The 72,089-nt window shown below is 45.0% G+C and overlaps 1 protein-coding gene and 1 pseudogene across 1 annotated transcript; both read right to left on the bottom strand.

Moving 5' to 3' along the window:
* Positions 1-5,729: 5,729 nt before the first annotated feature.
* Positions 5,730-34,899, bottom strand: NALF2 (NALCN channel auxiliary factor 2). The gene is made up of 3 exons (XM_081567066.1): positions 33,159-34,899; positions 8,969-9,140; positions 5,730-8,607 (listed from the first exon to the last, which is right to left on the bottom strand). The coding sequence occupies exons 1-3, from the start codon at positions 34,020-34,022 to the stop codon at positions 8,222-8,224; spliced, it is 1,422 nt and encodes a 473-aa protein (XP_081423192.1). The 5' UTR covers positions 34,023-34,899; the 3' UTR covers positions 5,730-8,221.
* LOC145535448 (coenzyme Q-binding protein COQ10 homolog B, mitochondrial pseudogene) lies at positions 19,056-19,778 on the bottom strand (annotated as a pseudogene).
* Positions 34,900-72,089: the final 37,190 nt, after the last annotated feature.

The raw sequence follows: 72,089 nt of genomic DNA on the forward strand, positions 1-72,089 counted from the left end.
ACGGTGTGATCATGAGTTAAAGCTGTTCAAACAGATGCCTATGGAACCCTGTACAGAGCCCCACAGAGCCTCCCACTGTGTTCACTTCCCCTTCTAGCTCCTCTTCTCCTCAGGGCAGCACACCAGGGGTAGGCTTTTACTCTAGATGTAAGTTGAGGAGAGGCCAAAATAGTGAGGTCAGTGGAGGGTCTTGAACGCCAGCTTTCCATTTTTCCAAGCAATGGGAGCCATTACATGGGCAGGATGCCAGACTGGTGCTCCAGGAGGCTCCTAGTCCTGTGCAAGAAGTCTGGGCTGCAGGGGCAGGAGGCTGGAGGCAGGGAGGCCTGTTGGGAGGTAATGAGGCACTGGGCAGACAAGGATGGCAGGATCAGTTTAGGATATATAGTATACATCGAGTTACCAGATATCTGGGCCAATAGTAGGGGAGTGGAAGCGGCCAAAGGAGGAGTCCCAGATGAATGACTTCTAGTTTCAGGGGGCCGAGAGGTAAAGCAGGGCTGTTAACACAAACGAGGAATTGGCCCTTTCATGGCTGGGTCCTCTTTTCATCAAAAGGCTACCCCTGCATCCCTAATACTGCTTTAATTCGGGTCTGGCTGGACTGGGTGGCGGGGCAGCTCAGGGCGGTGGCCGTGGGAGGTCTACCTCGTCCCTGGGGTCCAGGGATACTTGAAGACCGAATGGGCTGAAAAGGGAGGGCGCCCCCGGGACCCCACGAGCCCCTGCATTCCGCCCGGCCCCCCGCCTCTGGCCCGCCCGCCTCTGGCCCTACTTGGGCCTGGCGGGTCGGAAAGCCGAGGAGCGCCAGAGGCCGAGGGGGCCCCTGGGGCTGGGGTGGGGGTGGAGTGGGGGTGAGGATGGGGGCTGGGGCGGGACGGGCCTGGACGTGGAGCAGCGCGGAGGAGGGAGAACTAGACGGACTAGGAAGAGCCCGCTGGGCAGGCGCCGACGGACCCCCCGCGCCAAGGCCCGGTTCGGCGGTTGCGCCTCCGCCTCCCTGGCGCCTCCTGCCCGGGTAGGAGGAGCCACAGCACCACCCAGCGGCCAGGATCGGGGAACGGCAGTTAGGGCTCTTGCGTGGCCCCAGAAGAGTGGGGGGAGCTGAGTGGACCAGGGCCCCCATTCGCTTCGCTCACCAATCCACCCGGCAGGTGTCACTAAATGAATCTTTCTTCAGGTCAGCTGATAATAATACTCCTCGTAATCTCAACCATCTTCCATGGTCCTTGTGGGCCTCCGTATAAAGTTCAAATTTCCTAGCGTGACCTTCAAGACATTCTATATTTTGACCTCGGGCTGTGTTTCACTCTTCATCTCTTGCCATCCACTCCACACATCCAAGCACCACTCAGTCTTACCCAGATGAACCACTCACCTGCATCAACATCCATTCAGGTAGTGAAGCTTTTCTAAGGCACTGGGGGGAGGCAGGGAGCAGACAGAAAACTCTTGTTTACTCAGAGCTTACATTCAAATGAAAGAGAGGCGATGAACAAGAAAGATGATGTATAAACAAGATCATTTCAAATAGTTACCAGCACTTGATAATGGAGAAACAATGATGCAGTGTCTGGGGGCAAGAAGGGCAGTACCATACCTAGAAGAGTCAGGAAAGACCTTTCTGAGAAAGTGACATGTGAGCTTGGATCTGATAACAAGAAAGAGTCAGTAATGCAAAAATCTAAGGGAAGAACATTTCAGGCTGAGGAAGGACAGGTAGAAAGGTCTTGAGACAGAAACAGGCTTAGTGTATCAGAGGAAGAGAAATGAGGCAGAGTGACTGAAGGATACTAAAGGGAGTATACTGGTGATTGGAGGTAGGCAAGTGACAGGGTATGTAGGGCTCTGTGGGCCATGGTAAGGGGTTTCCCATCGATTAAGTCGGGAAACTATTGGAATGTTTTAGCAGGGGAAAGACACGATCTGATTTGCATTTTTGGAAGATCACTATGGGTGGACTATGTGTATATGCGGGGGGCTGGGATGCAAAGTTGGAAGCAGGGAGACCAGTTAGGAAGTCATTGCAGTGGTCCAGAAGAGAGTTGATAGTGGCCTGGTCTAAGTGGTGGCAATGGAGGTGGGATAAACTGTCAGATTCTGGAGGTATTTCTTTTTTCTTTTTTTTTGTCTTTGTTTTTTTCTAGAAGTATTTTTGAGTGATTTCTGTTCATGTGTTTTCTTTCTGACCAACCCAGAAGTTTACTGAGGGCACATTCCCTATCTGAGTGATCTTTGGACTCCCACTCTACACCCCTAAACAGTCTAATCAGCGCTCGGTGTTTAGTGACTAGATCTCTGTGACCCTCCACAGATAATGTGACAGGAGGGAATCATAATAAGATAGAAACTTTGGCCTAGGGCAGATCTGGGTCTCCTTTCTAGTTACTCTGATGCATATCTCCCTTTTTCCTTCTTTGTCCCTCAGTGTCTTCTAAAAGAATCTAAGAATGTTTTTGGAGGGAAGGAAAAGCAGGGATTATGAGTTCTTCCTCTGTGCCAGACACTGCACTTAACACTATCACATATACTACTTCACATGTTAATTTATTTAATTAAAAAAAAATATTTAGTTTTTATAAAAACATCTAACCCTATCCCTTCATGTTAGAGATAAGTAGATTAAAAGTCCAAAAAGGAAAAGTGACGTTATGAAAGGCAAAGTCATTATTAGCACTAAATATTCACTAATTGAGTCCTACATGTAAGTCCCTTTGCCCCCATTTCGTAGCCTAATACTGTTTATCCAAACCCATTATGCTAAGATCTTTTTCAGCCTCTTGTTAATTGCTAGTATTATGCAATGCTAATAAATTTCAGAGTGAAACTGCATGTCTTGAAAAAGATTCAGGGTTTCATGAAGACTATGAGAGTGACATAGAAGACAATCTCTAATGTCATGTAAAGTCCTTGAAAATGGGATTTGGCAGAGATAGACCAGTCACTACCACTGTCAGAAAAGAAAATTGACCTGGGTAATGACAGGATCAAGGCTTCAAAGAGAATGATTTAACTCTTAAAGGATTATAGGAAGTCCTAGGGATAACTGAAGAAGCTCTCTAATTTTGGAAAAACAAAACAAAACTTTATGATTATGTGGCAAAAGTCAATATTGTGTTGTCATGCACTTTGGTAAGGAAGACTATCATCCTCCAATGATTGAATCATTCTTTGTTCAAAGAATTAGTGCATATTTGCAATTATTTACACTTTTTAAATTTAAATAAAAATGTTTCTCACCTTTTCATTTTATTTTCCAAGATAAAGTCACAGTCAAACCCTTTCCTCCTTTTCCCCCTCTCTGTTGTGAAATATTGGTCCCCACTTCAAATGGACTCATTGTAAGAGGTCTTTTTCTAGCACCACTTATCTGAGAATAACAAGGACTTCATGTAGCCCCAATCATCTCTTCATCCTGTGATTGGCATGCCTGGCTGCACATTAGAACCTCCTGTAGAGTTTGTTAAACAATACTGAAGCTGGGACCCCAACCTGGACTAATTCAATCCGAGTCTCTGCTGGTGAGACCAGAGTGGAAACTCTCCAGGTGATTCTGTAGCATGGCTGGGGTGTGACTGCCGTCACCTCTCCTGCACATGCTGAGACTGTAAGAGACTGAGGCTGCCTGCAGTTGGACTGCTCTGAAGGGAATGCACCAGGGCCCAGACCCAGGATGAAGGAGCAGCTGCAGGGCAAAATCCAGGAGTCAAAGGGCTGGTAGGTCTGGTAGGGTCACTTCTCTGGCAAAGCCGTTGTGCCCTTTACTCTCTTGGCACTGTGGGTATATAGCCTCCCCCAGTCCCTTGCTTTTCTTTCCTGTGCTTTGGTCAAGAGAGCCTGTCTCCCTCATGGACATGTGGTGAGACAAAAACTTGAATGTTATAGTAAGTATATTATGGTTGCTGAGCACATGACATCATGTTATCTTGTGGATCGATAACACGTCTATGTCTTGTTACTGCTGTATTCCCAGCACATAGTACTTGACTTATAGTAATTCCTTGATAGGTATGTTTTGAATGAAAGAATGACTAAGTCAAATACAGGCAGGATGTGTTAAGTACCATGATTCAGGTACAAAGTGGCGTAGAAGTACAGAAGAGGAGAAGAGAGTGTTTAGCCTGGGAGAAGGGGAATAAGGAAATCTTTGTAGCAGAGGTGGCATTTGAGCTGGACTTTGAAAACTAGCTAAGGCAGTGATGGGTAGAGATGGAGAGAGGACATCCTGGTCAGAAGAAACCATGTGAGCCAAGGACAAGAGGTGAGATGGTGCAGAGCTCATTCAGTGAAAGGTGTATGGGATGGGAGTGCTTGACAGTCTCAGACTGGGTGGATGGGAATCAGAATCCAAAGAGCCTTGAAAGTCTTGCTAGGAAGTTTAAACTTGATTCTACAGGCAATGTGGAGCCATCTGATGTTTTTGATCATAGGTGTAATATGTTCTCTTTGGGAAGATTAGATGTGTACTTTACCACAGCAGTTCTTTCACAAAATATTTATAGTGTGCCTCCTAAATGCCAAAGCATGTAGTGCTGGGGAAGATGGATCAGAATCGGAGTAATTGAACAAGAGATTAGTTGGGAGGTATTGTAGTAGACCAGGCAAAAGTTGCAGAGGGCCTGAAGTGGCTAAGTGGGGAGGCAGGGGTGGGAAAGAGGGGAAGGATTTGACACATTACACGGGAAGAAGTGACAGAACTTGGTGACTGTTTCAGGTGGAGGTCAAGGAAAGAGTTGAAAGACTAAGAGACTGATGACAATGATAATGACCCATAGTTCAGCAGCTCCTTCATGCCAGCTGTTGTGCAGAGCCCTTGATGTCTATCATCTAACTCTCACAATAACCCGGCTAGATAAGGACACTAAGGCTCAAGGAAGTCAAGGAATTCATGCCAAGTTGTGAACTCATACACTCAGGGTCCAGAGACTGCGCCCTAAACTCCGTGCTCTGCTGCTTTCTGGGGGAGTTGAGGGACTTGGGTTTTCTCAGTGAAGGAATTCAGCAGCTCAGTGAGGACACCAAGATTCCCTCCCAGGTCACACTCTCCCCTATCTTGGGTGTGTGAGAATGTGGCTGTGGTGGAGGGCTCTATCTGCCGCCTCTCCTCTGCTACCTGAGCGCTTTCCCACCTGGGATGGGAAGATGGGCCTGGTGAGGTAGTGTGGGAGAGATGAGGCTGGGAGACTAGAAACAAAGGCTGCCATGAAGGTGAAAAACGGCTAATCCCTAAGCCATGTGGGGCCTGCATATTTAGCCCACAGAGAGGTATGTGGGTTTTTTTGTTTGTTTGTTTTAGACTTGAGCCAACATTTCAACATTCAAGGCTTCACTTAAAAATCTCAAGTCTTGATGTCCCTTGAAGAATGAGATGACCTGTCAACATTGGGCCCATATTCCCACAAGTCAATCCTTGACTTGAGCTGTCCATGTAGATGCCTGCACCCTGCACTTGTCACCACTTCCAGCCTTGGTGTCTGTACTTTAGCCCAGCCTGGCCCACTTCCTTCGCTCACACTTATCTGCCTGATCCCTGATGGAGGTTGAATTTGGACTTCCTTCTCTAGGATGGCCTGCGACAAAGGTTACTCTTTTTTTCTGAGACTTGAGCCAACAAGCAGCGGGGCAGAGGGGTCAGCATCTCCTGGTCCCACCTCCTCTCCAAGCCATAGACTTTCTCCTTGGGCAATTTTGACGCCACGGAACAAAACCATGAAGGGAGGGTTATCATCAACTCTTTACCATTTATTTCTTTATGGGGTTAAACAAGAGCAGAGAGGCCTCTGCCCCACAATATGCAACAAAACAGAAAGCGGCACACATACAGACTCTCACCGAAACACAGAGGCAGGGGTAGGGCAACAAGTGAATCATAGCCAGGTGAGGGAGGAAGGGACAGGGACTACTAGGAATCCGACTTGGAGACTCAGTCATAGGAACTAGTGCAAGAAAGTCCTACTCATGAAGCACAGTGTAGAAAATGGCATAAGAAAGCTGCCCAGCTCCGCTGCCTGTGACGAAGGGCAGAGGCAGCTGGAGGGATGGTGAAAGATCTGGGCAGTGGGGTGGAGAGAGACAGTCAAATGACTTTGAAGTGGAGTGAGGTGCCCCTTTCCCCTGCCACTGGGCAAGGCCCTGGGCTGGTCTGAGCCAGGGGTCTCCTGGGCACTTGGTGAGGGGGAAGAGGGGATGGGAGTCTCCAATGGTCCATTTCCTGGGGCCCTAAGGCCCCCTCTTTACTTCCCAGTCCCTTTTCCCCTCTTGAGGATGCAGGAATTAGAAGGCAGTACCTAGGGTCTCTCACGTCTACAGAAGCATCTCTGGAAAGGAGCCAGCACCTCTTACCCTCCCCAGCTGAAAAGAGCACTCTAGGGACGGGGTATGTGGCTAGGCCTGAAATGCTGAAGGCTGAACAGGGAGTGTGTGGGCAGGGCACAGGGCTGGGGGTGGGTGGGTGGACACGCTGTGAGAAATGAGAAACCTGGCATGGAAGGACTCCGCAGTCTCACAAAGCCTATTTGGGGACCCTGCTAAGGCCCCTGAATGATTCCCTCTCTACTACTGAGGTCTCGTATTTATCCCTCAGCCAACCAATTCCAGCTGTCCCTCTCTTGGTTTTGCCTAATGCAGCTCCAGGCCCACCCCCACCCACCCCCCACCTTAACTCACTGGCATCTCATCCCAGACACAGGCCCTACCGGCACTGAAAGCCACCTGGCCTGTGGCCTAAGAAAGGTGTGGCTCCCTTTCTTCTTTGCACCTGTTGGTTTGTAGATGTCCCAGGCCATGTGGCCTTCCACTCCCAGGAGATCAGCACGAGGCTGATGGCCCCCAAGGGTCTCTGCAGGCCTCTTCTCTCGTGTAGCAGTGTAGCCTGACTAAACACTTCAAGTCTCTTGGCCAAGGGACCACAGCACACTGTCTTTATCCAGTGGGTCCTCTTGCCAGCTTCTGGACTTTCTCCAGCAAGGGGCAAGGGTGGCTGGATTAGGGGACCCGCTATAGGGTGAGGAGCAGTCTGGTGGTTCCACAATTGGGACAGTAACCCATGGGGTCAGGGATTGGAAGGGATGAATACTCTTTGGTAGGCTGGGAATGGGGACAGGCTGGAGATGGGGAGGCTCATCTCTGGAAAGCCCCGGGGCAACACCACCAGGGTTTCCTTCATGGAGGCCTGGGCTACGATGAGTTGGGGGAGTTTGGGGACCCAGGCCAGGCCTGACCCTCTTGGGCTTAAGTCCCTCCTCCCCGTGGAGATCAGAAATGGAAACATCTTTGGCCCCAAGGCCAAGATCTCCAGGGCAAGAGTGGCCCTTGGGAGTATGTGCACCTTCTGTAAGATATGGCCCTTCAGACAGTGGCAGTCTGACCATGTGCCCTCAGCCTTCTGTTTCAAGGCCCAAGATCCCAGTCCCTGTGCTCTTTCCCCAGAGGGCTCCTTTTGCAACCTTTTCTGATTTGGGGCAGTGTCCTTGAGCCTGCCTCAACACTGATCATCTGCCTCCCCAGTGCCAGGTGGTGACAGGCCATTCAGCCATCTTTTTAAGCCCTCTGTGTTCCTCTCTCCTCTCCAGTCCCGCCCTCCACTATTCCTATCACCTAGGGTGCTGGGGCACAGCTTAACTGGGGCCCCGACCTAGCTGCAACTGCATATACCTCGTGTCCCAGCCTGGTCCTTCCCTGTGGCGGGCGCCCCCCCCCCCATGGGACAAGGGGCTCTGGAGCGGGAGGAGGGCCACTGCATCGTCTGCCATTGCCTGTAGAAGTATGGGCAGGAGGGAATTAAGGATCGTGGCAACAAAAGGAATGCATAGGGGGGAAAGAGTTTCTTCTCTCTGTGCCCCCCAACATTCCCTGCAGGGCCAAGACCAGATAAGCAGCCTTCTTCCCTGGGGTCAGGGCTCTCAGTAGGGGTGGGCATTTCCAGCCCCCATCCCCCTCTCCTTTTCTTTTGGCTAAGCTCCATATATGGGGCCTGGGAGGGGGGCACCTGCTGCTCCTGCCTTTCTCTCCTGGATGAGTTTTACAGTTCCCTGGGGCCCTTTAGCGGCTCTGTTGGAGCTGCTTTTGGGGTGGGGGTTGGTCAGGGGTGATGTGTGATCCCCCATTTCCCCCGCCCCCCACCTGGTCCTACACCTCCCATGGGAGGGGCCCCTCCCCCTCCCCCTGGGGGGGCTGGAGTTGATGTCGGTGTGTGGTGGAGGTCTGATCTCCCTCCCTGCGGTCACTCTTCCCGAGCCAGGCCCTCGTCTAGGGCAGGCAGTGCCTCCAGGCCCGGTCCCCCACCACTCTGGCTGCTGGAGAAGGACACCATGGTATGGAGGAGCACGAGAACAAGGATGTAGAGCCGGATCCTGCTGGGGCTGAGGCGGGAGCTCCCAGAAACCGGCAGCAGGGAGGGCTTGTGGCCGAGACGGCCTGGGGACTCGTGGCGGGGGTGGTAGTGGTGGTACTGTTGGTGGTAGTGGTGGAAGTAAGAGTGGTGGAATTGCTGGTGGTGGGTTTTGGGGGCTTCAGACTCCTTGAACTTCTTCTTCTCCGACTCACAGGAGACCCACTGCACGTCACAGCACTTGGTTTCTGGCCGCTTTGGTGAAGTATCCAGCAACCCTGCCAATGGATAAGGAAGGCAGGGTGGGGTGCTAAGGGGGCTGCTGGCTATGCCTTTCTGAGAGAGGTGATTGTCAAAGCTGGGGCTGCTCTGGCAGTCCTGCCCAAGACTCTTCCCCCTGTCCCTTAGTACCATCCCCTTCTGGACACTATCTCCCAAGGACCCCAGATAGTTTCTCTGGGATAACTCCCTGGCCCTATTCTACTTCATCCCATCCCCATCTGGGGCCTCACTACCCACTCCGGCAGCCACTAACCTTCCCCTAACCCAACTTCCCTGTTGTCCTCTCCGACCACAGCCCCAACCTGGTGCCTGCCTTGGGCTCCCAGCCTTCCCCCTCTCCCAGGGCCCTGTCTTTACCTGTACAGATAAAGCCAGGGAGCCCTCCGTATACCATTTCCTCATTGTCAGGGAGGATAAAGGGGCACCGGGTCTGCACCTCCAGGCAGTATTGCTTGCAGGGCACCCAGCGCTGGCATTCCTGCTGGGTCACGCTGAAGTATTCTGAGCACAGCCAGGCCTTGTAGACAGCCTGTGGGGAGAGGAAAGAGCGTCAGCCCAGGTGCCAGCCCCTTCCGGCGTCAGAGGAAAGTGAGGAGGGGTGTACCTGTAGTCTGTTGGGAGAGGGTATCATGTGCTTACTAAGCCAACCCCAAAATCCAGGGGCTGGGGAAGAAGGGTTTGGGTCAAAACCACTACCTCCTACCCCCAAATCTCACATTTCATAGCCAGAACTCAGAGTCCCCAGTCTGTAGTAATCGAAGACTTTTAATTTATTCACCGGTAAAATCACAAAATGACTCCTGTATCTGAGCTGGAAAAGGTCTTACCAGTCATCCCACCCAACTGCACCATTTTATAGCTGGTCCTAAGAGATGTCCTGACTTTTCTGAGGTTACTTATATTGAGGAAAATTTCACTTGCATTCGATTCAGCAAACATTTCTTTGGCTGATGGTGTTAAGTTTCTAAACTCAAGAAAAAAGATGGAGAGGATAATCTTTGCTCTATCTCATTAAGGTGTTGTGTGGATCAAATAATATGACACGTATGAAAATTTTTTGTAAATTCTATAGTGCAGTACAAATGTGAGGGGTTATTTTTTTTAATAAAAAACAGGAATCTGCCTTACTAAGCACCAGATGTGTCTTCAAGCTCTACTTAATCCATGCTCTGTCCTGTTGGCTTCGGCCCTGGAGTGGAGCAGACACCACATTTCATTTGCTTCAAACTTTGCTTGGCCATTTCACTTCAAGGGTGTACTTTCTGCCCCTCATCTAGCCCTCTCCTACCAGGCACTGGGTCCCAGCTAAGAAAGGTTTCCTGCTCTGTATTCTTCGCCTATCATCAAGACCAGAGTTCCTCAATGGTGACACTCCTGACATTTTGGACTGCAGGATTCTTTGTAGTGTGGGCTGTTCTGTGCACTGTAGAATATTGAGCAGCATTCCTTGTCTCCACCCAGCAGTTGTCAGTCACATCCTCCACCTCCCTATTGTCTCTGCCCATTGCCAAATATCCCCTGAGCGGGGCGGGGGTGGGGGGGCAGGGGACACAAAAACTTCTCCTATTGAGAACCACTGATCTAATTTCTTGCTCCTGAAAGTGTGGACCTGGATCAGCAGCATCACCATCACCGAGGAGCTTGTGAGAAGTGCAGATTCCCAGGCCCTGCCCCAGACCTGACAAGTCACACCTGCATTTTAACAGGATGCTCAGAGCCCTGCCCACATCCAGTCCTCATGTCTTCACGCGCTCCTTGTAGCAATGGCTGACTTCAGTGTGCCTCAGAGTCCCCTGGGATACTTGTTAAATAGGCAGATGGTCCCCTCCAATTCAGCTCCAAGAGGACTGAGGAGGGCTCAGGAATCTGCCTTTGGAACAAGGGTCCAGGTCATTTTGTTGCCAGAGGCCTTTCCACCACACTCTGAGCAACATGGTCAGAGCTTCTTATACAGACATTAAACATTTACACTCAAATGCAAATAACTCCACTGTGAAGCTGGACTTTGGCAATGTAATCCCACACTGGCCTTTTCCAAAGTGGGGGCAGGGGTGTGGTGGTGGGGGATGGTGGTAGTGGGTTGTGGTGCAAATTATCCCCCTGAGGAACACAGCTTTGCTATCTCACTGGCCTCTCAAATTTAACATGCTCTAAATCTTAAAATTCAGTTCCTGTCTTCTTTTTTTTTTTTCTGTGTTTTTTTTTTTAAATAAATTTATTTATTTTAGTTGGGGGCTAATTACTTTACAATATTGTAATAGTTTTTGCCATACATTGACATGAATCAGCCATGGGTTTACATGTGTTCCCCTTCCTGGACCCCCCACTCACCTCCCTCCCCACTGTCTTCTTTTTTTTAACTTCAAATCTGCCCACACCACTAAGTCTTGACCACTTAAGTGTCACAACCATGCATCTGAATATTCAAGCCAGAAACTTAGGTGTCGGCCATCATGTCTCTCTTAATAGGCATTCCCACACACAGTCCACCAGCAAGGCATGCCAAGTCTCCCTCTACGTAGGTCCATGACTCTGTGCAGGCCATTGTCATCTGTCACCTGTACGACAGTCTCCTACGTGGCCTTGCTGCCTCCACTTTTGCTCTTTCCAATCTACTGTTTACACAAGAGTAAGAGGGATCTCAAAATGACATTTGATCATGTTACTCCCTTGCTTCATATCCTTCAATGCATTTAGAATAAAATCCAAACTTTCAACCACAGACTTCAAATTCCTGCATAACTTGGCCTCTGTCTGTCTTTCTAACCTCATTTTCTACCTCTCCCTTCCATCTCATCGTGCTCCACATGCTGAGGTTTTCTTTCTTTTCCTTGAACATGCCCTACTTCTTCCCACCTTGGGGCCTTGGCACACACTGTTCTCTTAGCCTGATACGCTCTTGATTCTCCATTTCTGGTCTGCCTGGGTCCTTCTCAACTTTGAAGCCTCAGTTCAAATGTTATTTCCTCAGAGCGGGTCTTTCTGACCACTCTAGCTAGAGAATGACCCCTCATCATTCTTTTCCTTAACTGTTTCTTCGTCACAAGGATGAGTTTGTCTGCACCCTTGTTTTGTTTCTCTCTGTCAGCCTCACTAAAATGTGAGTTGCATGAAAGCAGATGTAGGCGTGTCTTACTGACCACTGTGTACTCAGTGCAATATATGTAAAAAAAACACAACTGTTAATGGAATGAACCAGATAAGTTTATGAGGACATGTCCCTACTCTCAGAGAAATTCCGTTTTCATGGATAGACAGATCTAACTTGAAACTATGGCACATTTTCTATAAGAGAAGTTAAATCACTGGCCATGGGAGGGAAGCAAATAGGAAAGCTGGGAAAGATTCAATAAGGGGATAAGAGTTGAGCAGGGTTCAAAGTAGGATTTTAGATGGGAAGGGCAGAGATGGGACAGAGACAAAAGGGCATTTTGGACTGAGGCAACAGCTTAAGCAAAGGTACGGACGTGAGTGCAATGTACAATGTGTTGGAAGAACGCAGAATGGCTTTGTATGAATGAAGTGCAAAGGATACCAATTTCTTGTAAATGGACATTTATTTCCAGGTTTTTACTATCACAAACAATGCTTCAGTGAATAGGTCTATACACATCTCTCTTGAATACTTGTGTTAAATTTTATTTACATAAACTCTTAAGAGTGAAATTATTGAGATAAAAGGTCTGTGCAATGGAGTGAGAAAGGAGTGGAAGGAGGGTGGAAAGGGACAAGTAAAGGTAAGAGGCAGGGGAAGAGGGAGCTGGAGTGGTAGGAGAGGGGCTCAGGGGTTGGAGAGAGTGGCAGTAGGGTCAGAAGTACAAGGAAGCAGGAGAGGAAGAAAGAGAGGATAACAAAGAGTAGGGAGTTGGAGGGGGAGAAATGGTGGTACTTTCGGGATAGGAAAAAAAAAAGGGTTGGGGAGGAAGCAGGGGAATGAGAGATGGAGGGTATAAGGGAGGTAAACAGGTGTGGTGAGGGTAAGAGAAGATGAAGGGTAAGAAAGAGTAGGGGATAACGGTGGGGTACGGGAGAGGTGGAAGAGGGGCTGTGAAGAGGAGGGGCAAGAAAGAAGGAGTAAGAAAGAGGGCTTAAGAGCCAGCATGGGAATATGGAAGGTGAAGAAGATGGGAGCAGAGGAAAGCTGAGATAAGAGGGATAAGAGAGCAGAAGGATACGGGGAAGAAAGAAAGACAAGACAAAAGGAAATCCGTAATGCTAAGGGCCCCAGGATCTCAGAGACCCCCCTCCATCCTGTGGGCCCCAGAGTTCCAAGAGAAATCTCTCTGTCCACAGCCTCTTTCCCAATCTCTGCAGACTGGACCCAGAGTCCACCTCCACCCTCACCCTGGACTGTGTGGAACAGCCCAGTCCTCCACCACTGGGGTTCAGAGGCCCCCTCTGGATTCTCCTTGGGCGATGCTGGTTCAATATTCCTGCTCCCAGGTGAGGAGGTTGCAGTGGAGGGTCAGCCCTCCTCCCAGGCAACTGCAATTAGCCCAACAGCAGGCACTGGTGGCTGGGCACTGCCTGTCTCTGCCCTAGGAGAGAGGGAGGGAGTTGAGGGAGGTGAGGCAGGGAGAGGGGTGGCCTGACTGTGGGAGGGAGGCCTTTCTCCTTAGATAGATGACCCTCCCTCAAGCCCCACCCCCCAGAGTCACCATGGCAACAAGTGGGCAAGCAGATTGCCTGAGGAAGACACCAGGCCTGTGGGTGGCAAGGCAGGAACAGGCAAGGAACTAGTGAGGGGAATGGAGGAAGAAGGGACTGAGAGGTAATCCAGTTCCTTGGCTCAGCAGATGGCCGGCTGAGGTCACTGCACTGGTCCACATGCTTTAAGAGGGGCTGGGGTCCTTCTCAGATGAAAAGCCTGGCTTTCAGGGCGACCACCCGGACAGCAAACATGCCTTAGTCTCTGTAGCCCTCTTCCCTAGATGGGCCTAAGTCACTTGCCTCATCTCATCAGTGTTAGGACTGAGCCAGAGGGTATTGTGTTGCTTGGGCAGCTGCAGGGGTCCTGGGTATTCATCCACAAGGAAGGGGCAGAACTGAGAGAGCCAGGTTCGAGACTGTAGGGCTGGCTGGAGATGGGGCATGCAGGGCAAAGGAAGAAGTGTCTCAGAACCAGACAACAGTCAGTTGGGAGACCCTTGGAGATCTTTTGCTCTAGTTTCTCAATTCTGGCTGCATATTAGAATCACTCAGTCTTTTAAAAATGCTTCTGCTTGGCTCACATTGCCCTCCAGACCAAGCAGTTAGAATCCTTGTGGGTGGAACCTACACATCTAGAGTTTTTCAAAACAGCTCAGGTAATTTTAATATGCAGAGATCTTAGTTTCGCTTTATTTTATAGCTGAGGAAACTGAGGCCCATAAAAGGGGGAAGGACTTGTCTACAGTCAGGCTAAATAGTGGTAGAGAGAGTAACTTGATACCCAGTTTCTCAACTCCAGCTCCAGGGCTCTTCCTACTGGACCATCCTATCAGTGACTGTATTCTAAACTCAGGACACAGGTGTGTGGGGAGGGGAGGACAGCTGAGGAGAACCAGGCCTGCTCTGCGCTTTTCTTCAAACTCCAGCTCTGGCAGGAAAAGCTTCTTTATCACGCCCTGTTCTCTGTGCTTAAGCATCCTGGACCCTTGAGGTAGCAGCAGATGATGAGTGGGGTGGAAGCCTTGACCTGGCAGTGCCCTCTTTTCCCTCCAGAAGCCCCTTCCCCATGTCCAGGAGGCTGCTGCTGGGCTCACTCAAGTTCTGGCAGATACAGCCAAGTTGCTATGGGAACTGGGAGGGGAAGGAAGCAGGGAGTAACTAGAGGAAACACCAATTAACCCAAAAAGGAAGCTGAGAAGGCTATCCCACCCCTCCTCCCCGCTGGGCTGTTAAACCACTCTTGAAATGGGAGCGGGTAAGATGAGAAGGATCCCCACCCATCCTGGGCTCTGCAGCTGCTAGTTTAGGGGGGAGTGGGAGGACCTAAAGAGCCTTAACGTCCTGCTCCCTGGCGTGCAGCCCTGGCCCGGGCATTCTCATTCCTATGCTCCTCTGGGAAGAAGCAGGTGACTTGTCCAGGCCCCCAGGGTGCTGTGGGAATGCACACAAGTGTGTGTGTACATACACAGCCCACAACCAAGACTCAAGGCCAGAAGGTTTAGGAAGAGGAGGCCACCCTGGATTCCTTGTTTTGGGGGCCAGAAAACCCTCCAGAAAGGAGAGCTTCAGTTCCTGGCAACCAGAAAGTTGGCAGTGTCCTTCTTGGATTCCAACTGGCTTCCCTCCCTAGGGCCTGTTTTCCCATCCAAATACTCCCAATAGACCTTCTCTTCATCACTGCTTGTTGTCCTAACGCACCCCTGGGACACTTGGCCAGGAGCTGCAGCTGCAAGAGACTGTTCAGGCAGAGTGGCAGTCTGGGCTGGGCTTGGGGATGAAACCCACTGTCCACAGCACACAAGTAAACCACCTTGCCCCTAGATTTTACCTAGGGGGAACTGAGGCCCAGAAAAGGGATTTGTTTCAGCCAATTCAGAAACATGCAAGAAATCAACTATTAATATAAAGCCTGGACTAGAAGGGAGTTACTCTGATGACTAATCCGATGTCTCTTTGCACTGAGTCCACACCTAACACTGTGTGAAGGACCTCCGTGGGCAGGTCTGAAAAGAGCCACGTGCCCCTATTCCTGATTCTGGGCTTTCAAAGAGTTGGATCAGAACAGGGTAAGGTTAAAGTCAATCTCTCCAACCCAGGGGAGGGAGATAATGGACATAACTCTGGAAGTAGTTCTTTGGGACTGGCAAAGTCAGACTGAGATTAGAGGCATTACAGAGCAAATGCAGGTGGGTGACACGGCTTTACTTAAGTGGCTATAAAAATAAGCAATAGCTTTCCTGCTGCTGAGAATGAGCAGTCATGAGTCAGAGTGGCCTGGCTTGGCCTGGAGGAAAGACAGGGGAGATAGCTGGAGAGGTGGATAAGAACCCATAGCCAGTGTAGTTCCAGAGGGGCCAGTCACCTCCAAGCCTCTTAGGCCACCTGCTTCAAGAACAGGGGCAGCCTGGTTAGTGGAGAAGTGGTGTCCCTGGTGCAAGAGCAGCTCTCTGAAGGAGCCTAGATGACCCATATCAATCAGGTGAGCAGAAGAGGCAGGTTCATGACCATGTGAGAATGGAAAGGACTGTGACAATCATAATCCCACCTCCCTATCTGCTGTTGGAAGTTCCACTCCAACATCACTGCCACAACTTATCCAGCTACTGACTTTAAACCTCTTGTCATAGCACACATTCTCCTAGGGAAGCCCGTGTCTTCGGACAACTCTCACAGTTAAAGAATTCTTTCTCCTTTTGAGCTGACATAATGCCTCTCTGTGGCATTACTCATGGCTCCTACTAGCTCTTCTGGGGCCATGAACTTCCTGTCTCCAAGCCAGCCCTGCAGGAGGTATTTGTAAACTTCCTTGAATCAGGTCAGGTCTTCCAATTCATTTTTTTTCCTGCAATGATCACTTTTTGAACATGTTCGAGTGCCTGGCACTGTGCTGGAGAGCTAAAGATGATAGAGATAGGGAAGACAAGATTGCTATCTTTAAGGAGCAGGAGAGACAACCTTGTGTATCAACCATTAGAAGTCACTGTAGTAAGTAGTATGTACTTGGTACAAGTGATCCGATAGAGGGAGGAAGGATCAACTGTGTTTTCAGGGGTGAAGCATAGGAAAATATCTCCATATGGGAGAGGCTAGAGTTGGGGCTTGGAAAAAATGAGTCGAAGTTCACTGGATAGAATATGGCAGGAATAAGTGTACTTAAAGCAAAGGAATAAGCAGGTATAAAGGCCTAGGGGTTTGAAATAGTGCCAGGTTCAGACACTGTTGGTAGTTCAGCATAGTTAGAGGATACAAAGGGGGCCATGATAGGAGATGAGGCTGCAGAGGAAGGCCATGCCCATAATATCATAATATATTATGATACGTTCTGGATGCCAGGCTTCATCCTATAGGCAACAGAGAACCTCTCGTGAGTTTTAAATAACTGCTTTTTAAAAGACTGCTTATCACTTCTATGACTAACTTTTTAGATTCATGTTCTGCAAATGTGGATGATGGATTATAGGCATCAAGATTGGAGGTAGAGAGATCAGCTAGGAGACTATTGCAACAATCTGAGTGAGAGACGATGGGGGCCTCAACTGAAGCAGTAGCAGCAGAATTAGGAAATGGAGAGAAGGGGATGGATATGAGAAGAGATAAATTAGGGATATGGAGATTGAGGGTGAGGGAGGGGGTCAAGATGACTACCAGGTTTCTTGCTTGGGTGGCAGGATGAATAGTAGTTTCATTCATTAAGGAAGGGAAAGCAGGAGGAGAAATAGATTTGGGGATCAAGAAGATGAATTCAGTTTTTGGTCATGCTGACTTTGAAGTATAGGTCAATATATACTAGGCAAGGTAGAATGTCAAGGAGGCAGTTGGACATAATGGTCTGAGGTCAGAAGGAGGGTCTGGGCTAGAGATAAAGGTTTGGGAGTTACCAATGGTTAAGGAGTTAATCATTAGGAACATAGTAGGACTATACTTTCTCACACCTTTTGAAATTAGCTGTGGCCATAAGACTTTGGCCAATGAAATGTGAGTTGAAGTGACCTGGATCACTTCTGGGGAGAAGCTTTAAGAAGCTGGAGTATGATTTGCCACATTCTCTTCCCTCTGCTGCTGACTGTGGAAGTGATGTTGAAATGGGCCTTTTACTAGCCTAGGTCTCTTGGTGACTATCATGAACAGATGCTCCCTGGTGACCTGTTTTGGACATGTATTATGAGCAAGAAATAACTGTTGTGATAAGCCTCTGGTATTTGGGAATCGTTTGCTACTACAGCACAACCTAGCTCACTCTGACTGATAAAGCAATGGTGGAAGCCAAAGAAGTAGAGTATGTTGCCTAGGGAGAATGAACACAGAGAGAAGGACCAACAGTGGATCCCTGGAAAACATTAACATTTAAGGGGCAGGTAGAAGAAGGGAGTATGATGAAGATGAGGAAGTGGTTAAAAAGCTTGGAGAAGAAATAGAAGAGAGTGGCATTCTGTAAATTAGGGAAGGAAAGTTTCAAAGAGTAAGAGTGGTCAGCAGATGAGGGCACACTGGCAGTTTCATCATGGTGAGAGCAGTTTCAGTGGAGCAGTGGGGACAGAAACCAATTTAAAAGGGAATGTGAGGGAAGAAAAATCGAGAGAGCTATGTATACACTACTCTTCCAAGAAGCCAAACTAGTTTTTCAACTATTTTGGGGGATGTAGTTTCCATTTCTGTTTTATCCTGGTTGTTCCTATTCAGACAAATTCCTATTTTTTTCTTTTTTTTTTAAACAAATTAACTTTATTAAGTTACCACTTCAGTCCTTACATTGATTTGTTTACAAAAATATCAGTTTAAAATACATTATTGCAAGTGAATACACACAATAAAGAGAAAATAAGGATGCACGGTGCTGCAGACATATCAACCAACTTATCTTCATCTATTGTCCATTGCTATAGACAAAATTTGACACTGATTCAGCATTATTAAAACAGCAGTCAAAGGACTGGGGAGAGGGTTGCAAACAAAGAGAAAAGTAGCTTAAAACTCTGGACCACTCAACAAAAAATTATTTATCTGGAAGCTAAACTCAGTTTAACATTGAATTATCTACACTACCCATAGGAACAATTTAAAAATAAGAAAAGTGACAGGGAACCTTCATTAACAATATTTTTAAGTCAAAGTTTTACTTTATCTAATGACTACTCAATATCCTAAGCCATGGTGAGGCAGGCCCTAAGACAATAAGTTATAAATAGTCTGAATTTAATAATTTAAACATGATATGGTTAATATTATACACACTTCATGAGTATCTCAACCAGCCTCTTCAGGTGACATGATAATTAAAAGGTTTAAATTTACAGTTTTGATTTCTGTTCAGAAGAGTGATGTCAGTATTCTAGCAACAGTGATGACACCCCATTATTATAAATATGCTAATATACATATTAGTCTGAATTAAACTTGATTAAATTCTATGTACACGTGATTCCATATTTCAAGTGCAAATTTTCAATGGTACAAGTTTATAATCAAAGCTGGGTTTGACAAATGCTTTCTGACTTCCCTGGTGGCTCAGACAGTAAAGCGTCTGCCTACAATGCGGGAGACCTGGGTTCGATCCCTGGGTTGGAAAGATCCCCCGGAGAAGAAAACGGCAACCCACTCCAGTTCTCTTGCCTGGAAAATCCCATGGACAGAGGAGCCTGGTAGGCTACAATCCATGGGGTTGCAAAGAGTGGGACACGACTGAGTGACTTCACTGTCTTTCATTTTTCTTTCTGACTTCTAAAAGCAAATGATGAAAGCACTTCCTAAAAGTAAATAAACTAGTTGCAAGTAGGTGACCACTTTGTTTTTCTCTTTATGTGTGATGAACTTCACGAAGCATTAATTCCCGAAGTATACTTGTTTCTGGACCATACAGCTTACATGCTCTTCTTTCAAAGGCAGACACCATCTGCTTTACAACTTCATTGAAAAACCATGTGGCAAGCTGTGGTAGAAGTTCGTAAAATTCAAAAGAAATTGAAAAAATCCAAAGTACAAGTTCTTGGGTAGGCAGGAAGACCTGGGCTAAAATGCCAAACAGTCTCCAAATGATTGACGAGCTTCCCATCAGCACAGTATGCCTTTACCAAATGTGGTTACACTAAGGTTACTACTGATATATAGTGGTCCACTGCAGGTAGAAACCCAATTTCTAATCATGTTTTGTAGTATTCAGATCTCCTTGATATTACATCTCATTTTTTGCACCAAGGAGCAAAATGCTTGTAATCCTCCATTCCTAATACTACATCATACATTTCCTGCATAGAACATCCTATAATTCTCCTCTCTGAATATTCTTTTGTTTATTAATGGTGCAGTGATTCTGAAGAAAGTTCTTGCATATATCTCCTTAGGCAAAAATGAGGTGTGTAGTGGAAGAGTTCTGCTCATCAGTATACCACAGGGAGCTAAATATCTTGACATTCTGCACAGGCCCCTCTGCTGGACCCAGGGCTCTGGCTACTACAGCCAACTGTGGACAACATCCCAAGACCACCTTTTTCAGGGCCCTCTGACTGGTCCAAGCTGCCATGCCATCATCATCTTCTGACAAGTTCCTATTTTTCCATGTCCCTTGTAACTGAACGCAATCTCTAGACAGAGTTTATCAACAGAGTCAAGCAGAAGTATCAGCCCTCCAATCCTAGAAGCTCTGTTTCTGTTAATACAGTCTAACAACACATTTGCTCTCTGGGAGACTATATTGTATTCTTCTGATAATTTAGTGGAGATGGAGGCAGGAAGTTTTGCCTAGAGTGTGGGATCAAAGACATAGCCTAGATCAAAGTCCCTGGAAGGCGCTCAAGCCTTCTGGCGAGATATCTGAATAAATTATTAACATTCTCGGGACTGTAGGCTCCCTGAGGACAGGGGTTGTATCTTACATATCTGTGTATTTCCCTCAGGACTTCACAAGGAACTAGGTGTACAGAAGAGATGCTTGCTAAGTACTTGAAATCCAAGCACTTAAAAGCCAAGCCTCCAGGAACTAGCCCAGGCTGGAGGAGGGTGGAGATCTCCAAGAAAAGGATGGAAGTAATGGGTTATGTAATGTGTTACATGAATTTTACAGCTTTGATGGAGAAATTGGGAATGCATTAGCAAAAAAAAAAAAAAAATCATAGAAAACTAAGCAAATAGGGGGAAAAAAGAGGCAATTATTAACTCCAGGAAAACAAGTTGGTCAAGGAAGAAAATAAAATCACAGTATTCTACATGAATCAGCTATGAACAATATTTATAATCCTAATAACATAAATATGGAATACTGTTAAAACCAGAAATTATGATATGACAATATTGGATATATGAGAGGAGTGTGCATACGGTGCTGCTGGTAGTAAGACAGCTAAATCCCCCTCTATAAAAAGTCATACATATTTAAATTAGAAAAAAATCAAGAAATAATAATATTGGCATACTATTTAGAGATGTGGAGGTAAATATCAGAAGAAACAGCTAAGAAGTTTAGAAGTATTTGACTCTGAAGAATAAGGCTTAGGGTTGGAACAGAGGGCCTCTGCTTTAATTATAAGCATTGAGATAACTATTATTTAAAAGATATTATATTATATATAATTTAAAAGACAGATAGATGCTATGAGGATATATATGTATATATGTGATAGATATACATATGTATATATGTACATGTGTGTATTTTTGTGTGCACAAAGATATTTCAAACAGAAAAGTCAAAAAATAGCAGCAGTATTGGCACATCATGAAAAATGTGACAATAAATATCAAAAGAAAAAGCTTAGTGTTTAACTGAAGATTCAGTATATATGTGTAGCTTATATGTCTTTTAAAATTATGAACATATATTACTTTGATAAAATGAAAATAAAATAAGAATATAAACTAATATGCAGCCATGAACTTCAAAAACAACAAAACAAAGTCCCCAAAACCTGACCTGATCAACCTCACCAGACTCAACCCCAAAACCCCAGGTCCTAGTGTCCAGTCATGGATCATCTATTCCATCACCACTGTCTGGGCCATGGGCTTGGACCAGGTTAACAGGCCAATGAAATTAATGAGTGGTCCCATAGCCAAAGAGAAGAACTAGTGTGAGAGGAGGGGAACTTTGGTGGCCTCTGTACCCAAGTGGTGCAGGCTACCCACCACAGAAATGGTGCCACTGTGACACTGACAACCATAGCTTCATTTGAGCTGCACACAAATGTGCTGGGCATGAAATCCCACTGCCCACTCACAGGCATGCCTGTCTGCCACACGTTGCTAATCCTGGGCTCAGGCTCAGGCAGATATCTACAGCTTCCTGCAGGGATCATTGTGAAACCAGCTCCTTGCCCTTACTTTACTTCCATCCTCAAACACAGAACCTTGCTAAACAGATGACAGGCTGAGGAGAACAGAGACCTAATAAAAGGACCTGTCAGTCGTGCTTGGTCTCTGGGGGTGAGGTAAATAAAGGCTTTGGAGTCTTTCCATCTCTGGCTCTTCCCTCTCCTACCTGAGCATGTCTGTGTTCTCACTCACTAGAATCTCTCCAGTTGCCTTCTGGCTCCTAACTTTCCACCTCCACACTGAACACTTCACCTCTTGCTCCCAAATTACCTTTTCTTCCTCCTAAGGGAAAGTGTTGTTGATCTCAATTGAGTATTAAGCAGTCATTTAGATTAAACACATCTAATTAAGGTGAGAATAATAATAGCTACCATTTATTAAGTGCTTACTATATGCCAGGCTCTGTTCTAAGCAACTGACATTTATTAACTCATTGAATCCTCACAACCACCTCCCGAGATGGAGACATATTTACAGGTGACAACAGGAAGGACCAGAATTTAAATAGCTCATTCAAGGCCACACAGGCAACAATAATAACAATGGTGGCTACCATTTCTTGAGCACTTTCCATCTCATAGGCACTGTGCTCTGAGCATGTTATATGTTATTGAAACCTCACAGTGACCCTATTTCTTAGTTTTGAATTCAAAGAAAGTGAGGTTCCAAGAGAGATGAAAGGTCTCAACAACTGTTTTATGTAGTAGACAGATTTTGAGCCAGAATTTGAAGTCAGGTTTACCTGGACTTCAGTGCCCAAGCTCTTATACATGATATTGCTTCTTGGATGGTCCCTCTGTTTCACTATGACCATTGAAGTAATTAGCTTGTTACTCAAATCTTTTTGATGGAATTTCAGGTCAAGTTGGGGAGAGATTTCTAGGACTGGATGGGAGAGTGATTTTCTAAAATCTGTGTATGCAGCTCATTCCTGATATAAGTTTTCTTTGTAAAGGGGTGTGGGGTGAAGAACATTCAAGTACGATGGGCTACAAAAGACCATTTCCATTCTTCCATCAAAGCACTCCCTTTCCTCTTTTCTCTAAATGTATGCATATGTGCAAGCACAAACACACACACACACCCTGGGAGTGTTGAAAAGAGGCAACTGTTCCTGCCTTAGCAACTGGTGATGGGAAGGCAGCCGTCTCCTTGTAGAAAGGTCTTCTTATCTTTGGACATGAGGTTTCCTGTCCTAGGTCTTATCATGTAGGGGCTCCTGGAACTGCCTTGTTCTAGAAGCCTCCAATACCAGAGTTCATTCCTTTAGAAAGGTTTCAGGGCAGCCATACACTCGACCTAATTGCTCTTTCTCCCCAGTTTGCTCTGTAAATGTTCTTCATTGAAAAGCCTTTGCTCCAGTCAGGTAGTTAGCCAGAGCTGGGTTCTGCCACTAACTGGCTGTATAAACTTAGACAAGTCATCTGTAAGGAGGGAGAGACTCAGTCACTAATTTGCTATGTGACTGTAAGCAAAGTACTCTCTCTCCCTGAGCCTCAATTTGTATCCAAGAAGATGGTCCCTAGGGAGGCAGCATGTATAGGGAGAAGACAGGGTCAAACATCTTTAACCTCAAACAGTCCTGTGGTCAAAGGTCAGGTCTGCTCTCACTAGTTATGAAACCTCACACAAGTTACTTAAATTCCCTGATCTATACTTTCCTCATCTACAAAATGGAGATAGTAAGAGCATATATCCTTAACCTTTCTGTAAATGATGTCTGTAAATCAACTAGCACAAAGCTTTACCTATAGTAAAATTACACTGGTACAGATTGGGTAGTACCATTGCCTTCTGGTAACTAAATCCCTGGATTTGACCTGGATTCAAATTCCAGCTCCAACTCTTACTAGCTGGATGACCTTGAGCTAGTTACCTAAACTCTCTTGAGCCGGTCTTCTAAGTAAAACGGGGATAAATATATAGGCACAAGACAGATGTAAGAATTAAGTGAGATAAAGTATATAAAAGTTCCTGGGATAGTTCCTTTCCTTCCAACGCACCCCTTTCAGCCCCAGGAGTCAAATAATAAATGAAAACAAAAACTGCCATAAATGTAATCAGAAAAAAATCATTAATACACATAAAAGAGTACATACAAATCAATAATAAAAACATAAGACATAAACAGACAATTCACAAAGCAAGCAATACAAATGGCCCATAAATAAGAAAAACAAATGTTTGACCTAAGGAATGCAAATTACAACCAATGATATACCATTTTTAGCTCCAAATTAATAAAGTTTTAAAAAATATGATACTCAGTACTGGACAAGAGTGGTAAATTAGTCTCACGTTTGTGGCAAGGGTTTAAATTAGAATCATCCTTCTGGAAAGAAATTTGGTAAGAAAGAAATTTGTACACCACAAGCTTTAAAAAGGTTAATACTCTTTGATTCCGTAAGATTCATCCCAAAAGTTCATTCTGCAGAATTAATGTATATGCTTTCACGTGTATGCAAAACAAGGGAAAGAATCATTTTGTGTACAAATGCTGATGTAAACTCAGAAAGAGGGATGGAAGGACACACACCAAATTGTTAACATCAGTGGCCTCAGGACAGTAGGACTGGGAGAGGAGGGAACAGGAAGATTATTAAATATTTTTTAATAAACCTCTGTATTGTTAGATTTGGTACAATGAGGGTACATTATTTTGTGATTTAAGAAACTTAGCAAAGTACGGAAATAAGAAAAAATGATTGAGGTAGAAAATTTATTAGAAAAAGAAAATCATAGATGTGACAAAGATTTATGGACAAAGTTACCCATCACAGCATTATTTATAAAAGTTGAAAGTAAATAATAATAGGGGACTAGGTAAATAAATTGCACTAAATTCATGGGATGGAATATTATATGCTCATCAAGAATGATGTTTATGGGAATTCACTGGTCATCCAGTGGTTAAGACTGCTTTCACTGCCGAGGGCCCGGGTTCAATCCCTGATAGGGGAACTAATCCCACAGGCCATGTGGTGCAGCCAAAAAAAGAAAAGAATGTGGTTTGTGAATATTTAATTACATGGAAAGATACTCAGTATAACTTTAGCAATAAGTTAGAAAGAGTAGAGTAAAAAACCTAGATGATTTCAACTATGTAAAAAAATGTATAGTCACATCCATTAGGATGGCTGCCATCAAAAAAAAAAAAAAAGGAAAAGAGTAAGTGTTGATGAGGATGTGGAGAAATTGGAACCCTGTACATTGCTCATAAGAATGTAAAATGGTGCAGCACTGTAGAAAACAATATGGAGGCTCCTCAAAAAGTTAAATATAGTATTACCATGTAATCCAGCAAGTCTAGGTATACAATCAAAAGAACTGAAAGCATGGATTCAAATAGATATTTGTATACCAATGTTCATAACATTATTCACAATAGCCAAAAGATGGAAGGAAATGAAAATATAGGTCCACACAAGAACTTGTCCATGAACGTTCATAGCAATTTTATTCATAACTGTCCCAAAGTGGAAACAACCCAAGTGTCCATAGAGATGAATGAATTTTAAAAATGTGGTATATCCAGACAATGGAATATTATTCAACCATAAAAAGAATGAAGTACTGATACATGCTACCGTGTGGATGAACCTTGAAAATGTTATGTTAAACGAAATAAGCCAGACACAAAGGACAAAAAGTATATATGATTCCACTTAAATGAATTATCTAGAATAGTCAAATTTATAGAGATGGGAAGAAGAATACAAGTTACCAGGGGCTGGGGGAGGAGGAATGGAGAGTTATTGTTTAATGGGTAAAGGTTTTCTATTTAGGAGAATAAAGACATTTTAGAAATGTATAGTGGAGATGGTTGTACAACATTGCAAATATACTTTTAATCCACTGAACTGTACACCTAAAAATGGTTAGAATGGTAAATTTGATGTTATGTATATTTTACTACAGTAAAAAACTATGCCACAAAAAGACATATTGGGAGGCAATACACTAACATTAAGAATATCTCAAGGACCCTTTTCAAACTGTTATATTTCTATTTTCCAAAACATTTCAAAGATCATTTTTTTGTAATTGAGAAAAGTTTTTTTTTTCTTTTAAGATTCTGAGGCTATAATAGTTCTGAAAGATTAACCTGGCTGGAAGTTTCAGTTGAGTTCAACACTAAGCAGATATGCTCACCTTCCACAGATCAGTCAGGTAGCCATGCTATCTGCTGGAAACCAAATACAGAGACAGGGAACAACAGTAACACCCACCACTACCACATGTCCTTCTCCAGGCAGAGCTTGGTGAATTTTCACTTCCTTTTACCTCTAAGAGAAGCTTAGCCATCCTAGGCCAGGGCTCACCAAAACCCTGGCATGGGAACTGAGTGTCCAAAGCCCAGAGGCTCTGAGGTAACAAGGTCTCATTGTCTTCTCTCCCAGCAAAGGCTGGGCAGGGCTCAGGCCTGTTTAGGGGAACGTACTCCTCTCCTGCCCTGGTTGATCCTTCTAGCAGATTTGGGTTGAGAATATAAAAGATACCTTCCCTCCAGGCAAGAGGAATCCAGTTCCTCCCATCTCCTTGGAAGAGCCTTTAGAAATAGAAGGGAGCAAACACCTCCCTTCCTCATCCTCTGTCACAATCCCAAGAGGATACCAGTGATTATCACTGGGGCTCAAGGACGAGAGACGGGGGTACTGAACAAAGATGGTGCTGGTAGGTCCCCACTTTGGATCTGAGCCACTCCAGGGGCTCCCTACAAGTTGGCAGGAGGTATTGCTGGATCCCCTTGCACTCGGTCAGCTTCTCACTCCAGTCTCTCAATAGTCAGCTGGGCATTGCCTCTGACAGCTGGAGGGAGTTTATTAAGAATTTCTTTATACATGTGTGACTGGGGAAACAATGGACAGACCTGGGTTTGTGTGGCAGTCCTCCCACCTTTTAGCTATGTGGCCTGGATGGTCCCTTTCCGTCGATGAACCTCAGTTGTCACATTTGTAAAAAGGGGATTATAAGAGTACCTGTCTGCTAGGATGACTGTAAGAATTAACTGAGTTCATGGACACATATAAAGCCCCTGGCATCTCCCAGGCACTTGAAAGCTGGCAGTTTTCTTTTCCCCTTTCTCTTTCTTCTTTGGTGCCAGCCTGCCTTTGCCTTCTGGTCCAGAGACTTGTGGTTCAGGCTCCAGCTCCTTTTTCCAGAATCCATTAAAACAGGAGCTTTGGCCCTGGCAGTTCCTGTTACTCCATAGTAACTTCTTCCTTCCCCAGGGCCAGCTGCAACTCACCTGGTACCCTTGCTCTCCCCTCTAAGCACCTGTCTGGCTCAAAAATTCAGGCTTTTCTGAACCCCTCACATGCCCAGGAAGAAAAGTCTGGTCCAGCATCACTGCACACACCCTGGTCTGCACCCCTGAAACCATAGGAATAACATATCTGTTCCCAAGAGGCCTCCTGGATCAGCATCAGAGAATGGTGCTCCTGGAGGCCCACATTTGTCTACCCCAGCCTCAGAAGCTGCCTCTGGGTTTCCAACAAACACCTGCAGCTGGACTCCACATGCGGCTGAGATGTGAGCTGGGGGCAGGGAGGGGCAGGTCTGATTCCCAGTGTACAAGGGCACACAGCAGGTAAACAGCCTCACAGGGTGGGAACATAAAAGACTGCCCTGAGGGCTAAGTTTTTCTAGGGCAAACTCCCACCCTCGAGTCTAAGGTGTCCTACAGATGCACCCACACACTGAAGGGTGGGTGTGCCCTTTCCCTGAGATACTGATGCTGCAGGAGGAGACCAACACACACCCACATGGCTTAGAAGCACCCTCCTGTGCTTGTGATGTGTTTGGAGATCCTTGGTCCTCCTTCAGTGTAAGCCCCACCGGCACCCACTGTCTTCCCTTTCCTCACCCTTCCCTCCACTGTGTTCAGCAGACTCTTCCAGCCAGACCAAGAGATGGGTGGGAGGCTTCTGGGCTCCCTTCCTCCACCTAATTCCCCCTGCCCCCACCTTCAGGAGATACCAGTGTATCCTTCCTGGAGGTTCCCGTTGCTATGGTGACTATAGTAGTCAGGCACCAGCCTGTGGGAAGGATGGGAAGTTGCCATGAAGAAGATTGTGTGTGTTGTGTGTCTATGTGTCTAAGCATGTGTGCACATGTCCACCCTGAGTGGGGAGGAGAGAAGGCAGGAAGGAGAAAAAGAGCAGCGAGGGAGAGAGAGGACAGCAGAAGAGGGGACCAGAAGATCAAAGGGGGCAGAAAGAGGGATGGGGATGAGAAAGGCAAGGAGTGAGTGGGGTGTGAGGGATGCGAGGGGTGAGGGGGCATGGAGGTGACAAGGGCAAGAGGTATAGTGCTTAGGGGATGAGGCCAGAAGAGGATCACAATGGGGCAGGGTAAAGGTTGGGGAAGTGTGAGAGACAAGGGGAATGGAGCAGGATGGGAAATGGGAGAGGGCTGGCTGTTAGAAGGGAGCAGTGAAGGGCGAGGGGGGAAAGGAAGGGGTGGGAGCAGGTGGGGGTAACTGTGGGGAGAAGTGGAGACTACAGGAGTGTAAGTGTGGGGATAAGAATTAGAGAGTGAGGTGCAGGTGTGGTTTGGGAAGGGTCTAGGGTGACCTGCTTCCCTGGTGGCTCAGACAGTAAAGACTCTGCCTGCAATGCAGGAGACTGGGGTTTGATCTCTGGGGTCAGGAACATCCCCTGGAGAAGGGAATGGCTACCCACTCCAGTATTCTTGCCTGGAGAATTCCATGGACAGAGGAGCCTGGGGGATACAGTCCATGGGGTCACAAAGAGTTGGACACGACTGAGCGACTAACATAGGGAGACCTTCTAGCAGAAGGTTGGGAAAGTTGTGCAGTCCTTGGTGTATGGATAGGGGATGCTGGTGGTGAGTCAGAATTGGGGGGAATGTGGAGATTGGGAGTGGGGTGGGTCAGGATAGGGGTGAAGGGGTTCAGAGTGGTGTGGGCAGCATGAGGCCACTTTCCCACTCCCACATTTACGCTCCTACATCCTGTCTGAGCTACAAACACTGCCTTTTCCCTATCGCTGGCCCTTCTCAGAAGCCCAGTGCTCATGTCTGTGGCCAACGAACTCCCATGGATCTGGATGCCCCTCCTGGAAGCTTTGCCATGGTTCCTAGGAGCCTGGTTCTTGACTGACCCCCCCTCCCTTCCTCCACCCCCCACATGTGAACAAGTTCTCTGCCTGAAAGAACCCTGGGTCAGGGAGGCTGACTGTGGGGCACTGCTCCCTGCCTGCAAGTTTGGGTGACAACAGGGACCACTTGCCAACTTAGGGCTCCTGCCCTTAGCTCAGTGCCCTGAGATTCCTGCTCACAGCACCAGCGTTAGCCTGGGAGTCCTGATTGGCAGGAAAGCTGTGGCAGGTGGGAGGAGAGAGGAAGGCAGCGAGGCAGAAACAGCTGCCAGCCGGAATGGAGGAAGTGCAGGGCCCCTAAAGTAAGGGCAGAAGGCAAGGTGCTGGCTTTGGCAGTCCCTTCCCCTGCTTATGGGTGTTAGGCCTCCTTCCTGGCCCTGTCTATTCAATACTGCTGCTGAGGGAGCAGCCTCTGCTCACGAGCCTGAGGTCTGAGCTGACACAGACCTCAGAGGTGGCTGGTCCAACCTGCCCTATAATCCCGAGTCAGTCATCTCCACAGCCCTTCCTCCAGGGTTCTGCCTGAATCAGCCTAGACCTTTCCCCTGGGAGCAGGAACTCACCTCCTCTCAAGGCACTCTATTTCTTCTTTGGAAGGAAAAAACTGTTAACTGAACAACTCTGATATGCCAGGTCTAGGTATTGTGAAGATTTCTCATTAATAATGAACTCACAGGGCCATTCTGATGAATTAGCTCCATTTTACAGATGAGAAAAGTGAGTCTGAGAGAGCTGAAGTCCCTAGCTCAAGGTCCATGGGTAATACATAAAAGAGCTGGGTTTGAGCCTAGGACTTTCTAACCATGAAGTCCCCCTGGGGTTAAGCAGGACATGCCTCTTCTTTGGCACCCTGACAACTCTTCTGAGGTCTGAAGTCAGAGACCACACCCTCCTGAGTCTCCTCTTCTCCCGGTGAAACAGCTCCTTCAATTATATCCAGGAGAACTTGGGTTTTAGCCTCCTCCTACCAGCTCAATGTGAGACCCAGAACCAAATATACAATCTGCCAGGTGGGTGTGGGTCAGTCTAGAGGAGAACAGAACTACTGCATCCTTCCCTGGCCCTATTGCTAGTGAGAGAGCTGAGAACTGGCCTTCTCTTGGGCTTCTATCTCCTCCTGGATCAGAGCTATGAGAGAAGAGGTCAGGGTTTTGTCCTCATCTTCACCACTGTCCCCATCAGACTATACTGAATTTAGAATAGGGAAGGGGCAGGGGTGAAGGAAGAGGCAATCAGAACCAGGCAGGGCCTGGCAGGGTTGGGATATGGAGAGGGCTGGGGAAGTGACGGGGAGGTCCCGTAATTGTAGGCAGGGCCAGGAGGGCCAAGCAGAGCGGGAGTCAAAGGCTGAGGGGGTACATGCACAGGGAGTTAAGGGAGGGGTGGAGAGTGGCCCTGGGGGTTGGGAGAGGCCAGGGTGGGATGGGCATCAGCCTAAGTTATCATCGCCCTGCTGTGCGAGAGGAAGTCAGTCGCACATTAAGGAAATGTCGCAGCTGGTACTAAATTGGGAGGTGTCACAGGCAGCAGTGAGGACAGGTATGATGCGTGGGGCCCTGTGTGGCCCAAAACAGGGGCAGATATTGCAAAGGGAGAGAACAGGGTTTCTGGAGCTGCCCGGGAAAGATCTGAGATACTCGGGACAGGCCCCTGGGGATGGGGAGGGGGGGTGTCACCTGGCCCTGGAGCAAAGTCTCCAGGTTTGGTTTCCAGCAGCAGAAGAGGCCTTCTCACCCTGGCCTGGGGCTGTGGGCTTTCCACCCTGGAGAAGCTTGGAGGACAGGCACTATCTCCAAGGGGTCCCATTTCGGGGAGGGGCTGGGCAGGAGGGCTTGAAGATGCAGGCCAGACTAAGGATCTGCAAAAAAGGTCTGGGATAGAGATGGGGCACTGGGGTGAAGTGAGAGAGGCTGTAGGAAGGAGGGGAATGGGGCTGTCTTTTCCTGTAGGGCCTGTAATACAGCTGGAATTGAGAGGCCCGTGGGTGTAGGCCTCAGGGGAGGGAGAGCACATCCTCGGGGAGGGTGGGAAAGACAGGAAGAAAGCCATGGAGCTTGCACTGCCCTTCTCCCGGCACAGCAGGCAGCAAGAGAGCCGGCGGAGTTCGAGTTCACTTGAGAGGAAGAGAGAGGGTGAGAGAGCGAAAACAAAGGAGAGTAGGGAGGACCCAGGCCACTGTGGACTAGATAAGACACCAAAGTGTGGGCTTAGCACCAACACCATGAGGGTTAGAGGCCTGGTACTCCTGCTCATTAGCCGAGTGGTGTTGGGGTAAACTGCTTGAGCCTGCACCTCAGTTTCCCCTTCTGTAAAATGGGGCTAATGATGCTGGTATTACCAGCCTCCCCAGGCAGTTGTGATCTCATAATATATGTGAGAGAGGATAAAAACCCTAAGCAGGACATCACCATCAGATGTCCTATTATTCTTACAAAATATTATCAGCTACCTCTTCCCATTTCAATCTCACAAAAGTCTCAGGATGTGGGCAGAGCCAGGGTTATTATCCTTGTTTTATGAATGAGGAAACAAAAGCTTAGAGAAGTGAAGTGATGTGCCCAAGGTCACACTACGAACAAGTGGTAGAGACAATCAGGCCTCCTGAATCCAAGAGACCAGCTGTCTTTCTCCATCAAACTGCCTGGTAAAAATAATCAATGGAGGGGTTATTATTTAGTGCCACATCAGACAGAGTTTGAAGCCAACTGTGACCTGGAGAAAAAGAAAACCCCATGGGAAAGTTGTGACATGGTCTCTCTTTTATCCTGCAGATTGTGGGAAAGACAATGTCAGGGCCACGGGGTCAGAGTGAAGACTCCAAAAAGACAGACATCTTTTATTCCACTTGCTAGTGGGCTGCATCCTTCTGTTTGTGCTGAGTGTGTGTATCTGTGGCTGACATCAACGCTATATGTCTATCCCTATGTGACAAAATGTGTCCTTTTTTCATGTGACAGTACTTGTGCCTGTGTGTCTCTGAAATGCTGGGGAGATGTGCATGCGTATGACACCATGTCTGATTCAGTGGCACTGTTTGTGGGTGTGCCGACCTCTCTCCATCTCTGTGTGACTTTGCCTGGGGTGGTGGTGGTGCTGTTTGGCAGTGTGTGCATGTCTATCTGTCTGTACACCTTTAAGAAGTGGAATATCTCATTTGGTAGTGTGAGTGAGGCAGTGAGTCAGCTGAGGCTGAGGGAGGTGGGAGGGAGACTGCTAGGTTACGAGAACAGGAAAAAGGAGAACAAGAAAGTGAAGTCAGGAGCAAGGAGCTACCCCTTTCCTCCCCAACCTCCTGCTCAAATCCCTAAGGAGCCCACCAAGAGCTTGGAACCCTGCAGAAGGCCACGGTGTCACGTTGGATGGAAAGGGGCCCTTTCCGCCCCTCCCCAAAGCCTCAGAGGGAGACAAGCTAGGCTGGGAAGTAAACGTATTCCTCTCAACCCCCAGTTCTAGGATGGGTGAAGCCAGCACCCCACCTGGCCTCCTCTTCACTTGACCCTTTGACCTTGCTGTTCCCTTTCCTTTCAAAGGCAGGCCACCTGGCAGGCTGCACGAACAAAGGAGTAGCACCATGTCCCAAACGTTTACAGCCCCCACACACTCACTGTCCAGAACGACCCTGCTCAGGGTCAAGAAGTTTCTCAACACTCAGGTCTGCCCCAGGCGGGTGCATTCTGCAGCAGCCTCGCCTCTCCTCTGGATGCCTGTCCCCAGCAGCTAGAAAGCCAGCTTTTCCTCCACTGCCACCCCAGCGTGCTGGGAAGGCACCTGAGACTTGTAATTCACCAGCCTCCAGTGACCCTCTCACAAGCTGCTGTGCCCGGCTCCCAGCTCCTTCTCTTGTCGGGGGAGAGGAGCTAGCAGCTTCCTTCCTTGGGAGAAAACAGGCACCCTGGGGCTCCACTTGCCTAGGCTCTGACCTGCCAGCTCAGATCATATAAGGTCAGCAGTGTGCTGTGTCCCACGACCACGCGCCCCTCCCCTCACCCACTGGCAGGGGCTGAAGAGTGAGGGTTAGATGGCAAATATTCTTCCCCCCCCACCTTTGGCCTTCCCCTTGTAGCAGCCAGTCCCAGGACTTTCCATTCCAGCCCAGGAAAGGAAAGGGGCACCGCTGGCTAAGGATGGGGGCTGGGGGAGCCAGAGCCCTCTTTCCACCCCTTTGCTGACTTGGGCCCCCCCCACGGAACCCTTCCCGCCTCATGCGGGGGGCGGGATGCAATAAAGCCCTTGTCCGATGGTGCCCAAACCCAGAATCAATAGAAGTTAGCCAGGTGGTTACCTGACCTAAATCCCTGAGGCCCCTTCTCCGCGGAGGGTCCCACAGTAGCACTACCCGTGGCCCACTGAGAACGGTGGGGGTGATGGGAGGCGGTCGGGTGGGTACAGGGGGAAACCTTTTTTCTCCCGGTTCCACCGCCACCGTTCCCGCCGCCAAAGCGGCAGCCGTTGTGGCCGCGGACGCCAGTCCCTACCTTACAGCCTTTCGTGCAGGACCGGATTGAGTACTCTTCTGCCTGTAAGTATTTATGCAGCACGAGGTCGAACTCGTCATATTTTTCCTGAGCATGTCGGTCGAGCCGCTGGTACGCCTCGATACAGTTGCTACACACCTCCCAGGCCCCGGAGCCCGGGCTAGCCACCACGGCCAGCAGGTCCCCCAGCAGGTTGTCCAGGCTGCAGTCCAGGCTGTCGGGGCGGTCCATGCCCAGCAGCAAGTCCCAGACCGTGTAGGTGTCGCAAAAGGAAAGAGTGAAGTTCCGAAAGTGGCCTTTGAGCAAGTTTTTTTTGGCGGTGGGGAACTCGGCCGGGGCACGGGAAGGGGAATCGGGGGGCCGCAGAGGGGGCGCTGGGGTAGTCGGTTCGAAAAGTCTCTGCAAAGATTGCAATTTGGTGCAAGCTGCGTCCAGCCCCGTGGGTTCTGGGACGCCGCCGCAGTCCGGCCCGGGACCGGCGGCGGCGGCGGCTTTGGTCAGGTTGCTGTATCGCGGGCCGCAGGTGCCTGGGGGCGCGCTGGGCTGGCCGGGAGGCGGCGGCGGCGGCAGGGGCAGCACCGCGCGAGGAGGCACCGGCTGTCGCTCCCGGCCGGACCCCCAGGGCGGTCGCATGGCGCTGCTCAGCTCCCTGGCTCGGGGCCGGGCCCCCGCGCACAGCCACAGATGGTCAGCGAGCAGCACGGTGAAGAAGAGCAGGGACGCCAGGGACAGTCGCCATCGCTGCGCCCGCTCGGAGTCGGCGCAAGGTTTGTCGCTCGGCCTGGGAGCCCAGCAGCAGCAGCAGCAGCAGATAGTCAGCGCGGCGGCGTCTTTTCCGGGCCACATCCAAGCGCCCCTGAACATATTTCAGGGGGGTCCGGGCTGGAGGGAGCAGGCGGGCGCGAGGCCGGACGGCCGTCTCGGGCGGGCGGCTGCGCGCCGCTCCGCGCTCCTCGGCGCCGTCCAGGCTCTACCTCGGGGGCTGCATGGCGAGGCAGGCCGGCCGGCCCGGGGCCCCGCTCAGGCCGGAGTGGCGGGGCGCTCTCGCGCCGTCCTCGCGCCCGTCCCGCGCTCCCTCGCTTGCCGCCCGGGCGCGGCCGCCCGGCCCGCTAGGCACTGCCCAGCGTCCCGGCGGGGGGCGGTGCGGGGCACTGGGGCGGTGGCGGCTGAGGCGGCAGCGCCGCACTCCTCATAGTGTCGGGCCCCTCAGCTGCCCCGAGCTCAGCGCCACTCCACTCCGCGCCGGCGGCCGCCCGGCTAGCACTCCGCTCCGGCCGTCTCGGCTCGGCGCAGCTCTGCGCCCCTCAGCGCCGCCGTGCGGGCCCGGTCGCCGCGCTCCGCTCAGCTCGCTCGCCCCGCGCCGCTCCGCTCCCGCCCGCCCGTCCGCCCGCCCGCCGGCCGCCCGCTCCGCACCGCTCCCTGCCTCGCTTGCGCCCTCCTAGGCCCGCCGGCCGGCCCGCTACCCGGCCCTTCGGGCTTCGCTCGCGCTCTGGCTGTTCGCCGGGGCCGGTCCCGGGCCAGCTCCGCTCCGGCTCAGCGCCCGTCGTTTCCGGAGTTCCGGCTCTGGCGGGCCACCTAGCTCTCCGCGGCGCCACAGGCGCCGGACGCCGACGCGGGGCTTTACTTAGTGCGCCTCTAGCTTCCGCCTTGCGTTCGGACCGCTGTGGCGGCCGCCGAGCGGCACGGCCCCGTGGCTCCCGCTGGCCATGCCCCCTCAGTCTGTCGCCATCTTCCGCTGTGCGGTGAACACCTTGAGAGCCCGTGTGCGAGTGTGTTTGGGGGGGAGTGGGGCGGAGAAAGAGCCACGAAGAGGAGGAGGGAGCGGGACTGGGGCACCGACTGCGCCTGCGCCTCAGGACTTACCCCCCCCCCCCCGCAACCGGCCGCAGCCTGTGCTGTTTGGGGATGTTTCCAGTCCACCCCCAACTCCATTCACTTCAGCACCTCCGTTCATCCGCCCGCTCCCCGCGTGCACACGCCGCACGCTGAGTCCCAGGCCCCGGCGCTCCCCCTCCCCCGCAGACCCGGGCGCCAGCCTTCGTCCCCGTAGCGGCCGCTCATTCCCCCCGAGGGCTAGGGGACTTCTGAGGGTGATTGTCAGAGGCAGAAAGCAGGAGGCACCTCCGTAGCGTCTCTTTGCCACCCTGGGTCGCCGCCCCCGTTCCCGTGACTAGGCGACGCTGGAGCCGGCTGCGGATCGGACCAGTCCCTTGTCCCTAACTCCGCTGTCGCCCTCACTGTCCTGCCTGAGGCCAAGGCGGCCTCTGGTGCTGAAGGACAGCTCCCGGCCAAGCTACCGCAGAGGACAGAGCTTGGAGAGCGTCCTAGAGGGGCAAGACAGTGGGTAGTAGCGATGGGGTGTCGTTTCTGCCCTTAGTAAGATTTCCAGCAACCTCTCCCTGTCCTAGCTTCCTGGCTCCCCCTACAGACTGCTGAGAATAGCTGAGCGAGAGTTAAGGAAGCTACGCCGCCAGGATGGAACCATGTGCTTGGGGCCCTCACAGTCACATGGCACTAGGAACTCAGACTTACGAACGCCCTGCCGCGCCACTAACCTTGTTTGGCTTCCACCAAATCTCAGACTGAGCTGGTTGTTTGCTTCCTTTTCTCATTGCCTCCTACCCCAGTAACTCCCACCTCCAATTTTTGATCAACCACTACCAGCAAGGATTTGTTAGTATTAAGAATACCAACAATGAAGAAAGTTGCCTTTATTGAGTGTATACTAGGTGCTAGGTACTTTATGTTCATTATTTCATTTAATATTCACAACAGTCTAATTACATAGGCATTGGTCTTATCTTCATTTATATATGAGGAAGCTGAGATTTAGAGTGGTTAGCTGTCTAAAGTCACACAGCTAGTAACCAATGAAGCCAAGAGAGAAACCCAGGCAGTCTGGCTCTAGAGCCTTCAACACTCCAGTTAAGTCCTGGAAAGATAAATGGGTGGAAGATAGTCTTACATTCAAGGAAATTGTAGTCTTCATGAGGAAAATATAGATAAGGCATATGTTTTGGTTATTGGGAGGACTCGTGGACTGGAGACTTGGGTTCAGGTAATAGTTCTACCACTGCACATGCTTTGTGCCCTTGAGAGAGTCCGCTTTCTCTCTCTGAGTTTTGGTTTTCCCGTGAGTAACATGAGGGGATACCCAGGGCTGAATGAGATGGGGGGGGGCATCATTAGCATTACTCAGAGGTGGGCTGGGATGGATGCATGACAGGTTTCTGGAGGAGGGAAAATTTGAGCCAGTTCTTAAAGAAGTAGCAGAATTTGAGTGGGTGGGAGGGAAGGGTATACTAAATAAGAGGATGCAGGTGAAAAGTCTCAGGGATGAGGAGGAGCTTTGTATGGTTGTGAAGCCACAAGTGTGACAGTTTGGCTGTATTAGTGGTGAGAATTTGTGGGGAAGAGAATAAAGGAATATGAGACAAGGGACAAAATTGTCAGGTGTTTGGGAGGCTTATTCATTATACTCCAAGCATTATGCTACAGACTAGGTAGAAGCCTGAGGTGGATCAAACATGGCTTTGCCCTTGAGATGCTCACAGTTGAATTAGGGAGGCAGAATTTTAGAGAAATAATTGCAACCCAGTATAATAAGGATAATATGCAAGAGAGAGAGAGAGAGAGAGAGAGAGAGAGAGGGCTCCCTCTTTAGAGGGAGGGACTGATCAACTCTGCCAGCATCCGTCAGAGATGATTTTGCACACAGCCAACTGAGTTGGGGAGTATTCATTCATTCATTGGGCTTCCCTGGTGGTTCAGATGGTAAAGAATCCACCTGCGATGCAGGAGACCTGGGTTCGATCGCTGGGTTGGGAAGATCCCCTGGAGGAGGGCATGGCAACCTACTCCAGTATTCTTGCCTGGAGAATCCCCATGCACAGAAGAGCCTGGTGGGCTACAGTCCATGGGGTTGCTGAGTAAATGAATTTATTTACTCAGCAAACATCTACTGAGGATCTGTTATATTCCAGACACTGTACTAGGCATCAGAGACACAGACAGCAGTAAAAATATGTGTCTTGGGCTGAGGGAGTTTAGTCCAAGTCTTAAGAATTGAGTAAGAGTTGGCTAGACAGATAGGAGAGAAGGATGTGAAGGATGTCCCAGGCAGAGGGAATGTCATGTGTATAGGCCTAGGAGCAAAGCCAAGAATGGCGTACTCAGAAACCTGCAAAGTAGTTCATTGTGACTAGCTATGAAATGGGAGCAATGCCAAAAATGAGGCTGAAGATTTGGCAGGAGCCAAATCATGAAGGGCCCTGGGTGCCATGCTAAGTAGTTTGGACTTTATCCCAAGGGTACTAAGCGCCATGGGAGAGGTTGAAAGGTTTTTAGCAGGAGGTGACACAATCAGATTTGCATTTTTAGAAGATTGATTTGGCTGTAGGATGGAGACTGGGTTGGGCCAGGCAGGGGGTGGGTCGGGAGGACTCAAGGCAAGGAAACCGGTTAGGAGACTGGTTAGTAGTCCAGGTAAGAGGTATTGGGGCTGAACAAGGCCAGTGGCAGCAGGAGTAGAGATAAGAAATGCACCTGGGAGGGAAATGACAGGCGTAGAATTGAACGAACCTAGGACTGGCCTGAATATAAGGAATCAAGTAGAGACAGGGCTTGAAGGAGGAGGATGAAACCAAAGGGTCTGAGTCAGTGACATGGGCACAATTGCCCCTGCCCACCTAGGAACTGTCTTTCCAGAGCCATTCTTTGTTTAGTCCTTGGAGGGTTCAGTGTTCTGTTTAACAAAGAAGGCTAATGGCTTACAGATACCCAGTTCACAGATGATTGGCAGGACCACAGTGATTGACATTCTTGAGTGCCAATGAAAGAGCAACTTGCCAGGCCTAGGCTATCAGCTCTGAGCACCTCTGGAACTTTCTGTGAGAAGTCACTCAGGCAAGACTCCCTCCCTTTTGTCCAGCACAGACAGGGTGAAAAGTGTCTCACAAAGGTCCATTTATCACAGGAACGCAATGTAGCAGTAACTTATCCACACAGTACCCAGTGCACACAAAGGAGAAGTGGTAGCACACCAGTGGTCGGAGGGAGTTCTCCCGCTCCAGATGACACGAGAAATTGGGATGGGGAAGGGAAGGCATTGGCCTCTAATCAGGCCCCTGGAACAGCCTTGTGTGTGTATGGGGTGGGGGTGGGGGCTGGGGGATGGCTGCTGCTCCCCAGAGCTGGTGGGCCCTGGCCAACCTTCTTCCCAGCCCTTTCTCTACACCTGCTCCCAGGTCAGCAGAGTCTAAAGCCGGAGGATTAAAGGTGGATCACTTCTGAGGGGAGCCCAAGAAGAGTGATAGAGTGCCTTCAAATTGGGCAGCAGGGAAGACAAGTGGGAGTAGTAGGAGGAGGGAAAGGGTTTTTCCATAGTGGAATTCTGACAATTAGGCAGAAATAGAAGCAGGGTCCATTTAAAGAGACCAATGTGGTGACACAGGGAAATTTTTGTTAAGCTCAGATCTTAAAAGGGCAGGGGCAAAAGATGAAAACGAGAGCCCATAATTAAGGGTGAATCAAAGAACGCATAGAAAGACTGCCAGGATGGCTAAAGCACAACTTGAGCTGAAGCTTGTCAGGTTTTGCCTGATCCCACTTTCTGTCCCCTTCCTCCCTCCATAGTTGGACTAATTTCCCTCCCACCTGCAGGCTGTATCTGTCCTAAAACAGGAAGGGTTGAAGTGACCCCACTCTGTGCACTGGAACTCAGGAACAAGTAGTCCCTTTGCCACAGGTCTGAGTCTGATTTCAAGTTTCCACTGAAGTTATCTTATTGTTCAGTTCTGATCCCTGGCCTTCTGTCTCATGTTCTATGTCTGAGTCCCCCAACCTGACCACCAGTCTCATGTTAAGGCCTAGGCCCAGTCATGCTCTTTTAGTTCACCACCTAGGGAGAGAGTCCTGACCCCAAACCCTAACACAGTGGCTGATGTCTTATTGATGGATTCCTTTGATCCTGCTGCCCACTTGTATTTATAAATGTCTAAATGCCTCTAGTCATGTTTACCTTCTATTTAGATCCCCAGTTTTCCTGTATTATAACCCTAAGTCAGTTAGGTGTGCTTTAGGCTAGAAATAGACAACTCTACAACAGTAGCTTAAATAGAGAGGTTTCTTTGTCTTATGCAACAAAATTTCCCTGAGTACATGGCCCAGGGTTGGAAGGGAAGTTCAGAAATGCCATCCAGACCCTGGCTTATTGTCTCCACCATCCTTAGGGTCAGCTTTCATCTACTTGCCTTTCGTCTCATAGTGACAAGACAGCTGCTGTCGCTCCGGACCTCCTGTTTATAGTATAGACAGAAAGAAGGGGAAACATTCACAGGGCAAGATGGCTAAGGACAATGGAGCTTTTAGAGAGGCTTTACTTTTTTATTCAGAATGGAACACTCTACCCAGTGATATCTACCTACATCTCTTTGACTAGAACTGTGTCACATGGACACTCCTAGCTACAGAGGAAGCTGGGAAATCCAATACTTTTAGCTGGGCACATTGCTGCTCCAAGCAAAGTTGAGATACTGTAAATGATCAAGAAAGAGAAATCCATACTAAGTAGCCAACTGGAAGCATCTGCCATGAACCCCAACCACCAGCTGCTTGCCTGGACCACCTTTCCTTTATTACTAAATTCTGCAGATACTGGGCTTTGACTGTTGGACTTAAATTCCTCACAGCAACTACAGCTGGTTTGTTCTTCTAGCATAGAATAGAAGAGACCTGGTTTAACGAGCGCACGTGTGAAAAAGACCTTGATTTGATTGTAAAGTCAGTGCGAGCCAACAGAGTGATGATGCCGCCAAAAGAGGTAATTAGATTTTAGGCTGTATTAATAGAAGTATAGAACCAGAACAAGAGAAACACTCTACGCTTGTCACATCCCACCCAGAGCACTGTGCTCCATCCTGGACATCCCCTTTAAATAAGGGTGCATGACAAAGTGCAGAGTGTCCAAAGTTGACTCACTAGCCTAGTGCACCAACAGCTACATTATATGAGGAACATTTGAAGGACCTGGGGTTATTTGGTCTAGAGGTAAATAGACCCGTGGTGAAGGCTCAGAAGCAATTTTTAAAGTTAGGGTTAGAGCCAGGGATGTTACAGCAAGCAGGGTAGTATCAAGAGATTAAGTGGGAGAGAGAATCAATAACAATAAAAACAAACATTTGTGTAGTACTTGTTTTATGTCCTAGGTATCAGTCTAAGCATTTACATATATTAAGCCGCTTAATCCTCAATGACAACAATTCTGTGAGATAGGAACTGTTATTGTCTCCATTTTCCAGATGATGACAGACACCTTAAGTCATTTGCCTAAGATTACCCGTTAGAAAGTGGCTGAGGTAGAATTTGAACATAAGAATTTATGCTCACCTTACCTCCTCTTTGAAAAGGGTTGGTAATTCTGGGTAATTTCCGAGATTTGAATACCAGAGACCATTTGCAGCTTGCTTGATTGTTCAGCTGTGGTGAGTAAGTTGGCACAGATGCAGCAGAGAGATATAGGGCGCCATTTTAAGACCTCCAACTCAGGGGATTCCTCTTAGATACTTTGATAGCTTCTCAATCCAAACCAAGAGAATTAAATGTCCATATATTAGGCCATCTTGGGCTTTTCCTCTTGCTTCCAATTTCTAGTGTGAGGAATCCAACCTCAACTCTAGGAAACTGACAGAGTGATCTCACCCTAGATTCTTCCACTGTAGCCCACAATGGTAGAGATGGTCAGCCACCTCTACCCTGGGGCCTGCAGCTCCTGCAGCTGCCACCAACCCAGGCCAAGAGACCTGATTTTCTGGCCACCAGGCCCAGAGTCTGATAACTCCTCATAGGCACTAGGAGTAAATCCACCCTGATCCACATTTCCTGATGTCATCAGTTCACTCCCAAAGTGTAAGCCTCACCTCTACCCTCCCACTGAATTTCACATTACTATCAGAGTAGTGATAGTACTACTATCCAATCCATTCTTCCAGTTTTTCTCCACTTTCCAGAGTCTTCCATTAGAGCCCTCTTAACCAGCTGCTCCCTGATCAGCATTCTCAACCTCTTTTACCTAACAGAAACCTAGTTCTACTCAGAAGGCTCTGTTTCTCCTGCTGCTTTCTTATGTGAAGGCTGCTTGGTGTCTTGTCTAGTACCTTAGGGTCAGGAGGTGGGATAGATACCTTCTTTGTTCCCTACTACTACTTCCAGCCCATTAGCTTTCCTCCCTCTTGCAAAAACTATAGCTCTTTTGAGACTCACATCATGTTGATATATCACTCACTCCTTTTCACTGGTGTCATGTACATATCCTCCATAGTGGGTTCAAGTCCTAACCCCCGTTACCCGTGAAGGTGATCTTATTTGGAAATAGAGCCTTTATAGATGTAATCAAGTTAACAGAAGGTCATACTGGATTAGGGTGGGTCCCTGATTGGTGTCCTTATTAGACAAGGGAAATTTGAACACAGTGACAGGCACAGAGGGAAGATGAGAATGTGATAACAGAATCAGATATTGAAGTGATGGGTCTACAGGTCAAGTCAAAGGATGCCAAGGATTGTTTACCATCACCAGAAACTAGGAGAAATGCATGGGATAGATAATCCCTCAGGGGTGCTATAAGGAATTGACCCTTCCAACACCTTGATTTAGGACTTCTGGCCTCCAGAACTGTGAGAGAATAAATTTCTGTTGTTTTAGGCAAACCATTTTGTGGTGATTTGTTGGAGCAGCCCTAGGAAATGAATACATCCTCTTTCTCAGTGAAGACTTTGGTTTTTGTTTCACTGGCTTTCTCCCCACTGCAAATCTTGTCATCATCCTAAGGAACTTCACTGTCCTTGTTGATGATTCAGCCTTCACTTGGACCTCCTGCTTCCTAAACATCCTCACCCTCTTCCACTCCACCTGAGCCACCTACCTCTATTGTCACAAATTGAGTCTACTCTACTATAAATCAGTAATCTCAATCGAGCCATCGATACTATTTCATAATCTTACTAAGTACTCAATTGTTTTAGTACCTCTAACACTCCAGAATGACTATTTCAAATCTTCTCCACTCTTTTCTTAAACCTCCAATCCTTGTGTCTACACTCTCTCTACCATAGCAGATGACTATGAGAGATAATATCATTTACTTTATCAAAAGATTGATGCACTAGGCAGAGCCTCCACTTCCCACATTACCTAATCAACATCTCTGTAGGATTTTTCCTCTTGTAACAGTGGAAGAGGTGTCTGTTCTTCTCAGAAGCCCATTCCTTCCACTGGTATTTGTAGCCTTTTCCCGCCATCCTTTTCACACTATCAACAGTCTCTTTTCTCGTCTATTGTTTCAACTTCTTTCTCTCAAGTGGACCCTTCTCAGTAGCAGGTAAATTTTTCCCATCTTAAAAATAATGTCCCCTCAACTCCACACTCTTCTGAAGTTATCAGTCATTATTCTCCCCTGCCAAAATAAACTCAAAAGTGTTGTCTACATTAACTTTTGGCCTACTCCAAATATGCTTCCTCCCCATCACCCTGAAAGTGGTTTCACTCAGGTCATCAATGATCTTCATGCCATTAAACTCAAAGAGTTCTTTCAATCATTATCTTCCTTAACATCTCAGTGGCATTTGACATTATTGATTGCTTCCTCTTTGTTGAGATACTTTCTCCTATTAGCCTCTTTTCTTTGTTTTTCTCCTACCTCTCTGAGAATGCCTCACTGGTTTCCTTTGGGAGCTCATTTTCCTCTAACTGGCTTTTAAATGTTGGAGTTCCTCAAATCTGCATTATCTTCTCCCCTTATACTCTTTCTCTAGGAAATCTCATCCATGATTATGGTATGTATCCCATTTTTATATCTCTACTGAGATGACTAAAATGCAACTCAAGTTCAACACATCCAAGACCAAACCTAGGATCTCTTCCTTGAGATCTTTCCTAGTCCATATTTGGGAAGACCAACATTTTTTTTACATTGAGGATTGCTTTAGGGGGTGGTTAGAAATTCTTTAACCTCCAGGGCTCTCTCAGTTATGTCATTCACTGACAACCTTGCTTCCAATTTTCATCTTTCCTGCTTAAATTTAAAGCTATTTCCTCATGTTCCTCCTAGTAAGGTTAGAAGTACACTGCCCTAGCTATTTCCAAAGAGTTCTTAATAAAGGTTATTGTCGTGGGCTGGGTATATGTCCCCACATTTCACAGTACAGAGAATTGAGGTGCCACCTGTTTTACTGTATGCAGGCTACTTTTGGTATTCAGATATTAAGGGTCTTGTAAGATTGAACTGTTGTAAAACCATGGGGATCAAAGCCATGCCTCTCAGTGTAGGGGACTGGTTTTCACCTGAACTGTGGACTAATAAGTGGTATCTATCATAATCCTGAGGATCACCTGAGAAATAAATGTATTTGTCAGAGAGGGAACCAGGACTGAGGAGGAGGCCGCTAGAAAGTCTGGGAATCAGGTTTCTGTGGTACTGGCTGGGACGGAATTTAGCCCTCAAATGCTTCCTTGCTGAAGCTGGAGGTGAGTGGTCTACCCTGTGAACATGGGCCAGGGGCAGAGAGGGAAGGGGCCTGGCCTCTGACCCTTTGGAGCTTGAATGTAGTACAGACAGAGTGTGAGGCCCAGAGAAGAGTTAAGCCATGGTTGGCTCAGAGATGTTGCTGTGGAAGCTGGGCTGTTTGGGTTTCTGTCATTTCCCTGTGCTTCCCCCTGAATGCTTTAGGAAGCTCTTTGTGTAAAGGCTTCCCGCTGCCTCTGCTGTGCCCAGGAAAACCCAAAGATTGGTTTTGTAGCCCTCTTAGGCCAGAGTGTTAAAAAGAGAGTGTCATATGCCTGAAGCTGGGTATATGGCAGCAGGTTCAATGAGAAAGAGGCAGAACCCTACCATGTGGCCCACAGTGGAGGTCCTGGGAGTGAGAGCTTCCCTCCTGCATACCCTCCTTCCTAAGGTCATCATTGCTCTAGTCTGAAAGACTCCTGTTCTGTTTTGCCAAAGGAGTGACAGTGGTAAGATCAGAGTGAGACCTAGGGCCCTAAAGGTAAGGGGAGATTTAATAGACCAGAGTTGGGAGGCAACCACAGCCTCTTTCCCATGCTCTTTTCAGTGCATAATGAGGGAACTGGTTTCTTTATTCACTGGGTACTTTCTCATGGGTTAAAAAGGGACCTATCTAATAGAGACAAGTAGATTTTCCAGTTGGCATTGGGCAGATGGGGCCCGTCCAGCACTGCTCTTTAGATCTTCTCTGGAACCAGCCCCCTAGGCTGGGCAAGGCCTTGGTCAAAAGGCTCCCAGTCTGGGATCCAGTGCTGATTGCCAGAAAGTCTCCTTCTCCAGTTTCTTGTGTTGTCAAGCCTAGTAAAGGTGGTGAAATGTAGGCTTCCATCCTCCACAACTTAATACCAAGTCACTGCTTGTTTCATCTTCTGACACCAGCAGAGCTGAATATAGAAGGGAACTGAGTAGGGACTGTAATTCAAGAGAGCTGGGCTGAGCCCTAGAGTCCAAATTACCTTGGATGCTGCTCAATCTATGATCTGGGACCTTGAAGGAAGGAAGGCCTGGATTTCCTAGACTGGAGCTTCTTCCCCAGTCCCTCCCACAACCTGCTCCTGCACTGATTCTGACTGGGGTCCACATCCTGGCATATGCTACACTTTGGCTCTGTAGCTGTCCTGTCCCCTGGGGGGTCTGTGATTCTCCTCCTTAGTTTTGGGGTATGGCACGGTAATTTAAGCCTTCCTAGGTGGCACTAGTGGTAAAGAACCCACCTGCAAATGCAGGAGACATAAGCCATGTGGGTTTGATCCCTGGGTTGGGAAGATCCCCTGGAGGAAGGAATGGCAACCCACTCCAGTATCTTGCCTGGAAAATTCCATGGCCAGAGGAACCTGGTGGGCTATAGTCCATAGCGTCGCAAAGAGCTGGACACGACTAAAGTGACTTAGCACTGATGCATGCACAGTGATTTAAAAGTTGCCTCTTTCAGCTGGCCTTGTGAGCTCTAGTCTATGGCTCCCACCCTCTTTGGGAAGCAGCACATTGTAGTAAAACCAGTACAGACTTTGGAGTCAGGCAGACCTGGCCTGGTTTTGCCTCCCAGCCCAGCACAAGCCATCAGAGCCTATCAGTTTCCTTATCAGCAAAATGGGAAAAACTAGCTACTTCATGCTGTGAAAGTGCTGCACTTGATATGTCAGCAAATTTGGAAAACTCAGCAGTGGCCACAGGACTGGAAGAGGTCAGTTTTTGTCCCAATCCCAAAGAAAGGCAATGCCAAAGAATGCTCAAACTACCGCACAATTGCACTCATCTCACATGCTAGTAAAGTAATGCTCAAAATTCTCCAAGCCAGGCTTCAGCAATATGTGAACCGTGAACTTCCAGATGTTCAAGCTGGTTTTAGAAAAGGCAGAGGAACCAGAGATCAAATTGCCAATATCTGCTGGATCATCGAAAAAGCAAGAGAGTTCCAGAAAAACATCTATTTCTGCTTTATTGACTATGCCAAAGCCTTTGACTGTGTGGATCACAATAAACTGTGGAAAATTCTGAAAGAGATGGGAATACCTGACCACCTGACATGTCTCTTGAGAAACCTGTATGCAGGTCAGGAAGCAACAGTTCGAACTGGACATGGAACAACAGACTGGTTCCAAATAGGAAAAGGGGTACGTCAAGGCTGTATATTGTCACCCTGCTTATTTAACTTATATGCAGAGTACATCATGAGAAACGCTGGGCTGGAAGAAACACAAGCTGGAATCAAGATTGCCGGGAGAAATATCAATAACCTCAGATATGCGGATGACACCACCCTTATGGCAGAAAGTGAAGAAGAACTAAAGAGCCTCTTGATGAAGGTAAAGAGGAGAGTGAAAGAGTTGGCTTAAAGCTCAACGTTCAGAAAACTAAGATCATGGCATCTGGTCCCATCACTTCATGGGAAATAGATGGGGAAACAGTGGAAACAGTGTCAGACTTTATTTTTTGGGGCTCCAAAATCACTGCTGATGGTGACTGCAGCCATGAAATTAAAAGACACTTACTCCTTGGGAGGAAGGTTATGGCCAACCTAGATAGCATATTTAAAAGCAGAGACATTATTTTGCCAACAAAGGTCCGTCTAGTCAAGGCTATGGTTTTTCCAGTGGTCATGTATGGATGTGAGAGTTGGACGGTGAAGAAAGCTAAGCGCTGAAGAATTGATGCTTTTGAACTGTGGTGTTGGAGAAGACTCTTGAGAGTCCCTTGGACTACAAGGAGATCCAATCAATCCATCCTAAAAGAGATCAATCCTGGGTGTTCATTGGAAGGTCTGATGTTGAAGCTGAAACTCCAATACTTTGGCCACCTCATGCGAAGGGTTGACTCATTGGAAAAGACCCTAATGCTGGGTAGGATTGGGGGCGGGAGGAGAAGGGGACGACAGAGGATGAGATGGTTGGATGGCATCACCGACTCGATGGACATGGGTTTGGGTAGACTCCGGGAGTTGGTGATGGACAGAGAGGCCTGGCGTGCTGCAATTCATGGGGTCGCAAAGAGTCGGACACGACTGAGCGACTGAACTGAACTGAACTGAGCTACTTCATAAGGCTTTTGTGCAGATAAAATGTCATGAGGCCTCTGAAGTGTCTGCTGTATGGCCCTCAGTGTGTATTAGTCCACCCTGAACTGTTCCTTGTAGCACAAGGGTGCGTGCATGCTCAGTCATGTCTGACCTTTTGCAGCCCCATGGACTGTAGCGCGCCAGGCTCCTCTGTCCATGCGATTTTCCAGTCAAGAATACTGGAGTGGGTTGCCATTCTCTTCTCCAGGGGATGGTCCCGACGAACCTGTGTCTCCTGTGTCTCCTGCATTGGCAGGCGGATTCTTTACCACTGCGCCACCTGAGAAGCCCCTGTAGCACAAGGTAGGCATTTCCTTTTTGTCTCTCATGGCGTCTTTATTCTGTTGTTTGAGACACTAGCAGGTTATTAAGTCTGGTTCGTGGCTAAGAGAAAATGTTGTGTATATTAGAGGCTTGTGGGCTGGGTGCTTGTCTTCATGCCCCTCAGGGTAAACATCCTCTGAGATCCAGAGAAAGGGAGCCTCCATGCCCTCGCTGCTCAGGTATGAGTGGGAGAAATGTGTGTGAAGGGGTGTTGGGGGAAGTAATCCCCACCTTCAGGACAAATAATGCAGAGGGAGAAAGCCTCACAGACCTTCTAGTGGGCATCTCAGAAGGGAGTCAGGAGATAGAGCACAACCTCTTCAATCTCAATCTCCTCAGTCTGGGAAATTTGGAAGATAGAAACTTCACCAGTTCATATTCATTCCACTGTAACACTTCACCAAACCTAGTATGTGCAATGTGTTGCTTCTGCTCTGTATTGCCTTGGTGGTAAGACAGGAAAGGAGGGACTTTCCTGGTAGTCCAGTGGTTGGGATTCCGCTTTCCAATGGAGGGGATATGTGTTCGATCCCTGTTTGGGGAACTAGGTTCCTGCATGCTGTGGCGCAATTAGGCCTGTGTGCCATAACGAGAGAAGCCCATGTAACACAGCGAAGGATCCTGCATGCTGCAACAAAGATCCTGTGTGCTACAACTGAGACCTGGCACAGCCATATAAGTAATAATATTTTTTTTAAAAAAAGACAAAAAAGGAAAGGAGACTGAATCCCTAGGTCTTTAGGAAGGAAGCCAGTGGGTCTCTTGGAGTTGGTATGAAGTTCACACATGGTTTGGGAGCTTAGGAGGAAAAGCATGGGGGAGGCTTCCCTCTGCAAGTTATCCCTCAGGGAAGCTCAGCACCTTCATGGGTTGGTCTAAAATTTATTCTATCAGCTCCATGGTCTTTTGAACCCCTTTGGGGCTCTGATATGTCAGTTAGCAGTCTCTCTCTTCCTGTTCTGAAGTCTGAGCTTGGTTTTGGACTCTCCCAATAAGGATCTATTTTTTAGGAGTGCTTCTGGCTTTCAGCTCATTTGCAGGGTGTTGATGGCCAATATCTTCTGAGTTTAGTAACAAATTAAGCTAGAACTGGTTACCAGACTCCCCTTCTTCCCCAAGAAATCACTGATGATTCACTCTTTTGGTGTACCCAAGGGGAAGGTGAAACTCTTCCTAGAGTCCCTGAATTGCCTTCTTACAATACCTGGGTATCTTAAATTTATGGACCTTAAAAGTAAGAAGGTGGCTTTTCCAGGCCAGAGAAACCGGCATGGTTTCCCAGCAATGACATAGAATAAAAGTCATTGCTAGAATGATCTGGGGGAGAAATTGAAGCAGCTGATTAGAAGTTCTAGGCTCACACAGCTCAGCCTAGAATATCAAAAGTTGGAGAATGTTTCTATGTGAGAGTCAGTTAGGGAGGGAGAGATTTCTGTGCACAGACATAGTAAGTTGCATGTGTGCTCAGTTGTGTCTGACTCTTTGCAACCCTATAGACTGTAGCCCACCAGGCTCCTCTGTCCATGGAATTCTCCAGGCAAGAATACTGGAGTGGGTTGCCATTTCCTTATCCAGGGAATCTCCCTGACCTGGGGATCGAATCCACGTCTTTTGCGTTTCTTGCGTTGGCATGTGAATTCTTTACCTCTGTGCCACCTGGGAAGCCCCACAGACATAGTAAGGACTAAACTAAATTATTTGCAAATAAATAACTGCCCTCCTCCTTTACCATGCTTTGGACTTCTCTGTTGCAGTATTTTCAGTCCCTGAGGCTGCCCCACTGTCCTGGAGCGTTTCATCTTCTCTAGCTTCTCTGGTTGCTCTTTGGGCTGACTCCATCCTCTACATTGGGTTCCATATGAACTGGGCTTCAGGGAGTGATGCTGCCCAGGATCGAGCTGCCCTGGCATGGCTCCATGCACAGGCACAAACAGATTCTAACCCAGGAGTTCTGAGTCTAGGCTAAGGGCTCTGTAATTTGGCCTCTGCTGCCCCCCCATGGTAACTGAGGTTACTTTTCCTCACCTGAGGTGACTTGTGAAATAAGGCTGTCAGATCTCCAAATTGCTGGCTGCTTTCCCTAGCTCCTTATGGCTTCCTCAACCCTCTCTGCAGTGCTGCCAAGAACATGGCTCTCAGTTGGGGCAGGAGAAAGACACAATTTGGTCAAGTCCTGAGACTGGTAAGTCTCAGACCACCACTGAGAGGGGCTGCTGCTCACTTTGGCCTATACCCAGACTTCCTCCGTCAGAGCTCTTCTAGGGATACAGAAAGTGAATGGAGACAGAGGGTGTTCAAGACACTGGAAGGTTATAATTCCTCTCAAAGCATGTTCAGTCTCAAAATTATCAGTATGAAACCCCTTAAGATCCCCAAGCACCCATCTCAAAGTCTTTCACAAGTATGTATTCTCAAAGGCATCCTAAGTATGCCTTGAAGTTAACTTAGGAGTCATGAGTTAGCTTCTGTCGTTCTTTGCCAGGTAGCTCTGATAGGTCAAACGTGATCCAGAACCCAGCTGGCCCACCTCTCACCCTCTGGGCTCTGCACACCTTTGGACATTAGGGCATGGATGGAAGAGGAAGCAGATTCATTATCTGATGCAAAGGATGTAGGCTTCTCCATGGACCTCAGAGAAATGTCCCATTGCTCTGAGAGAGAGTACTGCTCTACCCATTGAGCCAGAAAATGAGTTTAAAGCCAAACCTGACCACCCAGGCAGAGATAAGAAGGTTTGGAGGGGTTTATACCTCTCTGAATATGAGCTGGCAGAGTAAGGATACCACCAGCATCTCACCTCTCAGCTTAAGAATTAGGTGGGGAAAGGGCTCCTGGAAATATCAATAGATGTAGTGACTTCCATCCTGGGCTCTAAGTCCATCCGTCAGCAAGCTGGAAAACTGCTGCTCATCTTCACTTTTGGCTCCTTCCTTCAGATATTCTTTATACAAATCCTTCCTGTATCCAAGACCCTACCCCATCCCAGAGGAAGAACTTGACCTATCTAGGGGCAAAGTTAGAGATCTGGAGTCATAATAATAAAGACCTCTATGTGCTTTATATGTATTATTTCATTAATCCTCATAAAAACCTTGTGAAAGAGGGATCACAATTCTTTTTTATAGATGAATAAACCAAAGCTCAGAGAGGTGAGCTTGACAGTCTCACAGACAGGTCTTGGAGGATTATCTGGTTTTTAAGCCAGGATTCTAATAGAATCTGCCACTTTTTGTTGTTTTAGATCCCTTCCTCTTCCTTACCCTTTATCTACCGAATGCCAAATTTATAGATTTTACTTTAAATAGCTTCTATATCTGCTCCCTCTCCTCTCCCTTTCTCTCCTTCCTCTTGTCCTCCATATTCTCTCTCAATTGAGATAAAATTTACATACAGTTAAATGTACTTATCCCAAATGTAATAACTCAATGCATTTTTATGAATGTGTACATTGTATTTTTACCGCTCTAAATCAAAGTATAAAACATTTTTATCACACTTGAAAGTTCTCTCATTTCTACTTTCAGTTACTCCTTGGCCCCTGTAGGCACCATGCATATATTTTCTGTTACTGTTATAGAATTTCATATAATGGAATAACAGTGTATACTTTTTAGGGTTCTACTTATTTTGGTCATATAATGTTTTTTTATAGTCTACATGTTATTGTGTTTATGAGATACTTTATCCTCCTCTTTTTGGAAACAGCTTTATTGAGATATAATTCACATACCATACAATTTACCCATAGAAGTGTACAATACACTGATTTTTAGTATATTCACAGAAACATGCAACCATCACCACACCGATTTTAGAATATTTTCGTTAACCCAAAAAGAAACCCTAAACCCCTTTGCCACCACTTTCCAGCTCCCCTTGTCCCTACCCCCAGCCCTAAACAACCATTAATCTATTCTGTTTCTCTGTAGATTTGCCTATTATGAACATTTCATACCAATGGCACAGTATGTTTTTATTGTGACTGACATCTTTCACTTGGGCTTCCCAAGTGGTGCTAGTGATAAACAAGCTGCCTGCCAATGCAGGAGACAAAGAGACACAGGTTCAATCCCTAGGTCGGGAAGATCCGCTGGAGGAGGACATGGCAACCCACTGCAGTATTCTTGCCTGGAGACTCTCATGGACAGGGGAGCCTGGTGGGCTATAGTCCACAGGGTCGCAAAGACTGAAGCAACTTAGCACACACACATGCATCTTTCATTTAGCATAATGTTTTCAAGGCTCATTCATGCTTAACATGTATCCATATGTACTTTATTTCTTTTTATGGCTAAATAACATTTCATTGTATGGATATACATTTTGTTCATCCATTCGTCAGTCAGTGCACATTGGGTCTGTTCCCACCCTTCAGCTGTTCTGAACAATGCTGCTATGAATATGCACGTACAAGTCTTTGTGTAGATGTGTTTTAATTTTTCTTGTCTCTTAAGGTAACTGTGTATTTATATTTAGAGCAACTTCCAAGTTGAGAATGTCTTAATTTTTCCTTCATTTTTGAAAAACAGTTTTGTTGTATATGTTTCTTGGTTTATAATTTTGTTTTCTTTTAGTGCTTTGAACATGTCATCCCATTGCCTTACAGTCTTCATTATTGATTAGAAATTAGTTGCTAATTTTATTGGGGCATCTGGCGTTTGACAATTTTTCTCTTCCTACTGTCAAGATTTTCTCCTTGTCTTTGTCATTCAACATTTTAACTATGATGTATCTGGATATGGATCTCTTTGTCTTTATTGTATTAATACCTGGAGTTTATCAAACTTCTTCGATGTATAAGTTAATGTTTTTCATCAGATTTGGGAGGTTTTCAGTCATTATCTCATTGAGTATTTTTCTGCTCTTTTCTCTCTATCCTCTCCTTCTGGTACTCCCATTACATGTATGTTGCTGTATTTAATGATGTCTCACACTTCACTGAGGCTCTGTTAATTTTTTCTTCTTTCTTTTTTCTCCCTGTTTCTCAGATTGTATAATCTCTAGTGATTTATCTTCAAGTTCACAGATTCTTTTTTCTACTAGCTCTAATTACTCTTGAACTCCTCTAGTGAATTTAAAAATTCCAATTATTGCATCTTTAGCTACAGAATTTCTATTTGGTTTTCATAAAAAATAATTCCTATCTCTTTATTAATATTTCCTGTTTGATGAGACGTTGCCAAAATAGCTTACTTTACATTTTAAATCATAGCTTACTTTAGTTCTTTGAACATACCTATAATAACTGTTCTGAAGTTTATCTGCTAAGTCTGACATTTGGGCTTCCTAACAAGCAGTTTGTATTGGCCCTACTTTATTTCCTGTTTATGGGTCACACTTTCCTATTGTTTGCACATCTTATAATTTTTTTTTGAAAACAGAATATTTTAGATAATATATTGTAGCAACCCTGGATACTGATTCCCCTGTTCCCTGGGGTTTATTTTTATTGTTGTTTTCTTGGTTGTGGTTTAGTGACTTGGCTGGACTATTTCAGTAATAACCTGTTTCCCCCCCAGTTTGCTGCCTCTTCTGTCCTCCTCAGAGGCACAGCCTTGGACAAGTGCACAATCTCCTTGAGTACCTGGGATGGTCTTCCTCTACTGGTATCCCACCCAGTTGTAAACCTCAATTAATTGCTAGCTGATTAGTCTGTTGATTGTGATGATGCCCTGGGGTGTGAATCACTCCAAGGTCTGATCTGATTAAAGTAGATTCCCTTTGTAGAAGCAGAGTGTTACCAATGTTTGTGGCTGCTCAGATCCCGCATAGGCTCTGTGTCTTTCTGTTAAACTTCTAGATGGTATACTATTTTACTTGTTGCTTTGAGTATTCTGGAGCTACTAACTTCCTTTTAATTGTTTACCATCAAGGTCTCCATTGTTTTGAACAACAGACGTAGACATGAACTTCTCCACACTCTATTCCAAGTAATGTCAGTTCCTTTGAGGAGGGCTACAGAGCCTTCTGTTTAAAATTTTTTTCTTCCAGTTTTAGTGAGATCTAATTGACATACAGCATCATATAAGTTTAAAGTATACAACATAATGACTTGACTTACATACATCATAAAATTATTACCACAACAAATTTAGTGAATATTCATCACCTCATATAGATACAAAAATAATAAATAGAAAAAGATGTTTTCCTTGTGATTAGAACTGTTAGGATTAAGTCTCTTAACAACTTTCATCTATAACATACTGCAATGTTAATTACATTTATCATGCTGTACACTACATCTCTGGGGTCGCAAGAGTTGGACACGACTTAGCAACTAAATCACCACCACTATACTACATCTCTAGTACTTATTTATCTTATAACTGAGAGTTTGTACCTTTTGACTGCCTTCATCCAATTTCCCATCTCCCCATTCCTGCCTCTAGTAACCACAAATCTGATCTCTTTTTTCTATGAGTTTGTTTTTGAAGTCCTGTTATGCAACATAGTTATTTGATATTTCTATACATTTCAGAATGATCACCATGATAAATTTAGTTACCATATGTCATTATACAAAGATATTACATATTTATTGGCTACATTCCACACTGTATTTCATACCCGTGACTCATTTATTTTGCAGTTGGAAGTTTGTACGTCTTAATCTCCCTCACCTATTACTCTCCTTCCCCTCTCCCCCCGCAAGCAGCCGTCTTTTTGTTCTCTGAATCTATGGCTCTGTTTCCATTTTGTTTGTTATGTTTGTTCATTTGTTTTGTTTTTTGGATTCTACATATTATATCCATGTTGTTGCAAATGCAAGATTTCATTCTTTTTTATAACTTAGTAATATTTCATGTGTGTATATCTACCTATTTATCTAGCTCACATCTTTATCTACTCATTTGTTGATGGACGCTTAGGTTGCTTCCACATCTTGGCTATTGTAAATAATGCTGCAATGAACATAGGAGTGAATATATCTTTTCTAATTAGTGTTTTCATTTTCTTCAGATAAATACCCAGGAATGGAATTTCTGGATTGTATGTTAGTTCCATTTTTAATTTTTTGAGAAATCTTCATACTATTTTCCATGGTGGCTGCACCAATTTACATTCCCATCAACAGTGTATGAAGATTTCCTTTTCTCCACATTCTTGCCTACATTTGTTATTTATTGTCTTTTTGATGATAACCATTCTGACAGGTATGACATGATAGCTCATTGTGTTTTTGATTTGCCTTTCCCTGATGATTAGTGATGTTGAGCATCTTTTCCTGTGCCTATTGGCTATCTATATGAATTCTTTGGAAAAATACTTATTCAGATCTTTTGCCCATTTTTAACTGGGTTTATTAATTTATTTTTTTTTGATGTTGACTTGTGTGAGTTCTTTGTATATTTTGGATATTAACCCCTTATCAGATATATCATTTGAAACTATTTTTTCCCATTCGGTAGATGGCGTTTTCACTTTGTTGATAGTTTCCTTCACTGTGCAGAAGTTTTTTAGTCTAATTGAGTCCCATTTGTTTGTTTTTGATTCTTTTCCCTGAGGAGACATACCCCCCCAAATATTGCTGAGACCGATGTTAAAGAGAATACTGCCTATGTTTTCTTCTAGAAGTTTTATGGTTTCAGATCTTACATTTAAGTCCTTAATCCATTTTAAATTTATTTTTGTGCATAGTGTGAGAGAGTAGCCCAGGTTGATTCCTTTGCATATAGTTATCCAGTTTTCCCAACATGTTTTATTGAAGAGGCTCTTTTCCCCATTGTATATTCTTTCCTCCTTTGTTGTAGATTAATTGCCCATGTATGTGTGAGTTCTCTGTTCTTATGGTCTGTCTCACTTTGGGTAGAAACTCTTTGCCCTTATACAGGAGTTAAGGGTGGGGGCAATGGCCTGATTCTTCTGCTTCTGTGATGGTACTGCTCTATGAGCAAGGCTCACAGCTGAGACAGTAGCCCCTTTTGAACTTGCCCCATAACCCTGTGAATAAGCAGGAACAAGGGCATTTGGGACCCAACTTTCTCAACCTGTCATGCCTAAGGTCAAGCTTCTGTCTTACCAATGGACATTGGGGTGGGGAAAGGAGACTGGTCCTCTTGGCAGTGTTTGCCCAAAGTAGAGCTTCTGAAGTATGAATCTTGGAGAAATGAGACTTGCCCCTCCAAAGATGAAACCACAGTGCCAGACTGGGAGGTAGATGAAGAGAGAGGCTTGTCTTCTTGGCTGCACATGACCGGTATGAGAGCTAGGGTGTTGATAAGGGAGTGAGTGTGTCATGACTCAAAGACCATAGACTCTCACTGTCACACCTTTTTGGAATAGATGTTTCTCTGTTTGGGGTACATGCTTAGAACAATTTCCAGAGACTTTAAATGGTTGTTTTAAAAATAATCTTCAGCAGTGAGATTGGTTTTTCTCTGGGGGGAGGACTTGCAGCATTCCTCACACTGCAATTCTGGAAGTCGATATCCTTTATTCCTTTTTATTGGTGAATAATACATCATAAGAATATGCCACATTTATTATAATTCTTTTAAAATTAATCTTATTTTGAAATAGTTGTAGATTCATATACAGTTGTAAGAAATACAGAGAGAACTCATGTACCCTCTACCCAATTTTCCCCAAGGGTGAGAGCTTGCCTAACTATAGTACAACATCATAACCAAGATATTAGTATTGTTATAATTCACCAATTTTATTCAGATTTCCTATGTTTTGCTTGTATTCATGTGTGTGTGTGTGTGTCTGTCTCTCTCTCCCTGTCTGTATGTGTATGTGTTTAATTCTATGCCATTTTATCACACGTGTTAGGTTCGTTCATGTATCAGTCTCCACAGTTAAAACATGGAACAGTTCTATCACCCAAGGATCTCTTATGTTTCTTTTTTTATAAACATGCCCACCACACTCCTGCCTCCATGCCTCTCTCTAATTCCTGATGACCACTAATCTGTTTTTTAACTCAATAATTTCATCATTTCAAAAGTGCTATATAGATGGAATCCTACATTATGTAACCTTGCAGGGTGAACTTTTTTTCACTCGACATAATTGCCTATAAATTTATCTAATTTGTTTTTTATTAATAGTTTGTTCCTTTTTATTGTTCCATAATATGGATGTACCAGTCTGTTTACCCATTCACCGGATGAAGGGACATCTGGATTGTTTCTAGTTTTTGACTATTATATGATATTATGAACATTTGTGTTCAGGTTTTTGTGTAAATAGAAGTTTTCATTTCTCTTGGATTAATGCCCAAGAGTGCAATTGCTGGATCATGTGATCATTATTTAAAAAAAGAAACTACTAATCTACTTTCCAGGGTGATTTTACTACTTTACATTTCCATCAGCGATGTATGAGTAATCCAGTTTCTCTGCATCCTTGCTAGCATTTGGTATTGTCACTATTTTTTATTTTAGCCATTCTGATAGGTGTGTAGTAATAATTCATTATAGTTTTATTACCATTTCCCTAATGATATGCTTATTTGACCTTGTATACAGTCTTTAGTAAAATGTCTATTCGTGTTTGTTGCACATATTCTAATTGGATTATTTGCTTCTTTAATTATTGAGTTTTTTTGTTTTTTTTTTTATAAATTTATTTATTTTAGTTGGGGGCTAATTACTTTACAATATTGTAATAGTTTTTGCCATACATTGACATGAATCAGCCATGGGTTTACATGTGTTCCCCTTCCTGGACCCCCCACCCACCTCCCTCCCCATCCCATCCTTCTGGATCATCCCATTGCCCCGGCCCTGAGCCCTTGTCACATGCATCGAACATGGAATGGTGTTCTGTTTCACATATGATAATATACATGTTTCAATGCTATTCTCCCAGAACGTCCCACCCTCACCTTCTCCCTCAGAGTCCATAAAATTGTTCCATGCATCTGTGTCTCTTATTCTGTCTCGCATATAGGTTATAATTATTGAGTTTTGAGAGTTCTTTATATATTCTAGGTATGAATCCTTTGTCAGATATGTGCTTTGCAAATAATATTTCCATTCTTTGTTTTTTCATTCTCTTAAAAGTCTTGTGCAGAGCAATAGCTTTTAGTTTTTTATGAAGTTCAATTTATCAGTTTTTCCTTTTACAGAGTGGGCTTTTGATGTTTATTTGTGATGTGCCTTGGTTTGAATGTTGTTAGAGTTATCCTTTATGGTGTTCACTCAGCTTCTTCCATGGTTAGGTTTATGTATTTCACTAATTTTAGGAAGCTTCAAAGATTACTTTTTCAACAATTCTTTCAGTTGCATTCTCATTTGGGAACTCTGGTGAAAAAAATGTTGGATTTTTGTTTTGTCCCTCAGGCATCTGAGATTCACTTTATTTTGTTCTCAATCCTTTTTGTTTCTGTTCATCAGATATGGTGAATTCTATTGACCAGTCCTCAAATTTACTGATTTCATCCTCTGTCATCTCCACTCTACTACTGAGCCCATGTGGCAAGTTTTGTATTGTATTTTCCAGTTCCATAATTTCCATTTTTTGGTAACTTCCATTTATTTTCTGAGATTTTCTGTTTTTCACTTTTTTCCAGTGAATGTGTAACTGCTTGCTGAAGCATTTTTATGATGGCTGTTTTATGATCCTTGACAGATAGTTCTAACATCTGATTCATCTTGGTGTTGGTGTTATTTGACTGTTTTTTTTTCTTGTTCATGTTGTGATTTTTCTGGCTCTGATTCTTCTTATGAAGAGCCAGATGATTTTCATTGTATCTTGGACATTTTGGCCATTATGTTGAAACACTCTGGGTCCTATTTAAATCTCTTATTTTAGCAGGCAGTTCATCCTGTTTAGGTACAGCACACTGGTCCTGGCCTACTTTTGTAGGTTCTGGTTCCAATGATAATTTAATTTTCATAGCCTTTGCTATTATCTGTTCATCTCCTTGGTTTATCTGGTGCTGCTTGGGTTCTCATCGGTCTCCGCAAAAGCACTTTTCTCAAGTCAGACTGCCTAGTGCATGTTGATGGGGAAAGGGATTCTCTACAGGGAAGAAGGATGCTTCCTGGTCCAAGCCACTTATGGTGGGATCTCCCTCACCACTGGCCCTGCCTCTCACTTATTTTGGAGGGAAGTCTCTGGCTCTGTGGGAGAAGGAGATTGCTTTCTGACCAGGTGCTTCTTGTGGCAGGATTATTCTCCTGTCTGTGGGAGATTGAGTGGCTTCAGGCCCAGATGACTTGTTGCAATGGGATTTTCCTTGTTGGTACCCACGAGCTGCCATATTCCATGTCCCTGGTTGGGGCAGAGGAGTCTCAGGCCCATGGATACAAATAAATTTGCAGGCCTAGGTCATTTGTTATGGTGAGGTACCCCGTGCTGATACTGTCTGGCCACATATTGTCTCTCTGTGGTGGAGGAGATTCTTAGACCTGGTGTGGAAGGAGAAACTTGTTCTGGTTACTTATTGTCAGAGGTGATCCTCGTTAATCTCCCTTGCCAGTATTGCTAAGATCACTGGGGGTTGTTACTGGGGCTCTTGTTCCATCTGGGGAAGAAATGAACCTACCTGGTTTCCTTGTGTTACTAGATTGGGGGTCAATTATGATAGGCCTGGGTCAACATCTATTGGGTAGGAGATTTTTAGATGCCCTGATGATGTCCCTTTCCTGAAGTCCATGGCTCTCTAAACATTTCATTGTCATCTTTCCACCTTTCACAGTTCTCTCTTTATTTCCTCATGTGCTATTTCTAGGATTTCTAGTTGCAGCAAGGAGCATAGGGATGAGTTAATCTATACCATCACATCTGGTGTCACGGAAGCCTCAGTTCAGTTCAGTCGCTCAGTCGTGTCTGACTCTCTGCGACCCCATGAACTGCAGTACGCCAGGCCTCTCTGTCCATCACCAACTCCCGGAGTCTACCCAAACCCATGTCCATCGAGTCGGTGATGCCATCCAACCATCTCATCCTCTGTCGTCCCCTTCTCCTCCCACCCCCAATCCTACCCAGCATTAGGGTCTTTTCCAATGAGTCAACCCTTCGCATGAGGTGCCCAAAGTATTGGAGTTTCAGCTTCAACATCAGACCTTCCAATGAACACCCAGGATTGATCTCTTTTAGGATGGATTGATTGGATCTCCTTGCAGTCCAAGGGACTCTCAAGAGTCTTCTCCAACACCACAGTTCAAAAGCATCAATTCTTCGGCACTCAGCTTTCTTCACTGTCCAACTCTCACATCCATACATGACCACTCCTTGACTAGACGTACTTTTGTTGGCAAAGTAATGTCTCTTCTTTTAAATATGCTATCTAGTTTGGCCATAACCTTCCTCCCAAGGAGTAAGTGTCTTTTAATTTCATGGCTGCAGTCACCATCAGCAGTGATTTTGGAGCCCCAAAAAATAAAGTCTGACACTGTTTCCACTGTTTCCCCATCTATTTCCCATGAAGTGATGGGACCAGATGCCATGATCTTAGTTTTCTGAACGTTGAGCTTTAAGCCAACTTTTTCACTCTCCTCTTTACCTTCATCAAGAGGCTCTTTAGTTCTTCTTCACTTTCTGCCATAAGGGTGGTGTCATCCGCATATCTGAGGTTATTGATATTTCTCCTGGCAGGTCTAGGTCACTTTTAAAAAGAACTTGAATACATTTTTTCAGGGTGAAAAATGTAATTGTTAGTTTAATTTAAAATATTCAATTGACAGATTAAATAGCAAATCAGACAGAAATAGACTGTTAGTGATCAGAAAAATAAATCTGAAGAAATTGTTCAGAGTGCAACAGAAAGAGAGAGAAAGTGATAGGAATTATAAATGAGAAATTAAAAGATATGGATGGTAGAATGAGGCAATATAACATAAATCTAATTGCATTTCTAGATGGAGAGAATGCAGAAAATGAGAGAGAAACAAAATTCAAAGAAAAATAGCTGATAATTTTCCATTATTGATGAAAGACATGAATACTTAGATTTGGGAATTACAACAAATCTTAGGCAGAACAAAGACAAAGACAGCTGTATAGTAAAAAGATAGAAACACATTGTGGTAAAAAGATAGAGAACGTCTGAAAAGGGGCCAAGCAGAAATAAGGAATTATTTCCAAAGCAGTGACTTTTAAACTGAGAACAGACTTCTCAAAAGCAACAAAGTCAGAAGATAGAGGGATAATTCTTTCAAAGTGTCAAGGGAAAATATCTGTCAACCTAGAATATTCATCCTTGAAAAGTTAATATTGATAAATAAGAGCTAAATAAGGGCATTATATATATATATATATATATATATATAAAATCAGATCTTCAATAAAGATCTTATCAAATTTCCAGAAAGAAGAATGAGATTTGAAAACGAATAATGAGCAAAGAAACTTAGATAAATATAAACAACCATTTGCTATGTGAAACACTATAGTGACTGAGTTGGGAGTTTAAGAAAGGGTGCAATTAATTTATTGGACAACAATAACAAGTAAGATGAGGGGGTGATCAGCATTAAAGCATTAGAAGATCTTTGTATCATTTGAAAGAAAGGTGAAATGAAGTGAAGTGAAGTTGCTCAGTTGTGTCTGACTGTTTACAATCCCATGGACTGTAGCCTACCAGGCTCCTCCGTCCATGGAATTTTTCAGGCAAGAGTACTGGAGTGGGTTGCCATTTCCTTCTCCAGGGGATTTTTCCCAATCCAAGGATTGAACCCAGGTCTCCCACATTGCAGGCAGATGCTGAGGGTAACCTCAGAGCCATGAGGGAAACCAGAAGGTAGAAATAGTAATTAAATTTAGGCTTGGTTCATTTAGGTATGAATATTGAAATTTAATAGTAACTACTAAAAGAATAGAAAATAGAGCATACAACATACAAACTAGTAGAGGGGAAAATTGAACAATAAACCTCAATTACTTGTAAATAAGACAGAAAAGGAGAAAAAAAGAAGCATAAAAAATCAGAATAAATATAAAACATTAAGTTAGATGGTATTAATAAATAAAAAATATGACAGTGATCAGAATACATGTAATTCAACGAAATCCACTAAAGTACTGAAATTTTAAATTGATAATTGGGCCTTAGGAAGCATTATTATGAACAAACCTAGTGAAAGTGATGGAATTCCAGCTGAATTATTTCAAATTCTAAAAGATGATGCTGTTAAAATGCTACATTCAATATGCCAGCAAATTTGGAAAACTCAGTAGTGGCCACAGGACTGGAAAAGGTCAGTTTTCATTCCAATCCCAAAGAAGGGCAATGTCAAAGAATGTTCAAACTACCATACAACTGCACTCATTTCACTTGCTAGCAAGGTAATGCTCAAAATCCTTCAAGCTAGGCTTCAACAGTACGTGAAATGAGAACTACCAGATGTACAAGTAGGATATAGAAAAGGCAGAGGAATGAGAGGTCAAATTGCCAACATCCGTTGGATCATAGAAAAAACAAGAGAATTCCAGAAAAAAACATCTACTTCTGCTTCATTGACTATGCTAAAGCCTTTGACTGTGTGGATCACAACAAACTGTGGAAAATTCTTAAAGAGATGGGAATACCAGACTACCTTACCTGCCTCCTAAGAAACCTGTATGCAGGTCAAGAAGCAACAGTTAGAACTGGCCATGGAACAATGGACTGGTTCAAAATTGGGAAAGGAGTACGACAAGGCTGTATATTGTTACTCTGCTTATTTAACTATATGCAGAGTACATCATGTGAAATGCCAGGCTGGATGAATTGCAATTGGAATCAAGATCACTGGGAGAAACATAAATAAACTCAGATATGCAGATGACACCACCCTAATGGTAGAAAGTGAAGAGGAACTAAAGAGCCTCTTAATGAAAGTGAAAGAGGAGAGTGAAAAAGCTGGCTTAAACCTCAACATTCAAAAAACTAAGATCATGGCATCCGGTCCCATCACTTCATGGCAAACAGACGGAGAAACAATGGAAATAGTGACAGACTATTTTCTTGGGCTCCAAAATCACTGTGGATGGTGACTGCAGCCATGAAATTAAAAGACGCTTGCTCCTTGGAAGAAAAACTATGACAAACAGTGTGTTAAAAAGCAGAGACGTCACTTTTCTGACAAAGGTCCATATAATAAAAGCTATGTTTTTCTCCAGTAGTCATATATAGATATGAGAGTTGGACCATAAAGAAGGCTGAGCACTGAAGAATTGATGCTTTCAAATTGTGGTGCTGGAGAGGACTCTTGAGAGTGTCCTGGATAGCAAGGAGATCAAACCAGTCAATCCAAGGAAATCAACCCAGAATATTCATTAAATGGTCTGATGGTGAAGCTGAAGCTCCAATACTTAGGTCACCTGATGTGAAGAGCCAACTCACTGGAAAAGACCCTGATGCTGGGACAGATTGAGGGCAAGAGAAGGGGGTGACAGAGGATGAAATGATTGGATGGCATCATGACTCGATGGACATGAGTTTAAGCAAACTCCGGGAGATAGTGAAGAACAGGAAAGCCTGGCATGCTGCAGTCCATGTGATTGCAAAGAGTTGGACATGAGTGAGAGACTGAAAAACAGCAAATTAATTTTTTTCAAAATCAAGTTATATATTGTTACAAAAACATAGCTAAAACTTAAATACCATGTGTATACTCTAGTCACAGTTCAATTAAATTAGGAAAGAGACACATATACCCCAATGTTCATTGCAGCACTATTTGCAATTGCTAGGACAAGGAAGCAGCCTAGATGTCCACTGAGAGATGAACTGATAAGGAAGTTGTGGTACATATACACAATAGAATATTACTCAGCTATAAAAGGAACACATTTGAGTTAATTCTAATGAGGTGGATGAAACTGGAGCCTGTCATACAGAGTGAAGTAAATCAGAAGAGAAAGACAAATACTGTATATTAATGCATATATATGGAATTTAGAAAGATGGTAGTGATGATCCTATAAGCAGGGCAGCAAAAGAAACACAGATACAAAGAACAGACTTTTGGACTCTGTGGGAGAAGGTGAGGGTGGGATGACTTGAGAGAATAACATTGAAATGTGTATATTACCATATGTAAAATAGATGTCCAGTGCAAGTTTGATGCATGAGCAGGGCACCCAAAGCCAGTTCTCTGGGAAAACCCAGAGGGATAGGGTGGGGAGGGAGGTGGGAGGAGCATTCAGGATGGGAGGGACACTTGTGTACCTGTGGCTAATTCATGTTGATGTATGGCAAAAATTATCTCAATATTGTAAGGTAATTATCCTCCAATGAATATAATTAGATAAATTAAAAAAGAAGTCAATGGTGAAAAAGTAACTTTAAAATATATATAGAAAATTTGAAAATGATGTTTGATTAGCTCATAGGTCAAAGAAGTAGCCATAATGTAAATTAGAAAATACTTAAAACTGAATGTTAATAAAAATACCTCATGTCAAAATCTGTAGAATTTAGCAAAGGAATAGTGTACTAAGAGAGATTTATAGCCTAAAGTACATTTATACAGAAATAAGAAAAAATGAGTATTTATATATTAAGTACCCAACTTAGGAATTTAGAAAGGAAACAGTGAAAAAAGGAAAAGAAAGTAAAAGGAATGAAATAAAAGATAAGGGTGGGAATTAATAAAATTTAAAATGAAACTATAATAGAGACAACTTAACTACCAAAAGATGAGTTCTTTGAAAAAACTTTTGATAATGCTAATCAATTAATAAAGAAATAAAGTAATAAATGAAAGAAGGTTCACAATTAGAAATACAGAAGATTTTAAAAATAATGTAATTATTATTTAAAAGCCATATATGACAAACCCACAGCAAACATTATCCTCAATGGTGAAAAATTGAAAGCATTTCCCCTAAAGTCAGGAACAAGACAAGGGTGCCCACTTTCACCACTACTATTCAACATAGTTTTGGAAGTTTTGGCCACAGCAATCAGAGCAGGAAAAGAAATAAAAGGAATCCAGATTGTAAAAGAAGAAGTAAAACTCTCACTGTTTGCAGATGACATGATCCTCTACATAGAAAACCCTAAAGACTCCACCAGAAAATTACCAGAGCTAATCAATGAATATAGTAAAGTTGCCAGATATAAAATTAACACACAGGAATCCCTTGCATTCCTACACACTAACAATGAGAAAACAGAAAGAGAAATTAAGGAAACAATTCCATTCTCCACTGCAATGAAAAGAATAAAATACTTAGGAATATATCTACCTAAAGAAACAAAAGACCTATATATAGAAAACTATAAAACACTGGTGAAAGAAATCAAAGAAGACACAAATAGATGGAGAAATACACCATGTTCATGGATTGGAAGAATCAATATAGTGAAAATGAGTATACCACCCAAAGCAATCTATAGATTCAATGCAATCCCTATCAAGCTACCAACAGTATTTTTCAGAGAACTAGAACAAATAATTTCACAATTTGTATGGAAATACAAAAAGCCTCGAATAGCCAAAGCAATCTTGAGAAAGAAGAATGGAACTTGAGGAATCAACCTGCCTGACTTCAGACTATACTACAAAGCTACAGTCATCAAGACTGTATGGTACTGGCACAAAGACAGAAATATAGATCAATGGAACAAAATAGAAAGCTCAGAGATAAATCCACACACCTATGGACACCTTATCTTTGACAAAGGAAGCAAGAATATACAATGGAGAAAAGACAACCTCTTTAACAAGTGGTGCTGGGGAAACTGGTCAACCACTTGTAAAAGAATGAAACTAGAACACTTTTTAACAGCATACACAAAAATAAACTCAAAATAGATTAAAGATCTAAATGTAAGACAAGAAACTATAAAACTCCTAGAGGAAAACATAGGCAAAACACTCTCCAACATAAACCACAGCAGGATCCTCTATGACCCACCTCCCAGAGTAATGGAAATAAAAGCAAAAATAAACAAATGGGACCTAATTAAACTTAAAAGCTTTTGCACAACAAAGGAAACTATAAGCAAGGTGAAAAGATAGCCTTCAGAATGGGAGGAAATAATAGCAGATGAAGCAACTGACAAAGAATTAATCTCAAAAATATACAAGCAACTTCTGGAATTTTTCAATTCCAGAAAAATAAATGACCGAACCAAAAAATGGGCCAAAGAACTAAACAGACATTTCTCCAAAGAAGACATACAGATGGCTAACAAACACAAGAAAAGATGCTCAACATCACTCATTATTAGAGAAATGCAAATCAAAACCACAATGAGGTATCATTTCACACCAGTCAGAATGGCTGCTATCCAAAAGTCTACAAGCAATAAATGCTGGAGAGGGTGTGGAGAAAAGGGAACACACTTACACTGTTGGTGGGAATGCAAACTAGTACAGCCACTATGGAGAACAGTGTGGAGATTCCTTAAAAAACTGGGAATAGAACTGCCATATGACCCAGCAATCCCACTGCTGGGCATATACACCGAGGAAACCAGAATTGAAAGAGACGCGTGTACCCCAATGTTCATCGCAGCACTGTTTACAATAGCCAGGACATGGAAGCAACCTAGATGTCCATCAGCAGATGAATGGATAAGGAAGCTGTGGTACATATACACAATGGATTATTACTCAGCCATTAAAAAAAATACATTTGAACCGGTTCTACTGAGATGGATGAAACTGGAGCCCATTATACAGAGTGAAGTAAGCCAGAAAGAAAAACAACAATACAGTATACTAATGCATATATATGGAATCTGAAAGATGGTAACGATAACCCTATATGCGGGACAGAATGAGAGACACAGATGCATGGAACAATTTTATGGACTCTGAGGGAGAAGGTGAGGGTGGGACGTTCTGGGAGAATGGCATTGAAACATGTGTATTGTCATATGTGAAACAGAGCACCATTCCATGTTCGATGCATGTGACAAGGGCTCGGGGCCGGGGCAGTGGGATGATCCAGAGGGATGGGAGGGGGAGGGAGGTGGGTGGGGGGTTCGGGAAGGGGAACACATGTAAACCCATGGCTGATTCTTGTCAATGTATGGCAAAAACTATTACAATATTGTAAAGTAATTAGCCCCCAAGTAAAATAAATAAATTTATAAAAAAAAAAAAAAATTCATAGAACTCTAAAAAAAGAATTAAATATGATAACATACATAAAATGCATGGTGTGGAGTCTGGTGAGAATAAGTACACAATATATATTCCCATTACAAATACAGCCTTACCTCACAGATATCATGGGTTCAGTTCCAGAGTACCATAATAAAGTGAATATCACAATAAAGCAAGTCATATGAAAGTTTTGGTTCCCCAGCATATTTAAAGTTATATTTACAATATCCCGCAGTCTATTAAGTGTTTATAGCACTATGTCTTGAAAAACAATGCACATACCTTAGTATAAAAGTACTTTATTGCTAAAAGTGCTAATCATCAGTAGGGTCTTAGTGAGTCATAATATTTTTGCTAGAAGAGGGTCTTGCCTCAATGTTGATGGTCAAGGTGGTGGTTGCTGAGGGTTGGGGTGGCTTTGGCAATTTTGTGTCAAAATAAGACAACAATAAAGTTTGCTGAATCAATTGAAAAAAAAAAAAAAAAAAAAAGAATAATCCAGACCTGTGTGTTTTCTTAGGAGTTTAAGGAAAAAGAAATTTCAAGAAGGAGAATTAGACTATTGGATTGATTAGCCTCTGAGTGTTCAGATAACAGAAAGAAGTGACCCCTGGTTTTGGCAAGAGAGAGATCATTGTATACCTTAAAAGATCAGATTAAGTGGATTACAGGGAATATAAATGTAACTAATTAGGGGGGCAGGAGTGGCGCGCGGTGGCTGTGTGGCACAGGAGCGGTGAGCGGCAGAGAGGAGATACCCCACGTCCAAGGTCAGGAGCAGTGGTCGTGAGGACATACCCCACGTCCAAGGTAAGGAGCAGCAGCTGTGCTTTGCTGGAGCAGCCGTGAAGGGATACCCCACGTCCAAGGTAAGAGAAACCCAAGTAAGACGGTAGGCGCTGAGAGAGGGCATCAGAGGGCAGATGGACTGAAACCACAATCACAGAAAACTAGCCAATCTGATCACATGGACCACAGCCTTGTCTAACTCAATGAAACTAGGCCATGCCGTGTGGGGCCACCCAAGACGGACGGGTCATGGTGGAGAGGTCTGACAGAATGTGGTCCACTGGAGAAGGGAATGGCAAACCACTTCAGTATTCTTGCCTTGAGAACCCCATGAACAGTATGAAAAGGCAAAAAGATAAGACACTGAAAGATGAACTCCCCAGGTCGGTAGGTGCCCAATATGCTACTGGAGATCAGTGGAGAAATAACTTCAGAAAGAATGAAGGGATGGAGCCAAAGCAAAAACAACACCCAGTTGTGGATGTGACTGGTGATAGAAGCAAGATCTGATGTTGTAAAGAGCAATATTGCATAGGAACCTGGAATGTTAGGTCCATGAATCAAGGCAAATTGGAAGTGATCAAACAGGAGATGGCAAGAGTGAACGTCGACATTCTAGGAATCAGCAAACTAAAATGGACTTGAATGGGTGCATTTAACTCAGATGGCCATTATATCTACTACTGTGGGCAGGAATCCCTTAGAAGAAATGGAGTAGCCGTCATAGTCAACAAAAGAGTCCGAAATGCAGTACCTGGATGCAATCTCAAAAATGACAGAATGATCTCTGTTCATTTCCAAGGCAAACTATTCAATATCATGGTAATCCAAGTCTATGCCCCATCCAGTAACACTGAAGAAGCTAAAGTTGAATGGTTCTATGAAGACCTACAAGACCTTTTAGAACTAACACCCAAAAATGATGTCCTTTTCATTATAGGGGACTGGAATGCAAAAGTAGGAAGTTAAGAAACAGCTGGATAACAGGCAAATTTGGCCTTGAAGTACAGAATGAAGCAGGGCAAAGGCTAATAAAGTTTTGCCAAGAGAACGCACTGGTCATAGCAAACACCCTCTTCCAACAACGTAAGAGAAGACTCTACACATGGACATCACCAGATGGTCAACACTGAAATCAGACTGATTATATTCTTTGCATTCAAAGATGGAGAAGCTCTATACAGTCAGCAAAAAAAAAGACCGGGAGCAGACTGTGGCTTAGATCATGAACTCCTTATTGCCAAATTCAGACTTAAATTGAAGAAAGTAGGGAAAACCACTAGACCATTCAGGTATGACCTAAATCAAATCCCTTATGATTATACAGTGGAAGTGACAAATAGATTTAAGGGACTAGATCTGATAGACAGAGTGCCTGATGAACTATGGACAGAAGTTCGTGACATTGTACAGGACACAGGGATCAAGAAAATCCCCATGGAAAAGAAATGCAAAAAAGCAAAATGGCTGTCTGAGGAGACCTTACAAATAGCTGTGAAAAGAAGAGAAGCAAAAAGCAAAGGAGAAAAGGAAAGATATTCCCATTTGAATGCAGAGTTCTAAAGAATAGCAAGGAGGGATAAGAAGGCCTTCCTCAGCGATCAGTGCAAAGAAATAGAGGAAAACAACAGAACGGGAAAGACTAGAGATCTCTTCAAGAAAATTAGAGATACCAAGGGAACATTTCATGCAAAGATGGGCTCAATAAAGGACAGAAATAGTATGGACCTAACAGAAGCAGAAGATATTAAGAAGAGGTGGCAAGAATACACAGAACTGTACAGAAAAGATCTTCATGACCTAGTTAATCATAATGGTGTGATCACTCACCTAGAGCCAGACATCCTGGAATGTGAAGTCAAGTGAGCCTTAGAAAGCATCACTATGAACAAAGCTAGTGGAGGTGATGGAATCCTAGTTGAGTTATTTCAAATCCTAAAAGATGATGCTGTGAAAATGCTGCACTTGATATGCCAGCAAATTTGGAAAACTCAGCAGTGGTCACAGGACTGGAAAAGGTCAGTTTTCATTCCAGTCCCAAAGAGAGGAAATGCCAAAGAATGCTCAAACCAACACACAATTGCACTCATCTCACATGCTAGTAAAGTAATGCTCAAAATTCTCCAAGCCAGGCTTCAGCAATACGTGAACCGTGAACTTCCAGATGTTCAAGCTGGTTTTAGAAAAGGCGGGGGAACCAGAGATCAAATTGCCAACATCTGCTGGGTCATTGAAAAAGCAAGGGAGTTCCAGAAAAACATCTATTTCTGCTTTATTGACTATGCCAAAGCCTTTGACTGTGTGGATCACAATAAACTGTGGAAAATTCTGAAAGAAATGGGAATACCAGACCGCCTGACCTGCCTCTTGAGAAATCTGTATGCAGGTCAGGAAGCAACTGTTAGAACTGAACATGGAACAACAGACTGGTTCCAAATAGGAAAAGGAGTACATCAAGGCTGTATATTGTCACCCTGCTTATTTAACTTAAATGCAGAGTACATCATGCGAAATGCCAGGCTGGAAGAAACACAAGCTGGAATCAAGATTGCCGGGAGAAATATCAATAACCTCAGATATGCGGATGACACCACCCTCATGGCAGAAAGTGAAGAAGAACTAAATAGCCCCTTGATGAAAGTGAAAGTGGAGAGTGAAAAAGTTGGCTTAAATCTCCACATTCAGAAAACTAAGATCATGGCATCTGGTCCCTCACTTCACGAGAAATAGATGGGGAAACAGTGGAAACAGTGGCTGACTTTATTTTTGGGGGCTCCCAAATCACTGCAGATGGTGATTGCAACCATGAAATTAAAAGACACTTACATCTTGGAAGGAAAGTTATGACCAACCTAGACAGCATATTAAAAAGCAGAGACATTACTTTGCCAACAAAGGTCCGTCTAGTCAAGGCTATGGTTTTTCCAGTGGTCACATATGGATGTGAGAATTGGACTGTGAAGAAAGCTGAGCGCTGAAGAATTGATGCTTTTGAACTGTGGTGTTGGAGAAGACTCTCGAGAGTCCCTTGGACTGCAAGGAGATCCAACCAGTACATCCTAAAGGAGATCAGCCCTGGGTGTTCATTGGAAGGACTGATGTTGAAGCTGAAACTCCAATACTTTGGCCACCTGATGTGAGGAGCTGACTCATTGGAAAAGACCCTGATGCTGGGAAGGATTGAGGGTAGGAAAAGAAGGGGATGACAGAGGATGAGATGGTTGGATGGCGTCACCGACTCGATGGACATGGGTTTGGGTGGCCTCAGGGAGTTGGTGATGGACAGGGAGGCCTGGCGTACTGCAGTTCATGGAGTTGCAAAGAGTCAGACACGACTGAGCGACTGAAGTGAATTGGGGGGAGTGGATAATTAGAGTGGAGAAAGTAGAAACAGTGCATAATGTGTACCTTCTTCATATAAAAACATGGAAGTGATTTTAACTTTGTCCTGGGCTTTACAAATATACCCTGCTCTATGTGTTGAATATATTGAGACATTTTTATTGTTACATAACTCTGAATCACCTTGGTGATAATAGGCCACACTTCAAGGTGATCTTTATTTAGAGATAAGGTGTTAACTTTACTTTAAATACTTTTATTCATGCATGAAATATTTTACCATTTTATTTATCCTTTTACTCAGTTAATTGACACTCATTTATGAAAGTGTATGCAGACCTCTGGAGCAAATGCTTTGAGAAATACCAAACTATGGAGAAAATAAAAGCACCCTTTAAGAAGCCAGTCCTGGTAGATGTAGAATAGCCAAAACTAATATTTATACCATTATAATAAGATTAAATAGAAACAATATGAGAGAAGCAGCAATAATGAGCTTTTTGAAATTAAAAGTTATCTAAGGAGGTACACTATATATCTGATGGTAAATTAGGAAAGGAGATGTATGTATAATTGAGTTCCAAAATATTTTTAAGATATAAAGAAAGAGCCAAAAGAAAAAGCAAGGAAAAAAAAACAAAACAACAATAAGAATCATTGATTATGCTTTGGAGATGATTCTCATTTTGTAAGACAGGGTGCATCACAGGAAATAGAAAAATTGTGTGATTAATTTGAGTGGGCTGGGTAGTGTTAAGTGTTACTGTTTTATGTCCCTCTCTTACTCTTTCTATATTGTACACAAATATTTTTATTAATTTTAAAAGGAATTACTTCTGTAAAATTACATATTTTACCAAAAAGAATGTTATTACCATGAACTATTTTATTACAATAATCTGAAATCTTAAACAAAATGAACAATATCCTGGGAAAACATAACTTGACAAAAGTGACTGCAGAAGAAATGGAAAACCTGAATAGACCTATAAACCTTAAAGCAATACATCAATAGGTAGAATGCTACCGTGTTCCTCACTCTAAATCTCACAACCCAGATGATTTCACAGATGAGTTCTCTCCACATTCAAGAAGCAGATGAATCCAAACTCACACAAAACTCGTTCAGGGAATAGAAAAATAAGAAAAATCCCCCTCAATTAATTTTATGGAGCTTTATAACCTTGATAACAAAACTGACCAGAACATTAAAAGAAAGGAAAATTTATAGGTCAATCTCTCATATGAGGATAATAAAAATCCTGTACAAAATATTAGTATCTCTGTGGAGAAATGTTAAAACTTTGTTGAAAAACATTAAAGAGATCTAAATGAGTAGAAAGGTAATGCCATATTCACAGATAGAAACACACAATATTGTAGATGTCAGTGATCTCCCAATTTAATCTGTACTGCTAAGTCACCTCAGTCATGTCCGACTCTGTGCGACCCCATAGATGGCAGCCCAGCAGGCTCCGCAGTCCCTGGGATTCTCCAGGCAAGAACACTGGAATGGGTTGCCATTTCCTTCTCCAATGCATGAAAGTGAAAAGTGAAAGTGAAGTCGCTCAGCCGTGTCCGACCCTTAGCAACCCCATGGACTGCAGCCTACCAGGCTCCTCCATCCATGGGATTTTCCAGGCAAGAGTACTGGAGTGGGTTGCCATTGCCTTCTCCGATTTAATCTGTAAAGTCAATACAATTCCAGTCAGAATCTCAACTGTTTTTTTTTTCCTTTTTGGTGGAACTTAAAAAGCTGATTATAAATGTTATATCAAAAAGCAAATGGCCAAGATTAGCAATAACCCTGTAAGATAGGCACTGTTTTGTGCCTATTTCATATATGAGAAAACTGAGGCAGA

This window comes from Giraffa tippelskirchi, chromosome X (assembly GCF_054371585.1).
Source record: "Giraffa tippelskirchi isolate mGirTip1 chromosome X, T2T-mGirTip1v1.2.pri, whole genome shotgun sequence".
Classification (NCBI taxonomy): domain Eukaryota; kingdom Metazoa; phylum Chordata; class Mammalia; order Artiodactyla; family Giraffidae; genus Giraffa; species Giraffa tippelskirchi.

Coding starts and splice junctions, on each gene's coding strand:
- NALF2 (XM_081567066.1), bottom strand. CDS start 34,022: ATGTTCAGGGGCGCTTGGATGTGGCCCGGAAAAGACGCCGCCGCGCTG. Junction 9,141..33,158: donor CCTGCACGAAAGGCTGTAAG/GTAGGGACTGGC, acceptor CTCTCCCCACAG/GCTGTCTACAAGGCCTGGCT. Junction 8,608..8,968: donor CCCTGGCTTTATCTGTACAG/GTAAAGACAGGG, acceptor ATCCATTGGCAG/GGTTGCTGGATACTTCACCA.